At 42.6% G+C, this 60,948-nt stretch overlaps 2 protein-coding genes across 4 annotated transcripts; one reads left to right on the top strand and one right to left on the bottom strand.

Moving 5' to 3' along the window:
- Positions 1 to 1,923: 1,923 nt before the first annotated feature.
- TSHB (thyroid stimulating hormone subunit beta) lies at positions 1,924 to 14,961 on the top strand. Its single transcript, XM_082369825.1, has 2 exons — positions 1,924 to 6,232; positions 6,676 to 14,961. Exons 1-2 carry the CDS (start codon positions 6,071 to 6,073, stop codon positions 6,928 to 6,930), a joined length of 417 nt encoding a protein of 138 aa, XP_082225951.1. The 5' UTR covers positions 1,924 to 6,070; the 3' UTR covers positions 6,931 to 14,961.
- TSPAN2 (tetraspanin 2) lies at positions 14,645 to 57,592 on the bottom strand. 3 transcript variants are annotated; one of them, XM_082369708.1, is made up of 9 exons: positions 57,447 to 57,592; positions 41,966 to 42,068; positions 33,446 to 33,543; positions 31,816 to 31,890; positions 30,422 to 30,520; positions 29,125 to 29,196; positions 26,761 to 26,844; positions 18,150 to 18,236; positions 14,645 to 14,938 (listed from the first exon to the last, which is right to left on the bottom strand). In XM_082369708.1, exons 1-8 carry the CDS (start codon positions 57,513 to 57,515, stop codon positions 18,171 to 18,173), a joined length of 666 nt encoding a protein of 221 aa, XP_082225834.1. In that variant the 5' UTR covers positions 57,516 to 57,592; the 3' UTR covers positions 14,645 to 14,938; positions 18,150 to 18,170. The 3 variants fall into 3 exon arrangements, 2 of the variants coding, with proteins under 2 accessions (XP_082225834.1, XP_082225833.1); XR_014237997.1 differs by lacking the exon at positions 14,645 to 14,938 and adding an exon at positions 25,434 to 25,603 and having other exon boundaries at positions 18,161 to 18,236; XM_082369707.1 differs by lacking the exon at positions 14,645 to 14,938 and having other exon boundaries at positions 15,823 to 18,236.
- Between the last annotated feature and the right edge of the window lie 3,356 nt (positions 57,593 to 60,948).

The raw sequence follows: 60,948 nt of genomic DNA, 5'->3' as shown, positions 1-60,948 counted from the left end.
TGTCAATCCTCATCTCCCAGTTCATCCCACCCCCCCTTCCCCCTTGGTATCCATACGTTTGTTCTCTACATCTGTGTCTCTATTTCTGCTTTGCAAATAAGATCATCAATACCATTTTTTTAGATTCCACATATATGCATTAATATATGATATTTGTTTTTCTCTTTTTGGCTTATTTCACTCTGTATGACACTCTCTAGGTCTATCCATGTCTCTACAAATGACCCAGTTTTGTTCCTTTTTCTTGCTGAGTAATATTCCATTGTACATGTGTACCACATCTTCTTTATCCATTCCTCTGTTGATGGATATTTAGGTTGCTTCCATGTCCTGGCTATTGTAAATAGTGCTGCAATGAACATTGGGGTGCATGTGTCTTTCTGAATTATGGTTTTCTCTGGGCATATGCCCAGTAGTGAGATTGCTGGGTCATATGGTAGTTCTATTTTTAGTATTTTAAGGAACCTCCATACTGTTCTCCATAATGGTTGTATCAATTAACATTCCCACCAGCAGTGCAAGAGGGTTCCCTTTTCTCCACACCCTCTCCAGGATTTATTGTTTGTAGATTTTTTGATGATGGCAATAGTAAATATTTATACACCCAACATAGGAGCACCTCAATACATAAGGCAAATGCTAACAGCCATAAAAGGGGAAATGGACAGTAACACAGTAATAGTGGGAGACTTTAACACTCTACTTATACCAATGGATAGATCATCCAGACAGAAAATTAATAAGGAAACACAAGCCTTAAATGACACATTAGACCAGATAGACTTAATTGATATTTATAGGACATTCCATCTGAAAGCAGCAGAATGCATTTTCTTCTCAAGTGCACATGGAATGTTCTCCAGGATAGATCACATCTTGGGTCACAAATCAAGCCTCGGAAAATTTAAGAAAATTGAAATTGTATCAAGCATGTTTTCTGACCACAATGCTATGAGATTAAAAATCAATCAATCACAGGGAAAAAAACATAAAAAACACAAACACATGGGGGCTAAACAATATGCTACTAAATAACCAAGAGATCATTGAAGAAATCAAAGAAGAAATCAAAAAATACCTAGAAACAAAAGACAACAAAAACACAACAACCCAAAACCTATGGGATGCAGCAAAAGCAGTTCTTAAGAAACTGGTATTATCTTTAAATAGGTAAAGAAACTGAAGTAAAGAGAGCTCAAGCATGCTAAAGTCATATAACTAGTAAATGGCAGAGCCAGGATTTGCGCTCAATCATTTTGACATCTCAAAATATTTGGCCATTTACTTAAATGACTATTGTTTCCCACATGTAAATTTTACTTATTATTTTTTAAATCCAAAGAAAAAACAAATATTTTGAACTAATTTTGGGGAGGTTTTAATCAACAAGATGTATGCCAATTGTCCTGGATTACCATAAAGAAGTTACCTTTGCTGTATAGATGAGCAATAATTGTATATACCTCTAGATGAACATTTAGGTAAAATTTGGGGCACTCAAGCCCCCCAAAATTTTCATTCCCAAGACTTACTCAGATGATGTTTAAGGGTTTTTTGTTTTGAATTTGTTTTTTATCCTTCTGTGTTTTTCTCCTTTATTAATAAATATTAATAAAGGATATATTTACAAGGGTAATTTTATTTTGAAATAGGAGAAAAGGAAATTCATGCTGCAATAATGTCAGAGTTTCCAGAGGAAGATGTTGTGAAATTGTTTGTCTAAACACATTTTATTTGGGGTTCAGTATGAATTTTCAATAGATGGTTTTTAGATAAGGAAGCAGTAATTCAAACGTGATTATATAAACAAGAAGATCAGAGAGGAATTATCCTGAAGGGTATAAAATGAACCAAGAGCTTTTAGTCTGGGTCATTACAGCATCAGCTCCCCAATGCAAAGTAAGGTAGGTGTCTACACTGAGAAGGCATTGTGAAATGAAATGTTGTTATTCTAAATTATTTTCATTTTCATCATTTTAACATTTATTTAAAAATGGCAAATGCTGAGGGACAATTTGCTTTGCTAGGCTCTAGAAATTCTAGTTATTGCTCCAAAATTGTTCAGTGATAGGTGAAGATGAATGAACTACATATGTAAGGATAAGAAAATATTCTACTGACTTCAAAGAAAAGGAAAAATTGGTCAATTCCCTAATGAAGGCTGATTGATATTCATGGCCTTCCCTTACGATTTACATGTGATTTAAATGTTCTAATCAGTTAAATCATCTGTGTATTAAATCCTGTCAATTACTAATGGTTATCTTTGATGATAATGTACTTTTGAGAAAAGTTGGGAATAAATTCAGTTTTGGGTACCTGCAGAGGTAATTTACTCTTTATTGTTTTAGTTATAGCTAAACCCCCTTGGATAGTTTTCAAAGCACACACCTGACTTATAGTACATTTTGCTCTCTAGAAAAATATATTGCTTTAGTGAACTTCCTGGAGTTCACAGGGTGGGCAATTGATTCTTTTCATAGCACAGTAAGGGATTTGGGGAGAAAAGATTGGTGAAGGCAATTAGCAGAGAAGAGAGAAATGTGCTTAAGAATGAAGGTAGTGAGAAGAAAAAGATGAGAGAAAAGGCTGGGTAAGGGGCAAAGGACAGAGGATATCTTGGAATAAGTACAAATGTTGAAAGTGTAGACATAGTGGTCATGGCACTGAAAAGGGCATCTCTCATTATTTAGGGCCTAAAATCACACCTCTGTGTTTAGGTGCTCAATAAATCATTTATGAATGATTTTAAAAGAGGCAATTAAGTTGCAGAGGATGAGAATCCAGGTGACAATAAAGGAGAAACTGTGGCAGATCATCTAGGGAGGTATTAACTAACACTGATTTATATACTCAATATTATATAGTTACATAGTCTTCTGTAGCATTCCAAGTGCTTCACATGTATTATTTTATACTTATTATGATTTTAGGAAGGAGTATATGGAAAAATGAAGGTCAAATTTCTTAATTTCTCAGTTACACACAATTGCAATAAAATCTGAAAGCATAATTCTAGATCACTATCTCTTAGACCAGGGACCGGACACTAATTTATCACATAGGATCATAGTCTATTTGTGCTGAAAAGTCCTTCCTGATCATCTTGTGGTTCTAAGCCTTTTCTTTACAGCTGAAGAAATTGAGCCCCAGAAAGATTCTTTGGGTGAAGTTTTACTATTTGCAATAAAGGAGGAAGAATAATTCTTACTTTCTTTACTAAGTTATATAGCTACTGCTGCTGATGATTCAGCACTTTTAATTTTTCTTTTTGTTAATTTGGAGTTTTACATTTATAAGAGGAACTTCAGAACAATGTAAAGTGGCCATAATGAATATGACAACAATGGGTAAAAGTTCCAAAACTGTTTTTTATTCTACAGTTTTAAAAAGGATCAGGTGTACTTGTCTTTTTCTGTTTTGCAGATGGGGAAATTAGGCCCAGATAGATTCAATATTTTAGTCGATTTCTCATAGATCCATGGGAGATCTTGAAATAGAATTCTGTTCCTTAACTCCAGGACCAATATTCTCACCACTAGGTCAGCACATATCTATTTTATATAGATCATAGAGCTAAAAGTTAAAATATGTGAAGTTAATTATTTCCTAAGGCAAAAATTCAGTAGCTGGCTGGCTAGATGGGCAAGAACCATATGATCATGACAGGTGAATATTTTATATCATTTACTCAGTCAATTTTTTTTGATGTGGACAATTTTTAAAGTCTTTAGTGAATTTGTTACAATATTTCTTCTGTTTTATGTCTTCTGGCCGCAAGGCATGTGGGATATTAGCTCCCTGACCAGGGATCGAACCCGCACCCACTGCATTGGAAGGTGAAGTCTTAACCCCTGGACTACCAGGGAAGTCCCTCAGTCGATATTTTTAAGATCCTGCAGAGGATCCTCTAAGTCTGTGGCTCTAAAATAATGGAACCAGCTCTATACCACAGAGGGAGCTCACATTTGTGAAGCACTGAGAAAACCAGACTCCATGAGCAAGGAATTCTTATAACTTTGCTCCGTGATTGAAATACCAAAAAACCTCCAAGGAATGCTTAAATATGCAAATTTTATTTGAAAGTATTCACCAGAAAACACTTCTTAATGGGTTAGTTCACTTCCTTGTCTATATAGGAAAAAAAAAATCTTTGATTATTGTGGGTGTCAGTCATAATTTCAAGTCGTTCAGAGCACTTAAAACACTACCTACTTTTTGTTAACATTTGTTCTTATTTATCTTGAGTGACTATCTAGGAATAGAATTGCTGGGTCATCAGTTAAGTGTATGTTTAGTTTTATAAGAAACAATCAAACTGATTTTCAAAATATTTGTATGTACCATTTTACCATCCCACCAGCAACATGTGGAAGTTCTAGTTGCTCAAAATCATCACCAACATTTGGTGTTATCAGTTAAACAATATGTATTTTTATTATTAGTTTTCATAGTTATCTCCTTCACTAGACTGTCAGCCCTTGAGGTCAAAGACCATAGCTTATCCATTTTGTGTCTGTCAGTGCCTACTTTAAATGCTCAATAGATGTTTGTCTAATTTATCAGCAATTCTCATTCTCCAAATAGGAGACTGGTTGGAATGGCCACTAATCTCTGGAAGTTGACATTTAAAATAAATACCTGGTAGCTTGTTGAATGTGGTTTCATTTTTTTCTATGAGCTGATTAAAGACAAAAATTCTTGTTAACTGAGGCAGAGTCTATGAGATTTCAGTTAATGGAAGTTTCAGTGTATGTAGCTTAAAGATGCTCTTGGGATATAATTGATAGATCTGAGAAAAAAATTGAGAAAAATCTTGATACATTTTTCATGATTGAATAACAACATTTAATGAATTATAATTTATTTAATAGAATAATAAAACAAGTTTGTGTTCAAAGGTAATACTACTCCATTAAGATATGTATTTTCTTTTCTGACAATGATACTTGAGAAGGAAAAAAATCCAAATATGCCTAGCTAACTGTACAATCTTTGAAGTGATCAACTTACATCCAAAAGTCTGAAACTTGATTACCCTCTCTCAGTAGCAAAACTTAAATAATTATAAGTCATAACATTATCCAACTCATTACAAAGTCCAGTTGATAGTGAACACATTCTTCATCAGACAGGCTCTATAGAGATACGTGTTCTGCCTGAGGCACAGTGGATCCTCTGTTGTCTTCCGTGTACCCAAAACTTATTTTACTTTCCTGGCTAACTTACAGTGGACCTGTCATCCTTGATTGTATTATTCTCATTGTGTCAATCTGTATTTTTTGCCTCCACAATCTTTTTAAGATAATGAGTTCCATACAACTTCTGAGTAAAATAATTTTATTTTTCCAACTCTAATTCTTTCAACCTTAAAGGATATCCTAAGGGTTGAGAAGAAGGGTTTTTAGATTTCTGGGTTAGCCCCTTAACACCAGTGGTAGTTTTAGTTGACCTTTAGCCTTGTCTTTCTTGACAGGCATTGGGTAGAATCATATGCAAGACTGTTTGCATTGAGCTGGTACTGAAGTTTGATTATGCACTTCCTTGATTTCTTTGCCTTTTCTTATTATGACCAGTTTGTTGGCCTTTTAAGCTATTGAACCAAAGTTTTTAGAAAAGCACATTTCTGGGAAAGCCCTTACTGAAGCCTGTTAACTCACTTCTTATAATGATAAAGGCAGGTATTTTGATTGTTTCCATTGAATGAATTATTTTGTACTTAGTTGACATATGTGTCCCTGCCACTTTTCTGTTATAGTGTTTCAGGCTTGCCATTTCACTGCCCAGTGGAGCTAAGTGGCACTTGCAAGCAGGACTTTCACTATGTGAGCTCTGTCACTATGGGGTATGTGGATCATAGCCACATCTAAGTGTATAAAGAAAGGTTACTGAGAGTATTAACTATGTAAAAACACCTAATATAGGGCCCAGGACATAGTAGGCATTCAATAAATATATATATTTATACACACACACACATACACACACATTATAGCTCTTTCTGAATGTCCCTTCTGAATGTCCTAAAGGATACATGTAATAGATTCTTTAATTTTATCTTTGATTTAGCATGACTGCTATCTTCCTGATGTCCATGCTTTTTGGCCTTGCATGTGGGCAAGCAATGGCTTTTTGTATTCCAACTGAGTATATGATGCATGTCGAAAGGAAAGAGTGTGCTTACTGCCTAACCATCAACACCACCATCTGTGCTGGATATTGTATGACACGGGTATGTAGTTCATTTCACTTCTTTTAGCTGAAAATTAGATAAACCTAGACTCAGTCCTATTCTATCCAGAGAGAAAATGAGATAAAACACAACCTCATTTCCAAAATCTGATGGTTATTGGCTCTGTAGAGGTAGAGTACACAGGTTACAGTATCTACTCAGCAGAGTGGATACAGATAATTTTATAACAGTTTTACTTCCAAAATCTATTTAAAACTTATCTTGTTCTCATGATATAAGGTAAAAGAGGGGGTGCCACTTTTGTCTCTATGGGATTTAGTGTGGATATGTTGAGTTAGTACCAGGGAATGGAACTAAGGAATCCTCCTCCAGTCCTGATTGTGACAAAGGAATATAAGTGAATTGATTTGTATCTGTTTCCATTATCTATATATTTTCTAAAGTCCTATCACAGTATGCTCCTTTTTTAATTCTTTCCTCAGGACTTCAATGGCAAGCTGTTTCTTCCCAAATATGCTCTGTCCCAGGATGTTTGTACATATAGAGACTTCATGTACAAGACTGTAGAAATACCAGGATGCCCACGCCATGTTACTCCTTATTTCTCCTACCCTGTAGCTATAAGCTGTAAGTGTGGCAAGTGTAATACTGACTATAGTGATTGTATACATGAGGCCATCAAAACAAACTACTGTACCAAACCTCAGAAGTCCTATGTGGTGGGATTTTCTATCTAACTTCAATTGCGATGTAATTTGCAATTTGGTTAAATGTGTTTACCTGGAATAAAACTAATAAAATATCGATATATTTCACAACACCATGTGTACATTTGAGTATTATTTCATCCATACTCATACCCGTTTATGCATTAGCGAGCTTAAGGGCTTTAGAAGAAAAAGTGAGTGAAAGAGAATTTCCAGCTCATATGAAGGATGGTTTCCACATGAAAGGGCAGAGTGCAGGTAAAATGGAGAACAGGAACCTGAAATACTAATGAAAGACAGCCTTAATCAGGCTCTCTTAACAGAGGGCCACGAGGTTTGTCTTGACATAGAAAATGAATATGGGAAAGCTACAGAGTAATGTGATCAGCGGCTGAAGGAACATATGGCGTCAGCGTACTGGAGACACCTACTTCCAAAGGCTGAAACGGGGCTGGAGTAGAGAAGGAGAGTAAGGAATATATGAAATCTGCAATATACTACTTTATCCTGTCATTCAAATACACAAGATAAAACTTCACTAAAACTCAGTAAACAGTATATTTTAATCTATTTAATTTAATTACTCTGGTGGGCCTACTGACTTATGAAAGTTATACTCCAAAAGCCTAGAAAAGAGGCCACGATCATTTTACATGTAGAAGTCTAAATCCTTTGTAGTCTTTAAGGTAATTTGAGACACTTTCCAGCAACTTACCCTGTTTTGGCTTTCGATGTCATGAAAAACTAGTATGATTATGAAAGATTTTAGGAATAGTGGTAGAGTGCTAAGGGATCTAACAGAGAGGAATCATCCTAAATTCTAACCTAAACCTTCAATAGTTAAACACTGTTTTCCAGTAAATGTGCTTAGTGAGTGGTTTATTTTTCTCTTCCTTCCTTAGGTACTCTTTCATGAGAGTTTGGTTTCAATAGCTGTGTGAAGTGAGACAGACCTAGTGCCCTGCAGACTTGACCTCAAAAAAGATGACTTATCCTATATTTTCCCATTTCTCTCCATCCAAATTGCTGCCATTGGGTAAACATCAATTGTCAGCAGGGCCGGTTGTCTTTGTTATATCCTAGTCATTGGTTGCATTCATCTGGGCACATGTTGTAAATGCCTGCAGAGTGACAGTGTCCGGGGGGGATGCTAAGGTGGTGTAGATGGATTAGTACCAAACCCGTGTTCTGTCAATGGGGACAGAATAGTTGTACATTTATATACAAAGTCATGAATCCACATTATTCTTACCTTAATATCTGAAGTCAATGTTATCATGATCTCCAAATATTAATCTGGGGTTTTGGGTTCTCATATCACTTGACAACATGGACACTTAAATCTGTAGGATTAAAACATTCCCTCTGAAAACTGTATATCAAATATAGATTTTTGATTAATGAGTAAAAAGTCTAATGTTCAAACCTAACTGGCACTAATCACATATGACTTTCACAGAATCTGAAAAATGTTTTCCAAGGACTTGAGCTGTGGAAAGGCTATGGGGTTCAGTGAGGCCCCTTATAAACAGTCCAGCTCAGAAGACATTCATTAAATGGGCTTCCTCAACCTTCAGGGAGGAGGCTAGGCCTGGACATGGGTGTGGTGGCCTGTACCACCATGGAGCCCTAGAATGGGTGCATTAGAGACAACTTGTTTCCTTCCACTGAAGGCAGTCCATTTGGATTAGATGCATATGTAAATTATATTAAACTACTTTTGAAAATGGAGTTGTCCAAGGCAAAGAAGCCTTAGAAAGGAGCTTAGGAATTGGCATGACCAAAAATTTACCTCAACTGGATCCAGAAACTTGGGTATATGGAAATGCTATTTTGGAATGTATTAGTATTCTTTGGGTTTAGAAGTGGGAGAATGAATAGAGAACTTAGAGATGGGGAAGTGAAGAATTATTGCTTGTGTGAGAAGAGAAAGATGGAAATTTTGGAACATCTTCTGAACTGGTCTTTAATTCAACCTGAAGTTTAATAAGTCAGTTTTGGGCAGAGGAAGTTTGAGATTCAGTTCTTTAAAAAGAGTCCCTCTTGTTTCTCATTTAACTTTGAAATATAAAGAGTTCTTTCATAACTAAGTGGATTTGGGATTGGTGCAGCAGCAATCTCTGCTTTTCTAATGGCCAAACTCTTTAGAAGTAAGTGAATGTACCAAGATGATATATTGGCAGGGAACTGTGTGATGCTTCCTGATAATAGGAACTTCAAGTAATAAAAGTTCTCTTTTAAAGGGAATGTACCTCAACATAATAAAGGCCATATATGCAAGCCCACAGCTAACATCATACCGATGAAAACTTTTTCTCTAAGAAGAGGAACAATACAAGAATATTCACTCTTACCAATATATTGGAAGTCTTAGCCAGAGAAAGTAGGCAAGAAAAAGATAAAAGACATCCAAATTGGAAATGAAAATGTAAAATGGTCATTACTGCATGATATTGTATATAGAAAACCCTAAAGACTCCATCAAAAAACTGTGAGAACTAATAAATGAATTTAGTAAAATTGCAGGATACAAAATCATGTACAGAAATTGGTTGCATTTATATATACTAGTAATAAACTAACAGAAACATTAACAAAACTGTCCTATTTACAGTTACATCAAAAATAAATAGGAGGTAAAAGACCTGTACACTGAAAACTATAAGACACTAATGAAAGAACATGAAGAAGACACAAATAAGTGGGAAGATAGTCTGTGCTCATGGATTGGAAGAATTAATATTGTTCAAATAAATGTCCATACTACCCAAAGTGATCTACAGATTCAATGCAATCTTTATCAAAATTCCAATGCCATGTTTTACAGAACTAGAACAAACAATTCTAAAATTTGTACAGAACCACAAAAGACCTCAAATAGCCAAAGCAATCCTGAGAAAGAAGAACAAAGCTGGAGCATCATCTGTCCTGATTTCAAACTATATTACAAAGCTATAGTAATCAAAACAGTATGGTATTGGCATTAAAAAAAGACACTAAATCAATTGAACAGAATAGAGAGCTCAGAATAAAACCATGTATATATGGTCAATTAATATACAACAAAAGAGCCAAGACTATACAATGGGGAAAGGACAGCCTCTTCAATAAATGGTGTTGAGAAAACTGGACGTCTACATGCAAAAGAATGAAACTGGACTACTTTCTCACACCATATACAAAAATCAACTCAAAATAGATTAAAGACTTAAACGTAAGACCTGAAACCATAAGACTCCTAGAAGAAAATGTAGGCAGTATGCTCTTTGACATTGGTATTAGCAATAATTTTTTTTGATCTGTTTCCTCAGACAATGGAAACAAAAGCAAAAATAAATAAACTACATCAAACTAAAAAGCTTCTGCACAGCAAAGGAAACTATCAACAAAATAAAAAGGCAACCTACTAAATGGGAGAAGGTATTTGCCAACAATATATCCCATAAGGGGTTAATATCCCAAATATACAAAGATTCATGTAACTCGACATTGAAAAAAACAGAAAAATGAACAGCTTGATTTGGAAAATGGGCAGAGGACCTGAATAGACATTTTTTCCAAAGAATACATGCAGACAGCCAACAGGTACATGAAAAGATGTACAATATCACTAATCTTCAGGGAAATGCAAATAAAAACCACAATGAGATACCATCTCACACCTGTTAGAATAGCTATTGTCAAAAAGACAACAAATAACAAGGAGAAAAAGGAACGCTTGTACACTGTTGGTGGGGTTATAAACTCGTGGAGCCATTATGGAAAACTGTATGGAGTTTCCTTTAAAAAAAATGGAAAATAGAGCTACCATATGATCCAGCAATTCCACATCTGGATATTTATCTGAAGAAAATGAAAATATTAACTGGAAAAGATACATGCACCCCTACGTTCATTGCAGCACTATTTACAATAGCCAAGATTTGGAAACAACCTAGGCGTCCATTGATAGACGAATGGTTAATGATGTGGTAGATATACATAATGGACTACTGCTCAGCAGACAAAAAGGAAATCTTGCCATTTTCGGCAACATGGATGGACCCCGAGTGTATTATAAGTGAAAAAGTCAGATGGAGAAAGACTGCCAATCACTGCCATTTGATTTCACTTATATGTGGGGAAAAAAACCCCAAAAAAGCCCATAGAAAAAGATAACAGGTAGGTGGTTGCCAGAGGTGGAGGGTGGGGAGGTAGGTGAAATGGATGAAGGGGGTCAAAAGGAAAAAACTTCCAGTTATAAAATAAATAAGTCATGGGGAGGTACAGCATGGCGACTGTAGTTAATAATACTGTGTTGCATATTTGAAAGTTGCTAAGAGAGTAAATCTTGAAAGTTCTCATCAGAAGAAAAAATTCTGTAACTATGTGAGATGACAGATGTTACCTGGACTTATTGTGGTGATTATTTTGAAATATTTACAAATATTGAATCATTATTTTGTACACCTGAAAGTAATATAATGTATGTCAATTATACCTCAATTTTTAAAAGGTTGTTTTTTTATATAAGAAATTACCTCTCCCCCCTTTATTGAGCAGCAAGTCTGAGTTTAAGTGCCATAAAAATTCTTATATCATGGTATCTTCCACTCTAGTTCTAATGTTCTGTGTTGGGTTCTTCCTTACCCTCTCATTTCTTTTAGCCGATTCTTACTTATCTTTTAACACAACTCTGTCTCACTTTCCCTACTTCTATTACCCTCCTTTCACCTACCATTTTTGCCTGGCTAACATCCATGTCCCTTCCTTTGGTAGCTGCACCTTGATTTTCCTTTGGGGGCTCTCCCCCCACCCTTTTCCAAGTCAAATGGTTTGAGTGGAGCTGATGGAGGTAGGCATGCTACTTAAGCTCAACCAAGCCTGACTGATTAAGGGGGGGACATATGACCTAATCTCTTCCAGTAGGAGTCAGTCTCAGGGCTTTAACTGTAACTGTTGGACAAAGAGGAGTGCTTGGCCTGTTGGGGTTTCTAAGCTGCTAGAATGTGAACCTAGAGCCACTGCTAGCCATCTTTGGCATCTCCTAGAAACAGCCAGCCTGAGAATAAAGCCAACCCAGAGAAGAACAAGAGAGTGAGGAAAGGGAGACCTTCTGATATCAGTAGGTCTAATGTGAAGCCAGCTTCAACCCTTAAAGAAATCATAACTTTCCTGTTCTGCTTAAGCTAGAGTTGGGTTTCTGACACTTTTTCAACTGAAAATTACTGATTGCTTCAGCATCTTTTCCACTAGTTTCAAAAGATGCTCCTCATCCCATCCTCCATTTCCTCCAGGACCTTGCTGTTTCCTCTTCTATCTTCTCTTGCTTCCTCTTTATGGACTCCTTTGCTTCAGTATAAAGCATCCTTGAATGGCTTCTCATCCAAAAAAAAAAGAAAAAAAAAAAGCAAAAGCAAAAACAAGCAAACAGCTCTCTCTCGACCCTGTGCAACCTTATATTTATTTACCTCTCTCTCCTTGAATTCTTATTCCAGGTTCTTTGTGAAATAGCCCTGTCTTTGTTTGGGCTGCTATAGCAAAATACCACAGATTGGGTAGCTTATAAATGACAAAAATCTATTTCTCACAGCTCTTCCAGCTGGGAAGTTCAAGGTCATGGTGCCAGCATGGTCATGTTCTGGTGAGAGCTCTTCCTGCTTCATAGCTGGCTCCTTCTTACTGTGTCCTCACTTGGTGGAAGGGGCAAGGGATCTCTGTAGGGTTTCTTTTTATTAGAACACTAATCCCATTCATGAGGGCTCCACCCTCATGACCTAGGCACTTCTCAAAGACCCCACCTCCTAATACTATCACAATGGGCATTAGGATTTCAACATATGAATTTTAGGGAGAAACAATCAGACCAGAGCAAGAACCTTACACTAAATATTTACTTCCTCACTTCTCATTCTCTTCTTAACCCATTACAATTTGACTTCCACTCCTATCTTCCCTTGAAACTGTTTTCAGTAAGGTCAACAAAGACTTGTTAATAGTCCAACATTCAGGACAATTTTTAGTCCTGATCTTCCCTGACCTTTCTGCTTCCCTAGAGGGCCCAGTGGAGGTCACATATCTGGAGTCTCAATGTAATACAACCATGGCATTTATAACCAGTCCTAATGAGGCTGAAGTCAACATTTTCTCCTGTCATGGCTTTATACCCCTTTTCTCTAAGATGACTCAAAATCTATGCTGTGGTGTTTAGCAGGCAACAGTAATATAGTTCTGGACTATACTTCCTTCTGGGAATGTAATTTTGCTTGGTGCTGTAGGGGTGAAGGTTATAAACTTTGTGAAGGAAGGGCTAGTGTTGTGATAATCTTATGTGTCCTGTTGACCTTGTGGACACTTAAATGTAGAGCATACGAGAAACTTCAATTTGTATTCATTCGACCTTGGTTGTCCTAAGGAATTACACTCATTGCATTAAAAGACAGTTTAGATGGCAGCTATTGAAGGAATGCAGGTAGCTAAGAGACACTCCAGTCTGAGATTAAGAAATGCATGGGGAGTAAAGAATTGTTTGGGGCTTTTATCTTACTAGAGTAGGAGATTATAATTTTTTAAACTTTATCACTGAAATCTTAAATATGAGAGGTGGCTCATATTGTTCAAATCTGGGCATTACTACTTTTATGTTGCAGATTCCTCAACTACAGTTCTAGTCTAGACTTCTTTCCTGAGCTTCAGAGTCATATATCCAGTGCCTGTTTATATATCCTCTTGGATGTCCTGTAGTCATCTCCAACTTGCATCATCACTACAATCTGCTTTTCCTCCTGTACACCACTATCTTCCAGCTGCCAAGAAACCTAGGCATGACTCTAGGTTCCTCTTTCCCTCAATTTCTCTTGCATCTGTCTACTACTTCTTGGTAGAATTTGCAGTTCATTAGTTAGAAATCCTCATGACTCTGGCCTTTGCCCTCCAATCATTGTTTATACTAAAGCTGAGTAATCTTTAAAAGGCTGAAATTTGATTTTGTAAAAATTAATTTGATTAAAATCAATTAATCAAATTAATTTGATTTTGTTTAAAAATTTCCCAAGGACCTCTGTACAAAACCTAAGATTCCTTAGCACAGTTTAACAGGGCCCTTTATCAACTCAGTTCTTGACCTTCCCTCTTTGAATGTTTCCATGCTTTCTCTGTTTCAGGGCCTTCTTCATACTGTTCCTCAGTAATCCCCTTTTCTTTTCTACCTCTATTACTTTTTACTTGACTCATTTGTATGGGTTCTTCAGGACTCAGTGTGGTGACCTCAAAATTCAGGAAACCTTTTTCCTCTGACCATCCTTCCCAAGGTTGAATGGATCCACTCTGGGTTAATGATTATCATAGCACTTACCTCATGGTAATTATACTTGCCTTTTTTCCACTCTAACCTCCTTGAGGACAGAGACTTGTCTTGTTCATCTTAGCATATCAGCATTCTTATAAAGAGTTTTTTCAAGTGTACAAAATAGTAGTTCCAAAACAAAGTAAGAAAACAATTCTAATATTAGAATGGGTTGCATCTTACAAGGCAGAGCAGGCCCAGAGAATTACAAGGCAGAGTAGGCCCAGAGAAAAATATAGGAACTGTAGCTATGGCTCTTGATATATAGTCTTTAAATTAAAATAGAATTGGGAAATATATAAAAAACTATTCATTAATTCAGCAAATGAATGTGTTCAAATAGGTATTTGGTATCATGCAAGAGTATCTTTAGTTATACACAATTACACATGTTTGATTTATAATTAACAAAAACTCATAAACATAATAATTGTAACAATAGGTAATATTCATTAGTGTCAGGCATGCTAGGCACTTTGTTGGTTATTTCTTTTAATTTAATTTAAATTTCTTCTATTTAATATAAGTAAAACCATCATAAATTATACAGGACAAAAACAAAAACAACACCAAAGTTTTGGAAGTGTTTCTGGCATATTAGCTAAAAACTTTGTGAAATCAGCATAGATTTTGCTTTGCAACATTCAGGACATATTACTTCTATTCTTCATGTATTCCATGTCCGCAGGAGATAGCCATCTGAATAGTGGATTCCTGAAATGTATTTAGTGGTTGTTGCTAAAATGAGAAAACCAACAAAATGATTAATAACAACATTTTGCATTGTAGTCTTTTTACCTTTCAAAAGACACCTACATACAGTACCTCACAAGTACATTTTATAGAAAAAAAAAAATTCTTGTTGAAAGAAAATAGAAACCATTTGTCTGTCTTAAAATATACCTTAACACAAATTTGATGTTGATGAGCCCAAACTAAGATGATGTAGTTAAATGACTAGATTCAAGGGTTCACTAGTGCTCCCTCCTAGGGGTGGGGAAAATGGGGCTGCTGAAATCAAGGGGCTGGTGGTTACATGGGAGTGGTGAACCGGGAAAGCTGGGGTGCACCTCCTGAATACTCAAGGGCTGCCCTTGGGGCCATGGAAACCACATTTTACCCATGACACGGAGGGGGTCTCTTCCTTTTAATCTCTGATAAACTTACTTCAGAAGGGAAAATATGCTATCTCCTTCACTGCCATCTTTCCAGGAGCCTCATTCTCACCACGCCAAACCTACTGGCACTGCTCACAGGGGAAAGGAGAGCACCTGTCATTGATGACTGCACGGGCGGTTACACTGGCCTCTGTATCAGTGTGTAATTTTACAGGTTGTACTATGGATGACAAAGGAGCTACTCTGGGGAGAAGAGGTGTAATTCAGGTGAAACAATATCAATTGAAATATAACTATATGCGATAACTTTGTTAGAGTGTTGTTTTTAAGCCCAGCTGCTATTAGTAACACTATAGAAAGGTTACTACTCTTTCCTTTTTTCACCATATTATTTGGGTTGATTGATAGTTAGGCATTTAGATAAGTTGAATGAGTGTGTATAAAGATATAACAGGATTTTAAGATAAATCAAACAAGAAATTCTGGTACATAGAAAATTTAATTTGAAATAAGTTAAAATATTTCATCAAGAAGTTTTAATTCTGTGCCTTGGCACCATACATTTAAGAAAATCTTTGGGCCTGATCTCAAATTAGGTCAGGTAAACAGATATAACCAAAACTTTATACGTGTGTGTATATATATGTACACATATATGTATACATGTATGTGTGTGTATATACATATATACACACACATACACGTATACATATGTTCAAGTTATATATGTATATATATTCAAGAGATATATATTCAAGATGCATATGTAGATTCAAGATATATATGTATATAATTCTACCCTCACTCAGAGATGAAATTCTCTAATTTTACTCATGGCACATATTTTAGAAAAATTACTCCCAAAAGTCACACTTTAATCACATATGGAACAAATCTCTACTCTTCCACTTTTAGCTAGACTTCTTTAAGGTTAATTCAGATATAGAATGAAACTCACTTTTGTTGAATCCCAGAAGATTCTGAGCTGGAAGAAACCTAAGTATGCCCTTAAGCCTGTTTCCTGTCTTCAGGCAGACAGGTGAAATAAGCCACCAAGAGAGATGGTGGCTTTTTGTTCTTTACTTAAAAAGCTCTACTTCTCAACTACCAGGGTAGAAACATCTATTTCATGAAGTGAGTTTCTTAAAATAATCTTTCTGTTAGCTACAGACACAGCAAAGTAGCCATGCACAATTAAATTTTTGGCTTGCTTCCAGTCTGACTTTTTTCCTAGAAATCTTCCTCCACAGTTAGTAGCAGTAGCAAGTATGGCAGGAGAAATGTGGTTCCCTGTAGGAGTGAGATTATTTCAAATGGTTACGTGTTCTCAGCAAAATGTTTTGTAAAACTTTCTTGGAGTGCACACTCTCCTTTAGTGCAGACCCAAAGATTTGTGTTCTCACATGAGTACAAACTTACTTGGGGGTTTCCAAAAGTCCCCCATACTTTCATTTTTGTGTGGCCTTTTAAAATGTAATTTGAAAAAATCCATGATTTACTAAATGTACCAAGTTGCTATTTAAAAATGGACGTATATGTCAATTTAGATTGTAAATTTGGGGTTACAATGAAGCATCAAGACCATAAAGAACACAAACATTTTATTTTTATAGGAGACCTGCACAGAAGGAACATATTTCTGTTGTGTGTGTATTTTTGTTTCCTTAGCTTGTCTCTGTTGTGTGCACAAAACTAGGAGAGGATGTTTTTCTTTATTTTGGTTTGGCTAAGGATGCTCATGATATAGTATATTTTAAGTGGCAAAAACTGTAGTTCTTAATCTATAAAGAAGAATTCTCTAGGTGAATAAATAAGAAAAATACCAAAAAATTAGGAAAATATGTAAACTCAAGTTATGAGGTATTTCAAAGATACAGTGCCACTAAAAATTCTCTTTCCCACAATTTGCAACTGCCAGATCTCTTGCTTTAGTCTTTCTATGCTTACATCTGAAGAAACACAGAAAAGTTGGAGATAATAGCCCTTTTGTGTATGTGGGGGTTACAGTAGTTCAGAGAAGAGTCAGAAAAGGAAAGTCATAAAGCAATATTTAAATGTCTTTATATAAGAACAAAAATATTTCCTTAAAAAGTTATTAAAAGATTTTCTTTCTAGTCCTAAAAACACTCAGTTTTATAGGGCATGTGATTGTCTGTGTGACACCTCTTTCCAGAGCAAGGTTTTTTTTTGTTTTGTTTTGTTTTTTAAATACTAGGAAAGTATGACTTAGTCAAATTAGATTTTCCAAGCTATATTTAGTTTTACAGATGTGTTTAGTCCTAAATTCTGGGGAGAGTATGTATATAAAAAAAATCCCAGGAAACCCTTACACCTAACCCAAACACAGTTACTTTTAACACTGCACCATGATCTCTCAATTCCTGTAGCTTATTGCTTCCATAAACTAGAAATCCCTGAATTCTCTGTATCTAACTTCCTATGGCTAGAGTCTGAGAAACTGACCCACTATCATATTTTTTTCCTAAATAACCAAGTTTTTAAAGTTTATCAAAGCTCTTTGATCTTTTTCTGAGAGTTAAATATGTGTTTCTCTCACATAACAAGAATCAGGAATTCCCAGCAAACAGATTTCATTATGCATATACCAGAAACATGCAGATCACACATGAATATGCTTCAGTCAGCATACATAGGCATTCACTCAAGGGGTAAACCAGTAATGAGCCAAACATACATACATGTGCAAATGTACAATTAACAGCAAATTATTTTAGATCCTAATGTCCTTTGAATATTAAAAATGAGCCAGGAGACAGCTCCTGTGACATTTGTATGCTCTAGATTACAATTTTCATGTAGAAGTAGCTTCATATGACATCTCGTGAATTTCGTATCGCACAGCAAAGGACCATGCTGAATATCATGCCAAAGATCTGAAATAGAAGGAACCACTTGTTAATGACTTTCAAATGATGAAAATTGATTTAAAAAAAAGGCCAGCAAACTGCTTGCATGTTTAACTCATGTTAACAAATAATTATAACCAATAATTACTGAATATAAGTGGCACTTTCATATGTGCTATTTAATTATGGCTACTGGTTAAAGACCTCTGTTAACTGCTTAAAATACATTCCTATTTTATTATTGTTAAAAAATAGCAAGACTCTGCTTTAAGAAAAGGGCTCTATTTCTAGCTTATAGGGCAGTTTTTAATAATTATAAAAGACTCATACACTACTGGTTTTAGAATTTTATATTTCAGGTTAATCCCAGATCTAATTTATATATATATGTTTTTGAAATTTTGAATTTTATTTTATTTATTTTTTTATACAGCACATTCTTATTAGTCATCCATTTTATACACATCAGTGTATACATATCAATCCCAATCTCCCAATTCATCACACCACCACCCCCATCCCCCCACCACTTTCCCCCCTTGGTGGGCATACATTTGTTCTCTACATCTGTGTCTCAATTTCTTCCCTGCAAACTGGTTCATCTGTACCATTTTTCTAGGTTCCACATATATGCGTTAGTATACGGTATTTGTTTTTCTCTTTCTGACTTACTTCACTCTGTATGACAGTCTCTAGATCTATCCATGTCTCTACAAATGACCCAATTTCATTCCGTTTTATGGTTGAGTAATATTCTATTGTATATATGTACCACATCTTCTTTATCCATTCGTCTGTCGATGGGCATTTAGGTTGCTTCCATGACCTGGCTATTGTAAATAGTGCTGCAATGAACATTGGGGTGCACATGTCTTTTTGAATTATGGTTTTCTCTGGGTATATGCCCAGTAGTGGGATCACTGGGTCATATGCTAATTCTTTTTTTAGTTTTTTAAGGAACCTCCATACTGTTCTCCATAGTGGCTGTATCAATTTACATTCCCACCAACAGTGCAAGAGGGTTCCCTTTTCTCCACACCCTCTCCAGCATTTGTTGTTTGTAGATTTTCTGATGATGCCCATTCTAACTGGTGTGAGGTGATACCTCATTGTAGTTCTGATTTGCATTTCTCAAATAATTAGTGATGTTGAGTAGCTTTTCATGTGCTTCTTGGCCATCTGTATGTCTTCTTTGGAGAAATGTCTATTTAGGTCTTCTGCCCATTTTTGGATTGGGTTGTGTGTTTTTTCAATATTGAGCTGCATGAGCTGTTTATATATTTTGGAGATTAATCCTTTGTCCATTGATTCGTTTGCAAATATTTTCTCCCATTCTGAGGGTTGTCTTTTCATCTTGTTTGTAGTTTCCTTTGCTGTGCAAAAGCTTTGAAGTTTCATTAAGTCCAATTTGTTTTTGTTTTTATTTCCATTACTCTAAGAGGTGGATCAAAAAAGATCTTGCTGTGATTTATGTCAGAGTGTTCTTCCTATGTTGTCCTCTAAGAGTTTGATAGTGTCCGGTCTTACATTTAGGTCTCTAATCCATTTTGAGTTTATTTTTGTGTATGGTGTTAGGGAGTGTTCTAATTTCATTGTTTTACATGTAGCTGTCCAGTTTTCCCAGCACCACCTATTGAAGAGACTGTCTTTTCTCCATTGTATATCCTTGCCTCCTTTGTCATAGATTACTTGACCATAGGTGCGTGGGTTTATCTCTGGGCTTTCTATCCTGTTCCACGGATCTCTGTTTCTGTTTTTGTGCCAGTACCATATTGTCTTGATTACTGTAGCTTTGTAGTATAGTCTGAAGTCAGGGAGTCTGATTCCTCCAGCTCCGTTTTTTTTCCCTCAAGACTGCTTTGGCTATTCAGGGTCTTTTGTTTATCCATACAAATTTTAAGAGTTTTTGTTCTAGTTCTGTAAAAAAATGCTATTGGTAATTTGATAGGGTTTGAATTGAATCTGTAGATTGCTTTGGGTAGTATAGTCATTTTCACAATGTTGATTCTTCCAATCAAAGAACATGCTATATCTCTCCATCTGTTGGTATCATCTTTAATTTCGTTCAACAGTGTCTTATAGTTTTCTGCATACAGGTCTTTTGTCTCCCTAGGTAGGTTTATTCCTAGGTATTTTATTCTTTTTGTTGCAATGGTAAATGGCAGTGTTTCCTTAATTTCTTTCTGATTTTTCATCATTAGTGTATAGGAATGCAAGAGATTTCTGTGCATTAATTTTGTATCCTGTAACTTTACCAAATTCATTGATTAGCTCTAGTAATTTTCAAGATTCTCTGTGTATAGTATCGTGTCATCTGCAAATAGTGACAGTTTTACTTCTTCTTTTTCAATTTGAATTCCTTTTATTTCTTTTTCTTCTCTGATTGCCATGGCTAGGACTTCCAAAACTATGTTGAATAATAGTGGTGAGAGTGGACATCCTTGTCTTGTTCCTGATCTTAGAGGAAATGCTTTCAGGTTTTAACCATTGAGAATGATGTTTGCTATAGGTTTGTCGTATATGACCTTTATTATGTTGAGGTAGGTCCTTCTATGCCCACTTTCTGGAGAGTTTTTATCATAAATGGGTGTTGAATTTTGTCAAAAGCTTTTTCTGCATCTATTGAGATGATCATATGGTTTTTATTCTTCAATTTGTTAATATGGTGTTTCACATTGATTCATTTGCGTATATTGAAGAATCCTTGCATCCCTGGGATAAATCCCACTTGATCATGGTGTATGACCCTTCTAATGTGTTGTTGGATTCTGATTGCTAGTATTTTGTTGAGGATTTTTGCATCTATATTCATCAGTGATATGGGTCTGGAATTTTCTTTTTTTTTAGTATCTTTGTCTGGTTTTGGTATCAAGGTGATGGTGGCCTCACAGAATGAGTTTGGGAGTGTTCCTTCCTCTGCAATTTTTTGGAAGAATTTGAGAAGCGTGGGTGTTAGCTCTTCTCGAAATATTTGATAGAATTCACCTGTGAAGCCATCTTGTCCTGGACTTTTGTTTGTTGGAAGATTTTTAATCACAGTTTCAATTTCATTACTTGTGATTGGTCTGTTCATATTTTCTATTTCTTTCTGGTTCAGTCTTGGAAGGTTATACCTTTCTAAGAATTTGTCCATTTCTTCCAGGTTGTCCATTTTATTGGCATAGAGTTGCTTGTAGTAGTCTCTTAGGATGCTTTGTATTTCTGCGGTGTCTGTTGTAACTTCTCCTTTTTCATTTCTAATTTTATTGATTTGAGCCTCTCCCTCTTTTTCTTGATGAGTCTGGCTAATGGTTTATCAATTTTGTTTATCTTCTCAAAGAACCAGCTTTTAGTTGTATTGATCTTTGCTATTTTTTTCTTCATTTCTTTTTCATTTATTTCTGATCTTATCTTTATGATTTCTTTCCTTCTACTAACTTTGGGTTTTGTTTGTTCTTCTTTCTCTAGTTTCTTTAGGTGTAAGGTTAGATTGCTTATTTGAGATTTTTCTTGTGTCTTGAGGTAGGCTTGTATTGCTATAAACTTCCCTCTTAGAACTGCTTTTGCTGCATCCCATAGGTTTTGGATGGTCGTGTTTTCCTTGTCATTTGTCTCTAGGTAGTTTTTGATTTCCTCTTTGATTTCTTCAGTCATCTCTTGGTTATTTAGTAACGTATTGTTTAGCCTCCATGTGTTTGTGTTTTTTATATTTTTTCCCCTGTAATTGATTTCTAATCTCATAGCGTTGTGGTCAGAAAATATGCTTGATATGATTTCAGTTTTCTTAAATTCACCAAGGCTTGATTTGTGACCCAAGATGTGATCAAACCTGGAGAATGTTCCATGTGCACTTGAGAAGAAAGTGTAATCTGCTGTTTTTGGATGGAATGTCCTATAAATATCAATTAAATCTATCTGGTCTATTGTGTCATTTAAAGCTTCTGTTTCCTTATTAATTTTCTGTCTGGATGATCTGTCCATTGGTGTAAGTGAGGTGTTAAAGCCCCCCACTATTATCGTGTTACTGTTGATTTCCTCCTTTATAGCTGTCAGCCGTTGCCTTATGTATTGAGGTGCTCCTATGTTGGGTGCATATATATTTATAATTGCTATATCTTCTTCTCAGATTGATCCCTTGATCATTATGTAGTGTCCTTCCTTGTCTCTTGTAACATTCTTTATTTTAAAGTCTATTTTATCTGATATGAGTATTGCTACTCCAGCGTTCTTTTGGTTTCCATTTGCATGGAATATCTTTTTCCATGCCCTCACTTTCAGTCTGTATGTATCCCTAGGTCTGAAGTGGGTCTCTTGTAGACAGCATATATATGGGTCTTGTTTTTGTATCCATTCAGCAAGCCTGTGTCTTTTGGTTGGAGCATTTAATCCATTCACGTTTAAGGTAATTATCGATATGTATGTTCCTATTACCATTTTCTTAATTGTTATGGGTTTGTTTTTGTAGGTTCTTTTCTTCTCTTGTGTTTCCCCCTTAGAGAAGTTCCTTTAGCATTTGTTGTAGAGGTGGTTTGGTGCTGCTGAATTCTCTTAGCTTTTGCTTGTGTGTAAAGCTTTTGATTTCTCCGTCGAATCTGAATGAGATCCTTGCCAGGTAGAGTAATCTTGGTTGTAGGTTCTTCCTCTTCATTACTTTAAATATGTCATGCCACTCTCTTCTGGCTTGTACAGTTTCTGCTAGAAAATCAGCTGTTAACCTTATGGGAGTTCTCTTGTATGTTGTCATTTTTCCCTTGTTGCTTTCAATAATATTTCTTTGTCTTTAATTTTTGTCAATTTGATTACTATGTGTCCTGGCATGTTTCTCCTTGGGTTTATCCTGTATGGGACTCTCTGCACTTCCTGGACTTGGGTGGCTATTTCCTTTCCCATGTTAGGGAAGTTTTTGACTATAATCTCTTCAAATATTTTCTTGGGTCCTTTCTCTCTCTCTCCTCCTCCTGGGACCCCTATAATGCAAATGTTGTTGCATTTAATGTTGTCCCAGAGGTCTCTTAGGCTGTCTTCATTTCTTTTCATTCTTTTTTCTTTATTCTGTTCTGCAGCAGTGAATTCCACCATTCCGTCTTCCAGGTCACTTATCCGTTCTTCTGCCTCAGTTATTCTGCTATTGATTCCTTCAAGTGTAGTTTTCATTTCAGTTATTGTATTGTTCATCTCTGTTTGTTCTTTAATCCTTCTAGGTGTTTGTTCTTTAATTCTTCTAGGTCTTTGTTAAACGTTTCTTGCATCTTCTTGATCTTTGCCTCCATTCTGTTTCTGAGGTCCTGGATCCTCTTCACTATCATTATTCTGAATTCTTTTTCTGGAAGGTTGCCTATCTCCACTTCATTTAGTTGTTTTTCTGGGGTTTTATCTTGTTTCTTCATCTGGTACGTAGCCCTCTGCCTTTTCATCTTGTGTATCTTTCTGTGAATGTGGTTTTTGTTCCACAGGCTGCAGGATTGTAGTTCTTCTTGCTTCTGCTGTCTGCCCTCTGGTGGATGAGGCTATCTAAGAGGCTTGTGCAAGTTTCCTGATGGGACGAACTGGTGGTAGGTAGAGCTTGGTTTTGCTCTGGTGGGCAGAGCTCAGTTAAACTTTAATCTGCTTGTCTGCTGATGGGTGGGGCTGGGTTCCCTCCCTGTTGGTTGTTTGGCCTGAGGCGACCCAATACTGGAGCCTACCCGGCTCTTTGATGGGGCTAATGGCGGACTCTGGGAGGGCTCATGCCAAGGAGTACTTCCCAGAACTTCTGCTGCCAGTGTCCTTGTCCTCACAGTGAGCCACAGCCACCCCCTGCCTCTGCAGGAGACCCTCCAACACTAGCAGGTAGGTCTGGTTCAGTCTCCTATGGGGTCATTGCTCCTTCCCCTGGGTCCTGATGTGCACACTACTTTGTGTGTGCCCTCCAAGAGTGGAGTCTCTGTTTCCCCCAGTCCTGTCAAAGTCCTGCAATCAAATCCCACTAGGCTTCAAAGTCTGATTCTCTAGGAATTCCTTCTCCAGTTGCCGGACCCCCAGGTTGGGAAGCCTGACATGGGGCTCAGAACCTTCACTCCAGTGGGTGGAATTCTGTGGTATAAATGTTCTCCAGTCTGTGAGTCACCCACCCAGCAGTTATGGGATTTGATTTTATTGTGATTGCGCCCCTCCTACCATGTCATTGTGGCTTCTCCTTTGTCCTCGGATGTGGGGTATCTTTTTTGGTGAGTTCCAGTGTCTTCCTGTTGATGATTGTTCAGCAGTTAGTTGTGATTCCAGTGCTCTTGCAAGAGGGAGTGAGTGCACATCCTTCTACTCCACCATCTTGAACCAATCTCTCTCATTTATATGTTTATTTTGGAAAATGTGTTTGTAACCACTTGTTTAAATACACTTGTGGTCTATATAGTTTTCTATTGCCGGCAAAGCTGTGAATTTTTGCAACAGTGACCACATATTAAAACGTGGAGCATCTCTTCATTCTCAGTTCATTTTTAAGTGTACATTATGCTTTAATATTTAACTCAATAGTTTTACCAAAGCATAAATTGAGGTGTTTGTACTATGGTATTACTGACATTTTCTACCACTTGGATGCTTCTTTGAAAAGCCAAATATTTAGCAAAATTAATAGCTACTTAAATGGTTTGACTAGAAGGATGGCAAAACTCCTTCTTGTCCTCAATCGCTTCCCCTATTAATTTTGCAGAGCCTATGATATGCTATCAGTAGGTGCGTTGTTCATAGACTACTATAATGTTTGTTCAAAGAAATCAGTACCATAACTCTCTGATTCTCTACTCAATCCCATCCTACATTAGACTAGGATCTGTAGATGCTGAATTTAAAAAGGCATGTGTTATCAGTTATTGGAAGGGAAGGGGCAGACTTAAGGGAATAGCTGGGATCATGGCTCCAAGCTTTTGGCTGACAGAACTCAGTACCAGTGTGTGGCAGGGGAGACACCTAATGGACATTTTGTTAGCTGATTACATTGTGAAACTCTTACCTTATGAAGAAAAGAATTAAAGAAGGAACTCTGGGGGTTTCTTATGAGTCAAGATGGCCAACACAGGGCCTTCCCCTTTTCCGTGGTTGTAAGGTTGGATGCAACCCCTGCTTAGACCTCTTTGTACCTAAAGGGATCCCCTCAGAAAGAAACTTTTTCAGTCTCATCCTGCCACTGTCATGAGTCAGGGGTGACCACTTCTAGAATGTTCATTCCTTGAGATTGTAGAATTGTTGGGAGGGTCTATTTGATACCTCTGTTAATGCAGAATATTTTCAAATCTTCTGCCTCAGAATTGTCCTTGGGAAGCCGCAGACTGGCCATCAGGCTAGCCCCAGGGCGGGTGGGGAGGCCCTGAGAGAAGCCCCTGGATTGGGAGGTCCTCAGCATAGTATTTTCACCCACTGCCCCAGTCCTCTGTGCTCTAAATACAGAAAGGAGGGAAGATGATTGTGTGTCCCCTGAGAACTGCCAATTCATTGATTTCCTTACAATTCCATTGCCCCTGCCTCAGCTTAGGCCATGAATTAATCTACCTAGGAGGGCTAGAGGGTAAGTACTATCTTAGCATTAGCTATTATCACTCAGCCCCTGGACAATGGGAATCACCTCTTTATGGGCTTACCTGACTCCAATCTTACTTCCCTCCAACGTTATCTCCACACTGCACTACAGGTCCTTCCAAACCTGGGTGGCTCCCCTCTACCTTAAGGATAAAGCCCAACCTATCAAAAAGGCACACAAAGAACTCAATTATGTGGACCCTCATAACCCTCTCCAGTGTCATCTCTTGCTACACTTACCATAGCCTTCTGCCCCTATGAACTCTTGCACACTCTTCTTTTGTACTTTAGAAGTACTGAGCTACCTACAGGTGCAAGGATGCACTATGCTTCATACTTCCATATATGGTTTGCCTGGGTTCTGGGTTTGGGAACACTCAGATTCTATGTAGAGCTAGCATTTATTGAGTGCTATGTTCCAGACCCTTTATATGAATTAATTCCTAATAATACTTTATATGTATTATCCCACTTAATTGTCACAACAATTTTCTGAGGTTGGTATATTAAAATCCCCATTTTGCAGATGAGGGAATTGAGACATAGAGAAATTAAGAAACTTTCTAGTGACCCCAGGGCTTGTAAGTAGTGGAGCTAGCAGCTGAATCCAGACAGTGTGATGCCAGAGTTTGCACTGTTAATCACTACACTGTGCTACCTCTGTAAATCATAGGTGAGAGAGTTTAATCTATGTTATCTTAAATATCTAACAAAGGAAGAGACCCAGAATTAAAAATCACTCATCTAGTTTAAGCTTGGTGGCCTTAAAATGGGAAGTTACTGCAATGATAAACTCAAAGTCATAATTAGCTTAAAACTGAAATTTGTATCATATTTGAGAAAACTATGTATTGATGTATTTAATTAGCTTTGTTCTTAGATATTCTGTCAAAAACATCTTTGTCTTTTATGAAAAATCTCTCCTAAGATACTGCCATATCACACTTGAAGAGAAATAAGATACAAAGGTTCAAGGCTTCTTAGGGGTCAAAGAAGGTATGTTCTGGAACTTTCTCACCGTGAGACCTGCGATTCCAATACCGACAATTCCGATGAGGTGGAGCTTAACACTGATTATGCTCTCAATTTCATCAATGCAATTCTGTTTTGGAAAAGAAAAAGTCAGGAGTAACAACTGATGGTATGTGTGAATCATCACCCTGATTCAATCCTTTCCCTCTCTACAGAGCATCCTGTGAGAGTTAACCCATGTCAGCTTCTGTTCATATTTAAACCATTCCTCCCAGATATCACTTTGCTAACTTTAAAGCAAAAATGTTGTTGGGGGAAAAATGATAATACTCTCCTTTTGGTGGAATTTTCCTATTTAGGCCAATGGCTGCTTCAAAGCCCTGAAACCTGGCTGGATGAAGCTATTCTGGGATCTGAGGCATTAAAAATTGGGGGCCTCTTCTTACTTTCAGCAAATAAAAAAAAAGTAAAATATCCCCAAAATAATAGCCCCTTGCTTTTGGATTGTTATTTATAGTTTAAAAGACTTTCTACATACTTGGTCCAATTTACTATGCAAGGTAGGCATCACCTAGTAAGAAGCTATAAAGTCTGTATAGGTTCAAATTTAACAAAGGAAAGCCAAGTGTTGGGGGCTGGAGGACTGTTCTCTTCTATGGCGGCTGTGCTGGGTGGCCCTATTCTTTCATCTGTGTCCCATAGAGACCTGTGCAGTGTAGGTCCAAAGAACCTTCATGGATGGAGGAATATTGGACAGGGGGCAGAACAGATCACTTGTAATTGCAATTAGTTTCTCCAACTTCTATTTGGTTCTCTTAAATACAGAGGTATTCTCTCAACCCAATTTTGTCCTTAGGCTGCCCAGGTCCTTTTACTTGTCAATGGTCAGCTCTCTCTGATACCCACCTAAGCAGTATGAAACTCTTACTGCTATCCTCACATCTCCTGTCATACTTCATTCATTCATCATTCATTCATTCAACAAACATTTCTTGAGCATCTGCCTTGCATTAGTCACCAGAATGGCATGGTGGATATGGAGAAAATAAGACATGGTTACTTTTGCCCTCAGGGAGCTCATAGTTTAGAGAAGGACACAGACTCACAAAAATAATTACAATACATTCTGGTAAAAGTTGAGAACCACTGCTCTAGATAGTGGCTCCCTTACTTATTGGAGTCAAGCCGTAGAAATTCTTCCAACCTTCCTCACCTGTACCTATAAACTTACACACTCCATTCATCCGGTGCCAGGTACTGCTGTAGGCAGCGAGCATGCAGATGAGAAAGGCACACTGCTTCTTACTTCCCTCTCTCTCATTACAGCCAAAGAAGTGCCCTTCTCTGTTGAAAGTCAACCCCTTTACTGGCTCTGGATCTTATTCTCTCATCTCCTCAGGAAGGCTGTGCTGTCACTTATCTCCTTTCCTTCCTACACACTCAGCCTCTCCTTCTCTGTAGCCAAGCAGGCATCTGAAGTCTTAGCTTCCTCCCTTTCACTCCCCACTCACACCCAGTCAGTCACCTGTGCCTGTTGATTCTACCCCTGGACGTCTCTGAATCTGTCGCTTCCTCTCCCTCCCCACGGTATGTGACTTGCTCTAGCTCCTCATCCTCTCTTACCAGGAAAAACATAAGTGCCACCTAAGCGGCCTCCCTCCATTGGCCTCCAGCCTTCTGTTCTACCAGTCACACCCAGCAGCCTGAGTGCTCTTTCTACAATGCAAAACGGATTATGTTAATCCTCTGCTAAGTGCAACGGCTTCTCTAAACGTCCAGGTATAAAACCATGCCATTGCCTGCCTTTTCAAAAATGTCCCTCACCATTCCCTCTGGACTCCCTATTCTCCTTCAGTCCTGGAATTTCATGCTTCTCTTCTTGCTGCTTTCTGGGCCTGGAATGACCTTCCTTTGTCAAAACTCGGCTCAAGGATCCATCCTCTGCAAGCTTTCCTGACTCCACTGTGTTCTGTACAGATACTGTGCTCTGCCGAGCATCAGCTCCCTTGACTAGTCTGTGAGGCCACTGAAGCAGGGACCATGTGTTTTTCACCTTAGAGTTTCCAGAACCTGGCATACTGCCTGCCATGCAGCACTTAATAAAGGAAGCATTTATCAGTGTGATGACACCCATGGAAGGGTACGGGGCAACATCCTTAGGGTGCACACTTCTGGCCCTGGTGAACTTAATTAATGCCACTGCATTTGCATCATTACTGGCAAGTCAGCACACCATTATTCCCCAGGGTACCAGGAGACTGGGACTCATCATTGCTTCACTTATTCTACATAGAATAAAGCTGAGGCTAGAAGCCACTGGCAGAGGGCCTCCCAGAATCACCCCTCCACCCCGAGGGCAAGAACCATCTTAACACCACAGGCAGGACAGGAACCTGGTAGAGAAGATTACCTTGTGTCCTAGGAGCTCCTTTGGGCAGGTGGGTTGGACCTGTTCAGAGCTTTCTTTTCCACAGCACTGAAACTAGAGAGTCAGAAAAGAGATTTTAGGACAAGGAGGGAGAAGCTGCAGCTACAAGTCTGGGTATCACTGCTAAGGACTGGGTGTGCTGAGGCCGCAAAACAGCTCTGAGGTCTGACACTACAACCCAGTGGCCATTCTGGAGACGGTATGAAGAGTCACATAGTCATGCTAGCAAAGCAAGAAACGACTTCACCAAATCTGTCCAAGTTTTATGACAGTATGTGACTGAAGGCAATCCAAACAAGGCAAGAAGCTAGCTGACAGTGTCTGTGTAAACTGCTGTTTTTTTAGACAGGAGTTGGGTCTTTAGACTCTTTCTCTCAGCCTTGCTGAGTAGCTAAAGTTTTATGAGCTTCAGGAAAGGCTCATTAACTGAGGAGAGCCTGGGACGGACAGGAGAAGTGGCCACAGTAAACCCCAGGGGCTAAAAGACTGGGGCTTGAATACTGGCCAGCCAACAGGTGTCCTGCCTTAGGGCTACCCTTCAAAGACAAAGGAACCTGTGTGCTGTCTGATGTCCCTGGGGCAGCTGAAGCTGAACAGGATAAATGGTTGGCACCTTCCAGGACAGACCTGTGACAGACAAGAACTGGGCTACCTGAAAACACCTGGCCAGGAGTTCATAGCTACTTCTCCATATCACAGTGGTTGAGAAATCAGGACGACACTGGCCTGGCCCATCTCCCCCGGGGAGCCTTCCTTGATTAACTGCCTGTAGCTGAGAACACTGCACTGACAGCACGTTCTCACAGGATGTCCCGGGAGAAAAGGTGCGTGCCCGTCTCATATGCCCCTTCATTTTACAACTGAGGGGGCTGAGTGAGGATCAGGAAGGCAAGGAACTTGCTCCAGGTCACCAAGCTGTTCCATGGCACAGCTGCAGCTAGAGATAAGCTTTTCTGACTTGAAGGTCACAGTTGTTTCTGTTACACCACAAGGCCACTCTTGAGAGAACCTGATATTTACTTGGGCGGCTTTCTCGATGTTCTTGTTTGTGTGTGCTCTTTTGTCTCTTTGGGTGCGTGTCCTGACTTCCTCCTGTCGACTCTTTCTCTTCTAGGTTCTACACATAATGCAAACCATGGCTCCTACGAAGGCAGACATATAGTGCTGTTGCCTGGCTTCACTCAATTTATTTTTATTTTTAAATAGGTGATTACAGAGAACCTGGCTCATGTATAATCTTTAGAAGATTCAATTTTAAGGAAGAAGTAAAGTCACTTACTGTTGAGTGGAAGGTGATGAGAGTCCCATTTCCCTTTTCCCTGTCTCTAAGGTAATCGTTATAAGCTTCTTCATACATGGTCTGAACATGTCGTATAGCCTGAGAAAAATACCAGGAAAACAAGAGGACATGAGTGAGAAGTTTCAAACGTTCTCCTTTCATCAAGAAAAAGTCCCTCTTCCCTACCCTTCAAAAATATGGCCTTTCCATATGTTTATCTGGATTTAAGGGTAATTCTGCCTATATGGAACAGATTATAGATTCTGGAGTTTCTAAGATGCTTCTGAAGATGGAAGGATAGATTAACCAAGAATAATTTTCATAGACTAGAAAGATTTCTTAGAGTGGAGGTTCTCAGCCTTGAATGGACATCAGCAACAGCTGAACCCCAGATTCCTGGGTCCCAGCCAGGTGATTCTGGTGCACAGCCAGGGTAGAAACCTATGCATTCTTGGGACTCTATTGGTTACAAGTACTCAAGTCTTTTCATGACATGGTTTAAAAGGTGTTCACGACCAAGGAAAACTGTTTCAGCATTCAAATATGATAGAAAACGTAGAGAACGCTTTTCCTAGTATAATTGCACGTGATCCCCAAATCCATAGGCTCTCAAGAAGTCATAGGATCCAATTCCTCTAACCTACAAATATAACCAGCTACTTTAGAAAAATTCCAGAGGAGGTGACATTTACTTATTCTACATGTTTACCGTTTTTAAAATCTAAAATAAGTTCATAAGCATAATATTGATGGCACATGAATTTATGTAAAATACAGTAAACTTAAGATTCCATTCTTCCTCCTTTTCCATTTCGCTCCTCTCTTCCCCACTGCATGTTTACACCTAAAAAGGCCCCTTCCTCTGTGGATTCTCCTGATAACCTATTCTGCTCACCTATTGTTTGAGCAAAAATCTTAACAAACTGGCTTCACTGGCACCCAGGAGGCTGGCTATAGCCTTTGAGGATGACCTGGCCTCTGCCCAGGCCAAACCCTAAGGACAAAGGACAGGCTAACAAGGGATGAGAATGCGTGTTCGTCCCCATCCTTCTTTCTCATATCTGCAGTCTAACTCCTCCCACATTCCAAACGGGATCATCTTAAATCAGAGAGATCCTTTTGTTACAAAAAAACATCGGCCCCTCTATATATCTAATGAAAGCTATGAACTATCTCCCCAGAAATATGTGTGCACCTATATGCACGCACACACATACACACATATGCTAAAGTCCACACCACACTCCTAGGTTAAAAAGTTCTGCATAAATGATTATTGTGGGGGTTATTTGGCTTTGGAATATCACTGTGGGTACCAATATTCTCATGTCCTTTGCCATAAAGAGAGCACTTTAACCATCGTTAAAAAACAATTATAAGTAATATTTACTTACTACATCCTTGCCTATAAAAGCAAATACTCCAGTGGTTATTTCAGCAGCAAATATCACCAATAGGCAGGTAAAAAACTGTAGAGGAGAGAAAATACTAACTTCATTAATTCAGCACCTTTTCAGTTTACTTAACCTCTTTGACTCTAGTTCCTTTTGAAAAACACTAGGCAAGGTTATTAGTTTGAACAGATCTAGCAGGAAGCATTTGGCCCCTTAGTTCATTTGTAGTTTGTTCATACATTCATTCACTCATTAATTCATTCAGCAATTGTTTATTGAGCATTTGCTCTGTGCCAGGTACTGTCCTTGGTGCTGGGTATACAGTGGTGAATAAGATAAGATCTCAGTGCCTCTGCTCTCAGGGACCTTATAGTAGAGAGAGGAGGACATGATAAATGAGTAAGCAATAAAAGAGTTAGAGAGAGGAGGACATGATAAATGAGTAAGCAATAAAAGAGTAAGTTAATTTCAGAGAGTGATGTAGAAACCCCACAACCTAGAACGGTGCCCGGCACCCGTATGTTCAGTGACTACTTGATGAACAAGAGATTCTATAAAGACATAAAATAAGACCAGAAGATAGAGGGTGGCTGGTGGGGCTGGGTGTGGGGAGGGGGTGACCTGAGACTGCGTGGTCTGGATGGCTTCCCTGAGGAGGTGGAAGTGGAGGTGAAGGGTGTCCTTTTGGACAGATTTCTGTTCCAATCTCGGGGTCTGCTCTGATTAAACTAAGTTCAGTGATAAACAAGACCTGAGATGCTCAGCAACAGGGGAAAGAGAAAGAATAGAGAACTGAGGGAATGAGTTAGAAACCTCACACGGCAAGAGATCAGGAGAAGGGCTTCCCTGGTGGCGCGGTGGTTGAGAATCTGTCTGCCAATGCAGGGGACGCGGGTTCGAGCCCTGGTCTGGGAAGATCCCACATGCCGCGGAGCAACTGGGCCCATGAGCCACAATTACTGAGCCTGTGCGTCTGGAGCCTGTGCTCCGCAACAAGAGAGGCCGCGACAGTGAGAGGCCCGCGCACCGCGATGAAGAGTGGCCCCCGCTCGACGCAACTAGAGAAAGCCCTCGCACAGAAACGAAGACCCAACATACCCAAAAATCAATCAATCAATAAATAAGTTTATTAAAAAAAAAGAGAGAGAGATCAGGAGAAGCAGCCACAGTTCAAACACCAAAGGTTGCAATGAGTAAGGAGAGGCTGCCTAATAAAACTGCCATTCCTCCTCATGCAGAAACGCAACAACTTTCTTCCTGCTCCTCTTCTTTCTCAGGTCACACCGGCACTGGATGTAGAGCAGTTAACGGAAATTATTTCATTTTTTTTTTTTTAAAACCAGAGGCTGCTAAACTACACAGGCTTAAAATAAACCACAAGAGATATGTTTGTTTAAATTGCTGATCTCAAACAGCAGTACTTTTCTTATAGATAACGGTACTTCCCTGACTCTGGGAATCTTGAAGCTGCCTCACTCACTGTGAAATATTATTAGGCACTTTTTCTCCCAGAACATCTTCACACTAATGACCTATTTTTTTTATTTTTTCACATTTCCCACAGAGGTAGGGACAAAGAGCACGTCCAGCTCCCTTCAGGCCAAGCCCCTCCCCACCTCGCCCCACTTACAGATCCGAGAACGCACTGCGACTCCCGCGTGGCTCCACAGCACCCGAAGAAGCCCACGGCCATCATCAAGGCCCCCGCTCCAACCAGCACGTACAGCCCTGGGGGGAAGAGGCCAGAGAAGATGCTGACTACTCGGGATCGGCCCTCTCCCCCGCACCAGTGCTGCCAGCCCAGCCTCTGCCGCCACTGCCCCAGGCGTCCGGCCCGGCAGGGCCTTCAGTTGTTAATACGATAAAGGTAACCCCTTGTGGAACGCTTCTGGCTGAGAGCTTCATACCCCTGACTTCATACATCCTGCACAAGGATCCTGAGAGGTGGGGGGGGGGGGGGGGGGGCCGCTGTAATCCCCAGGGAACAAAGAAAGCCCATGCGTACAGAGGTGAAGGAAGCCGCTCAGGCTCATGCAACCAGCGAGGATCGGAAATCGCCTCTGTCCCCCAGCTTACGCTCTTGGTCATCTGCAAGTGCCTCCTACGTGCCAGGCACTTCACCTGCCAGATCTCGGCCACCCCTGTAAAGTGGGCGTTAATACCATTCACAGAGATTGATGACAGTGGGTCCAGGGGCGGTGAGGAGCCAGTGCCAGAGCTGGGACGTGAACCCCTACCGTCCTAGGAGCCCGTGGCCCTCGTGGCACTCTGGAATTAGTGGCTGTCCCCATCTCATGAGAGGCCCTGAGGACAAAGGGTCTGGGAGGGGAGGGGGGCCGTTGATCTGCCCAGGCTCAGATGGAGAAGCAGGGAGGGGGTGGAATGGAAGAGGGGAGCTTTTAGTCAAGGAGAGGGGCGGAGGACACAGCGATAAGACAATAAGGTTTTGTGTGAATGATAAACTTTAGAGGGCAGTACCATATATACTGGATGCACGCAAGGTGGTAAGTGTTACAAGAAAATAGCCAGTGAGGGGAGGTGATAAGGTAATATGCACCAAGTAATATTCTTATTAATATAATATTAGCTACATTTATTTTAAGGGCTTATTTTCTCCAGGCACTGTTCTAAGCACCTAGCACAGATTTATTAATTTAATCTTCATGAAGCAGGTACTATTATTATCTCCATTTTTTTAGACAGAGAAACTGGGCCCCCAAAGGTTAAGTGACTTGCCCAAGGTCACAGAGCTGGGATAAAAATACCCGTCTGCCTCTAAAGCCAGCTTATCACCACTATCCCATCCTGCCTCTCCAACAATAATGGCGGCCTTAATTCGGGTGGTCGTTTCACTTAGTTCTGAAGTCAAGCCACAGGAACAGCTGTTCCACAGAGAAGGAAAAGGGCAGAGATGCCTTGTTCTGAGAGAAATAAAGGCAAGCCAGTTTCTTACTTCCTTTTCTGATCCTGAGATAAGTTAGAACACAATATGGGGCCTGGCACTCGACTTGCTTAGAATAATGCCAATCACCTCAACTTTATTTTCTGCATTTTATTCACATGAGTCACCTGGGAACCACTCCCATTCATGAGAGGGTGGGGAGCTGGCGTCCCACCTCTGTGGGGCAACCCTGAGGCTGGCCTGCACGGCGCCTCCGGGGGCCCCTCTCGCTGCTGACAGGGGTTTGTGGGCAGACCTCTCTGTTCCCTGACAGACAGGCTGGGCTGTTCTGCTCCCTGCACCAGCCAGGCTGCTCTCAGGGCCCTTTTCAGGGTCCGGGAAGCCCTGCTCTTCCGAGGTCCTGAGATGGGTATTTATTTATTTCCCGATAGGCAGGCTCAGCCACTTCCTCCCTTTTCCTTTTCTCTAAAAAAATAATTTCATGGGGAATGGAGGTGGTAATGAGAGAAATGATACCATATTAAAAATAATACTATTGTTGGTCCCACTGTCGAAATACCTTATTGTTTTAACATTTTTCTTTACTTTTCAAAGCTCTTTTATTTCCATCATCTCTTTGGCTCCTCAAAACAGCGCCACTAAGTAAGGCAAGTATTATACGCATTTCTATTTTACTAATGGGGCTCAGAGCGGCAAGAGGGCTCCAGGCTGGACACACAGGCCTCGAGCCCCGATTCCCACCCACTGGAGCAGTTCCCTCACAGAATGTCTCCTGGGTGGGCCACCTTACTGTATTGATTTCCTACTTACAAGGTTCATTGCCTCTTCACTGCTACACGATACAGTTTACAGATTCTGCTTGGAGTCACTAGAGACGGACCCACTGGGACCCTTATCCATCCTACACTCCAGCCACATAGGAATTCACTATGATGTGACCCAGCCTACTCTTTTCCACTTTGTACCTCTGTGGGGTCTCATCTATGTCTCTCTCCATAGATGTTAGGTCCTTAAACAAACCTTATTCACCCTACCTAGAATATGCTAGGAACAAGACAGAATTCTCAGTTAGTGTTTGTTGGATAAGAGGATAAAGAGAGAGCAAACTAAATCTGAAGTTCTGGACTGGCTGTCTACTGTTGCCCATCTTTGCTTAGGGATACATGCTGGGGATACATCCCAACAAGCATCCGAGAAGCCACCAGAGGGCTGGGCTCTCCCAAGTCAGGTAGATGAGGGCATGGCTGCACACCGCGGGGAAAGCCTCCTGAGAGTGTGGAGTCTAGGAGAGGGGGCTGCTTCTGAGGAGGCTGGGGTACGGTGACAGAGGCACCGGGGTCTGAGGAGGACAGACCTGCTCCCCACATGAACAAGCTAACTCAGCCCCTTGCCCTTCTGAAATAAGAGCTCCCCAAGAAAATTCACTTATTGGTACAATATTCCATTCTTAGGCTATCAGAATTCCGGAGCTCACAGCAAACACCCAGAAAACTGCCCCAGGGGCTCCGATTCCTGAGGCCTCTCCCCAGCAGATCTCCATGTGCACGTGTGGCCACAGGACTCAGTTCAATACAAGATGAACACTGCTGGTTGGAGCTGATGGGAAAATCAGAAGAAATTCTACACACGGCAAATTTCTTGGGCCTGCTGATTTCAGTTCCAAATCTGGTTGTAATACTCTGCACACCACAAGGCCACTTGTAGCTTCCAAGCATACCTTATCCTTTTTTTTTTTTGATCTGGCCCTCAAAACATAGTTGTTGAATGAATACATTTAATTGGCAGTCACATTTTAATTCCAAGATGGTTTCTGTAGAGCCCTCTCGCTCCCGAGGCAGCTTTGTGACAAGTGTATGACCTATTTCCCAATCCCATGTGCTTTTTGAGTCCTATTTCCCTTGATTTGAAAAAGAGAAAACACTTTGATATTGCATTTTTAGCATTAGTAGCTGGGCCTTGCAATGCCAGTGATCTCCAGGTGACATGCTACCACCAATATCCTGACGATTCCATCACTTGTCTCTGGTTTCCGATCCTTCTTTTGAAGCTAGAATTATCATTTCAGTTAACACAGAAAGGAGACAGTGACATCCTAAAAGCCTTGTCTGCATCAACTCATTTTTAAATGGCTCCCCTTTTAAGGACTGGATAGTGACACGTTCATCAATTTCAGTGGCTTTTTGGCTGCAGATGATTTTACATACCCGCCTAATGACCGTTTTTCATCTGAAAATATTTTACTCTGCCTCTGTGCAACTTCCCCTCCCTCCCTGCTTGCCCTGGACGCACATAATAATATATGTATTTAGAATATTGGATGGGACTTAGTTTAGGGGGAAGGTAAGGACTAGGGTCCTCGCTAAATAACAGCAGCTGTTAGTTATTGAGTGCTGTTCTAGGAGCTTAACATACATCAGTCATGGAATCATTCAACAGTGAGTAACCACCACCATTCCCAGTGCCTCAGCTGCTCTGTGCAGCATCTGTCCTTTGCCCTAGACAGGCATTATCTCAGGAACCTGCCACCTGGAAGCCTCAGTGCTACCAGTTGGTGTCTCACCCTAACTACATGGCATCTAAACCACTCTTTTATCTTCCCCTCTCTTACTCTCCCACATCATTGTGCCTCCCACAGGCTGACTCCTTCCTCAGCCTGCCCTCACTGCTATAATAGCAGCTGACATTTATTGAGGGCTTGCAACACAGCAGGTACTGCACTCAAGCACGTTCATAGGTTAAATCATCTCACACATCAACCCTATGAGGTATGTAGAAGTGGTATTCATATTTCACAGATTAGGAATCTGAGACATGGAGAAGTAATTTACTAAAGATTGCACAGCTAGTGAGGGGGGAAACTGGAACTGAACCCGGGGTTCTATTCCAAAGTGCACACCCTCACTCCTATGCTGCACTTTCAGTAGGAGCTCAGAAGAAATGTGATTTTCTTAGCTAGAAATCTGTGAATTTTGCAATTTACAAATGGCAGGAGGGTTCTTTTCCTTCTTCCTTCAGAAAAGTGCCCGAGGGATCTATCATTGATGATTTCTGGGGTTTCCCTTCAAACCACATTGGTGGGAGCTAGAAATCCAGGCCTGTCAACTGCGCCTTTAGGTAAGTCCTCTTATTCCTCAGTTTTGTTATGTGCAATATGGCAATAATTATCTCTTAAGTTCTTGTAAAAATGCTTTGGAGAAATTGTCTCAACAATGTAAGCTATGGCACGTGTCTGTTCTGCAACTACTATGAATCTCAGGTACAACTAAAAATTGAGAAGTAAAAAAAATATCACCAGAGTGAGTCAGAGTTTTTAAAAAGTCAAGCCAGCCCCTCAGCACTCAGCACTGGAATGCTTTCCTCACACATAACGTCCAGCCACCATCAAAGCCGGGCTCTGCGGCTGTGGATTCACAGGGAGGGACAGCCACAGGCAGCCTGCGATCCCGGAGAGTGAGTGGCCGCAGTCTGTGTGGGCACCCCTTCTCCATCGTGGAGAAGCCTGATGACGTCCTCTGTCCCCTGCTCACAGACATGACTTCACGTGCTCCAGCTTTCTGAGGGCCGAGGGGATCGCGCCTCTCTCTGCCTCCTGGAAAGAAGACCCCTGTGCTGCCTGTACCCCTAAGGGGCAGCCCCAGAGACAAGTTGTAACAGGAAAGCAGAGGGGCACATTGGTGGAACCTGGAAGACACTGGGGCCTTCTCCCAAGAGTTCACTGAAGGAGACTAATGTGGAAAGGGTCTGGGAAACACCAAGTCACCCAGCCTTTCTTGCTGCCAGCTCCACCCTTGCCAGGCTCTCCTTTCTCCACGATAGCAGCCAGTGGACACAACAGCCTGGCTCAGCCTCCAGGTCTCGACCTGAACTCAGAGGTCCTTGAGAAGAGGCGGCAGGCGCAGTCGGTCTGACTACTCTGGCTCCCTGGCCTCATTTCCAGCTCCCCTCACAGCTGGATCCTCTCCACGCTGGCCCCTGGCTGTGAAGTCACCTCCAGATCTTTATTATAAGAAGGGACTTTCTCTCCATCACCAAGGAGAAAGACCCAAGGGTCCCAGAGAGGAAAGCATCCCCCTAGAGGCGGCAGTCATCTGCCCAGAAGCAGGGAGCTAGACCACGTGCCTTCCTGAGGTCCCTCTCAGGGAGAGGTGGTATTTCTTTAAGAGTGCTTCAACGGGCCAAGTCTATTCTCCAGGGCTCTTTAACAATGGGGTGATAAGAGTTTAATGGGCTGATTGCTCTGGAACCTATTCTGAAAAGGAAAACACACAGATCAGTGCACAGTACCCTGTGACATGAAGTGAGATTTTCCAAAAACTGGGCCTGCTTCTTCTTTAAAGTCCTGTTACCTCACGCTGTTGGCTATGCAAGTCCATAAAATGGCATCCTGGTGTACTTTTCTTCTCGTTTTATTGCTAGAGAACTGGTGTCTTTCCTATTTGGAAAATTACTTATTGAGGAAAGAAACATCAATTTCTGTAAACATGTATATTGCTCTTTCTATTTATATTATAAGAAATATTTAAAGTGGAGAAAATGTTCCTGACTTCACAAGGACTTTTTCTTGTTGGCACTCTCCAGAGAGACAGCACAGGGAAACAAACAGAACAAGCACAGGCCTGGGGGTTGGCAGACCTGGGGTGCAGGCTGAGCCCCACCCTGAAGGGCTGGAAAACCACGGCTGGCTGTCAGCACCCCTCCTCCTCTGCTTCAACCCCTGGTCCTCAGTTTCCTTATTCTGTCTAGTGCTAAGACTCTATGATTATCCACTTCTCTGGACTTCAAGCACTGACCGTGAGCATTCTCACCACCAGCCACCCCAGGGTGACTCAGAGAGGGGAGGAAGAAGAGCCAAGGGTGGGCAGACCCACGCCCACGGCCCCAGGCCGCCAAGAACAAGCGGGAAGGTTTCAGGCCCTGCTGTGAGGGCTGTTGTTTTCCCCCGCCCAGAGTTCACTTCCTTTTCTTTTCTATTAGACAAAGAACCCCCTCCACTCTCAGTCCATGTGGTCTGAGAGGGCTGACTCGCCTCAGCTCCAAGGCAGGTGTGAAGCCCGGGCTTCAGCCAACAAGCCCGTCCCAAGCAGCTGGCCATGATGACTGGTGTGGGAACGGCCACTGGACCCAAGATTGCCGGTGACAGTGAGACCCAGGACTTTGGCTGGATCAGTTGGAATGAAAGAAGAGTGTACTGTTGCTGAGGTTACCCGGGAGATGGCGCCTGGAGCTGTGGGTGGACGTTTTATCTCATCTAGGGGGAACCTGCCCCAAACTGGAGCCACAGGAAAGCGGAGCTAAGAGGTGGCTACAGACTGGATTCCAATCACATCACTTGTGTCCCTGAGATGAGAACTAATCCTGACTTTTCAGTTATGTGAGTTGAGAAAGTTCTGTTTTGCTCAAGACAGTTTGAGTCAAGTTTCTGTGATTTGCAATTAAAAGAGTCCTGACCCATATGTCCATAAATATATGACATTTCTTGCATCTTGGGCTGTTCATATTGCTTTAGTTTAGATTAGGAAATAGGATCAGGAATGTTTGTACAGACCTAGTTCACTCTCCTATTCAATGTAGGAATCTCCTGTACTGATAAATGCTCCATTCTGATTTTTGGTTAAATAGCAAGGTATCAGAGGGATCACTTTCATCTGTAGAAGTCTGCTCAGCTTCTTTGATTTACCAAGTCATTAGAAAGCTTTTCTTATGTTGGACCCAAATCTACACCTGTGAAATTGCTATCAGTGCTTTGTTTCTGGAGCAACACAGACAGAGGCTGCCCCCCAGACTGGCTTCCATCTTTCCTTCCACATACCCGCCCCTCTCTCTAACCGAGCAGGGTCCCTTACCTCCATAACTCAGGTTTCCATCTGAAAACCATGAGTTGTGACTTCTAGGCTTGACTCTGTCTATCATTGATATCTTTTTTGTTTTGATTCCTTCTGTCCCTGAGTTCAACGATGTTTAATAATAATATTTAATAATGCTTAATAAAGTTTCTTGTCTTTCTGTCCTTTTCTTTACAATTCCTACTGCAACCACCATGGGTTATGCCCTTATTTCTTCAGGCCTGACTATATCAATAATCTAGCATGGTCTTTTTCTGTCCTCCCCTCTCATTCCAGAATAATCTCTTTAAAATGCAGTGTAGGTCGTACCCTCCCCCAAACCCTAAATTATCCTTCTATTGTTTATTAAACTAACTAGCCCTGACATTCAAGGCCCTCTATACTTGTCCTCCGTCCCTCCCCAACTTTTCTAATCTTAATTCCTACCATGCCCACATCCTTTACATTCTTGTAAGAGTCCTCTGCCCAGCCTAGGCTTGCTAATCACTATCCTATAGACACACCTTGTGCCCCAAACCTCTGCAGTCCCTATTCTTCCTTTTCTCTCTTGATTATGGTTGGTCTTTCAAACCTAACTCAAATCCTTCTTGCCTCACCAGTTTAGAATGACCCCTGATGCACCAACTGCAAATACCACTAAGTCAGCACTTGGTTACACACGAGTTTCTCATCCCCTACTTAGCACATGGCCTCAGAATTGGAGGCTACGTCAGCCTCCCACCCCTCACCCCTTTCCCACAGTTGGAGGGAGACGGCTATTACTCCTCCCACACTGAGGCCTCTCTCCATGGCAGCCCTCCCTCCGCCCCTCCCTCCTCTCCCCACCCCCCTCCTCTCCCCCTTCTCTCTCCCCTCTGCAGTCCCTAGTCATGGAGGGACTGAGACTGACCCCTCCACATCTTGAGATGTCTCTCTTCATTTTGAATTATGTGTCTCTCCTAGACAATTTAAAATACAAGATCACAAATACACAAAACCAGACCCTGACTGGGCAGGGGTCCCCTGTCACCCCAGATGGATGAGTGAATAACTGACTTTGTGGTGTACCCACTTCACTCAGGGGGGCAAAGGGGCTTTTCCAATTCTTTGGAAATGGATTGTGGTTACATGCTGGGCTTCTTTTCTGGAAGTGGCTGAAAGAAGCACAACAGTTCAGTGCCACCTGGTCTTCCTTGGTTTTAGAAGCAGAGGGATGAACCATGTGTGGGGTGGGCAGGGTAGGGGTGGTAGGGCCCTCTCCTCTCCGCTTGGACCACACATCCCTACCCCAGGGCCAGGTGGGCATCTGGGGCTCACGTTTGCCTCCTTTCTCTCCCTCCATCCCCTGTCCCAGAAGTCCAGGTGCAGGTTCCACTCGAAGCCGGGGCAGCCCCAGCTAAGGCGGAGGAGAGCTGAAGTCACTCACCCATGTAGAAGTACTCTGGGGAACTGTCCTCCGATGAGAAATCCTTCATGGTGCCTCCAAACCGAAACCACAGTCCAAAAGCAATGACAGCCGACCCTGCCAGCTGAAAGGTAAACAGCCTGCATTTACAAGGGAGGGGAAAGTGTGTGCAGGACCTGGGAGGCCTGAGGCCACAGAATCTGAGGGTTGGAGGGGGGGCCCCTAAGAAACCAGCCCGTCTCCTCTTCACGCTTCTTATAATAGGAGTGGAATGATGTGCTCAAAGCCCCCAGCCCACCCCAGGTCCCTGATGTGATATTAAAACTGGGGTTTCCTGACTGCAAGCCCAGAGTTTCTCCCATTCTGTCAGGCTGCCCCGCGGTTATGGGGCATACACAGCACAGCCCAGGAGGCGTCTCAAAAAGGGTATTCTCACAACAGCCCTCCGGGAAGGTATCTGGTTCCTGCCCTATTGTCCCCTGCTGGGCACTTGGGATTTCCTCACCAACACCACAGTGAGAGGTCACCAAGAGCAAGATGAACTCCAAGACCGGGGGAAACCCACTGCTTTAAATGGGAAGAAAACACGCCAACCTCAGAACCCGCCCACACCTCCTGAGTGCGCAGTGCCCAGTTAGAAAGCCGTTTTAGAGGCGTCTAGAAGCCGTCCTAACCCCCAGGCTGCCACTGTCACTGCGCCGCACTGCCTGGGGATGGTTTTGCAGGCAGTGAGGGAAACTGGCCGGGGTTGTTTTGTTTCTTTTTTTCTTTTTTTTTTTTTGGTTGCTATTTTGGGTTTCCATGGAAAGCAAGAAAGGAAAAAGTAATTTTCTGAAAAAGCCTGGTCTGCGTGCTGTGTGGCTCAGGGAGAGGCTGAGTGGCCGGCGCAGGCAGCGGTTGGGCAGGCTGGAGGCTGGTAGACTCATTGCCCTCTTCTTCCCCACCACTCTGAGGGCTTCTCTGCGGCTCCGCACCTGAGCTGGAAGCCTTTCCTTCGCAGGACTGTCACAAAGGCCCGCCAGCAGGCTCCAGCCACGGTCTCCTCTCTCTCCACAAACACCCATCTCGAATTTCATTGTATCAATCAACAGATGTTCACTGGCACCTTCTGGACTCAAGGCACCACAAGTGAGCAGAGATGTAAAAAGAGCCTCCTGGTTCTGCGAACCCACCCAGTTAGTGTTGGGCTCCCCTAACCCATCCCCAGACCGACAGTTTAGAGGCTGCCCCTGCCCCAGCAGGGAAGAGCAGACACAGATGCTGGCAAAAGGGAGACAAGCACACAAGTCAGAGAAGTAGAGGTTTAATAAGGAAAAATGATGTCAAAGTCGGGGTCAGACCAGAGGCCTGTTTATACAAGATCCTTCTGTCTGTGGGCTATTTGTAAAGGGCCGGGGCTATCTGTCTGAATATATATGAGGACTTTGTCTTTCTTCACCCTGCATCTCCCCAAGGCCCATTCCCTCCGTGGCCGGCTTCTTCAGAAGAGCGGCATGACTGCTACGGGAGGAATTGGAGGGGCAGAGTTCTACCAGCTGGACTCTCTAAGGTGGAACAACTAAAAGTTTCCAGGACATAGAGGAAAGCACTAATTAGATAATGTGAGGAACAGCTAAAGGAACTGGGTTCAACCAGCTTTAAAAGATTTTTGCATTTTTTAAAAGGGTAGCAAGGCATGGAAAAATATTCAAAGAAGTCATGTTAAAACATTAACGATACTTTTCTTTGAAAGGTAAAATTACAGGTGACTTTTCTCTTTTCACTATACTTTCTAAGTTTTGTGCGTGAAGCAGGTATTACTCTTGTAAGTTTAAAAGTGTGATATGGTAGTTTAACTGATCAGTCCAGAAAAAAAATGGGGAGAGTTTTCTTGGGCTGTGCCTTAGTTTGAGAGGAAATCAGCTTTGAGGTCATTGCTGTTTCTGGTGCAGGGAAGAGGTCATTGTGAGGTCATTGCCGTTTTCTGATGCCCTTGGGAAAGCCCCATCCTCGGAGCGCTAGGGGCTGCCTGGGACAGATGTGCCCAGCAAAGCCTCACAGGCAGCCCTGCTACCCCGCCTCTGCAGCAACTCGGTGGAAAGAGTTTCCAAGTACAAAGCAAAAATCTGTTGACGGAGGCGTCAGGCCAAGGCCTGTAACCACCGAGCAGACTGTGGAGGAGGTGACTGGTCCCAGGGACACCCTATCACGAGGCCACATTTTTGGCATCTCTGTACACAAGCTCTAATTTATAGCTGTCTGGGATCATCCTCCCAGACGGAATACATGTGTCCATTTCTGGCACAGATGTGTTTGATGCATAATGGAAAATTAGAAGAGAGGTTGCCTTTTAAAGCCAAGGGGCAATGAGGAAAAATCTGCGCCTGCTTATCCACACCCCCCAGCCCAAACCCAGGCTTTCCTCCCGGGTCAAGGAAACCGTGGCGTAGCTGAATGTCGTCACTGCGGAGGGAATCCTCCCAGCGTGCCGCCGGATCAGGAATACTGTGGGCGCGGGCCGGGTCAAGCCCGAGACTGCGCCCAATGACAGCCAACACCGATTTGGAAAGTGGCATCAACAGAGACAATGAAGTCCTTTGGTCCTTTTTAACTCACTGTTCTTTCAAGATTCTTGAAATACTCTGTGTTCGCTGGACTTGGGTTGCTCTATCACACACCTGAAACTGCTTGAAAAAAATTCACACCAAGTCCAGTCCAGTCAGGGGCAAAGAGAGCAAGTCTGGTGTCAGTAAGGCCCATTGCTCTGTGCGTCCCATACCCGGGAAGAGAAGTCTCACTGAGTAGCCTCCAGTGCTAAATTTTAACCCTACTAGACCAACCCCCCAACCCCACCCCATGCCCCCATTCTCAGCCCCTCCTTTGCGTTCAGATACAACACTGTACCTCTGGTTGCACCTCAGCACTGCAGCCAACATGAGAACAAATAAGGATGGAGAGGCCGCCCCTTCATGTTGCTTTCCTTCTCGTGCCCCTGCCCGTCCTCATCTGCTTTCCTTCCTCCCTTTCACGGAGGAGGTAACTATGGTCCTGACTGGGTACTGCGTTAAGCATTAGGGAAGCAACGATGAAAAAGACATGAAAAGTCTGACATGGAAGATAATCCCGTAAACTAATAAATGCCACAGGACGCAGGAAGTGTGCTCCGCGGAACTGCTTCACTGCCCAGGGATTAGAGCAAAGCGTGATGACCAGTGTGCAGCAGAAGATGTTCCATTTTGACTTACAGCTTGAAGAATGAGTTAGAAGTGTCGGAGCAGCGAGGGACTGGAGGGAGGAGTGAACGCCAGGCAGAGGGAACAGTGTGGGTAAGGGCTGCGCTTCCTTTCGTGGAACACTGTGCCGGGGAGAGAGAGGAATCTGGGGAAGGTCAGAGTCTGGGGCTTGAAACAGGAGTTAGGGCACATGGCTCACAGCTTGTACTAAGCTTGCTACCATTGTGGAAAGTCCATGGCAGGGCCTTGAGGAGAGGGGAGGTGGGAGCCCTCATTCTGATGGGGACGAGTGCTGCCTGATGCCAGACACGATGAGAAGCCAAAGGTAATGACCTGAGTGGTTGAAGGCCAGAGGGGGTATGTTAGGGGCTGGACACGGTGATCGGCGAGGACCATGATGGATCCACTCTACCAACCAAAGAACTTTGCTGAGGGCTACTCTGCATTCGCGACTAGTACCAATCCCCATGCCTTTGGAACAATTACCATTAGAAATACTGTTTTTCCAGGGATGGACTTTTTCATACAACAGCATGAGTAAGGCTTTGATATTAATCATTTAATAAACATTTGTTGAGCATCTGTCGTGAGCCAGGAGGCAAGGATTCATAGATAAGGAAGATCCAGTTCCTTCTCCAAAGGATCTCAGGGGCTAGTGGAGAAACTGATCCCACCTCTGTGGCCCAAGAGGGACTCTAACAATGCAGGTCAGAGAAGCAGCCCCTGAGAAGACTCCAGATGTCATCATTCTTTGCGTCACCATTTCTCTCCTGCGCACCAATTGTGCATTAAGCACTCAGAGAATGTGATGCAACAGGATTTTGAGGGCAAAAGTGTGTACACTATTTATAAAGAAGAGAGAAGTAAAATAGAAAAAGAAGATAGAAGTGAAAGGAACAGACAATGACATTAGATCGGGGATTACCCGGTACAATTACATTATGCATTTTCATGGACAAGTCATTTCAGCAGGTAACCATATTCCAGAGAGTCTGCAGGACAAAGCTGCAAACTGTAAGCATACGTCCATGGAGAAGACTGTGTGTGTTCTAAAACTAAAGCAGCAGAAAAGGGGACTACAGACCCAACTGGAAAACTTTTAAAGCAAAGTGGATGAACAAAAAGTTTCCTTTAAGTAATGCCTATCTGCCAGAAACAAGTCATTTAACATGAAGCAAAGCTTGTTATTGGATTTCAATTTTATTGTGCTGAATTTATTTCTACTTTCCTGGGACTGCTGATGAAATGTTCTATCTTGAGGACATATTCTTTTACTTAAAAAAATTTTTTTTTCATGAATCACAAACGTGGTTCTTAGGAAGGCACCAAATTGGAGGGAGGTGAGTGCTGAGATACAAAAATGCGAAGATCACTCCCCAGGCCTGGGTCCTCAGCTCCCCCCACCCCAACCCTTGCCTCCAGCAGAAGGTAGCCCACCCTGATCACAAAGAGCAAATACGTGCTACTCTGCTATCTGATGACTAAACCCACCAGAAAGCTCCCTTTCTGGGTAAAAAGCATCACTTAGGGATGTTCTCAGGCAGCTCATGTGCTTTTCCCTAGATAGGAGACCCAGTTAGTTATCCTCAGAGGCTCTAGCCGCACAGTTTCAGTTCCTTCTCCCACTTGGGGACCCTGCTCTTGCTATTTCCTTAGCTTACAAAGTTCTCCTCTGCTCCCCCTCCACCTGGCTCACACCCACTCACAGCTGTCAGCTCTCATGTCACTTCCTCTGCGAAGCCTACCCTAGCCTAGGTATGTATCTTCCTCCATGTCTCATATAACCACTCCTGTTTAAATATTTCTGTAATTAAAAAAGAAAAATTAAGTCCTGAGCTATGTGAGGGCAGGGACAGGGTCTATACTGCTGTGTCCCAAGCACCTACCCCTCTGCCTTGCACAGCCAGCTCCCAACAGACATCTGTTAAATGAATGAATGGAGGGCCTTCACAAAGGTACAATTTAGGCTGTGCTGTTGACTGAATTGTGTCCCCTGCCACAATTCATGCGTTGAAGCCCTAACCCTCAATGTGATGGCATTTCAAGGTGGGGCCTTTGGGCGGTGATTAGGATTAGATGCGGTCATGAGGGTGGGGTTCCCATGATGGGATTCCCTCATAAGAGACACCAGAGAGTGCTTTCTGCCATGTAGGACACGGGGAGAAGGCAGCTGTCTGCAAGCCAGGAAGAAAGCTTTCACCAGGAACTGAATTAGTTGATACCTTGATCTCCAGGCTCCAGAACTGTGAGAAATAAATTCCTGTTGTTTAAGCCACCCAATCTATAGTATTTTTTTTTTTTATGGCGACTTGACCTAAGACAGGCTGATAGAAGCAATTGTGAACAAACTCCTTCACAGCCCTCCAAGGGAATACTTCCCAAAGTACTGATTTCAAATTCATCTGCACCTGGGAAACACTGTGCAGACACCTCAGATGGCACTGTGTGAATACACTGTTGAATATACTCAGCAAAACACTTTCCCACAGAAAAACAAAACAAAACTAGATGGAATCATGTAATGAACACTCACAATTCTTGATCTGATCGCAAATCACATTATGATACCATAAGGGTAATGGGAGTTTCATCCTTTTAGCAGGCAAAAGTCGGAAGCACATTTGCTCTAGAAGATGATACTAATTTTCTCAAAGAGGTAAGCCAGCTCCCAAGATTTTCATCCGATTATGCAGCGAAAGCGAGGCAAGGATTGAGATGGCACTTTCTCAAAATCAAGGATTTTGTCAGAAGAAATACGAGAGCCAAATGCCATATGACATCCAGGTGAAACCACCTCTGAGGAAGCTCGCTGTCCTTGCCTCAACATCAGGACCAGGTGAGGTGGAATTGGGAGGCAGGACTATGGCAGCACATGATGAGATGGCTGCTAGGTTGGAAATGCATGGCTGTCAGTCTGGAAACGCACTGGTTAGATGCCAGTGTTTCTGATTTCCCCTATTATTTTCCTCACAACAATTTCATAAGAACAAGCTCATGCTAAGAAATTCCTGAAAGACTTCCTTCAGGTAAGGATATATTTTAAAAATCAATGCTTAATTCTCTGCACTAATGGACAGGTTCTGCAATTCAAACCACAATAGAGCAGGAGTGTTCTATGCATCTCCAGAAAGATAATCGGGCTACATATTTGTCCTAACTATACCTTCTGCTGTTTGTTTAGGTTGTTATAGTTAACTTGTGTGGATCAATTGACATTGCTGGGGGGTGGGGGGGGATAGTACAAAAGTGCTGGGGGGATACTAAGCTCAAGGGAAGGAAACTGAGCCAGGATGAAAGGCTTGCTCTGAATGATAAAGCAGATAAATATAGATATGGAAAGTGTATGTATTTATTCAGTGGTTGTACACAATGCCTTTTTCTAAAGGAATACAGGGAAAAGGAGAGGAGAGATCAGTAAGAATTAGGAGAAAGATGATGGCTGTATAGTTTTCTTCATACAGTAAAACAAATGCCACAGACTACTGGCTAATGATTCCAGTGAGCAGACAGCTTTATCAAATGAAGATCAAATACAACTAAAGTAAAATCCAATCCACCAAGTTATCAAAGTGATTTAAAGCCAGTGTCTGTCTCACCTGACCTGGGGGATGAGCTCCAGGAGGACAATAATGGTCTTTTCTATGATCTCTGAACCGCCTCCTTGCAGCATCCAGCTGGCTCTTCTCCCAGGCTTGCCCTCTGAGTAAACACTCCTTTGAGGGCTACCCTGACTTCTATGACATCTCAGCTATATTGAGCTTTTACATAAGCAAAGATGGAATATTAAACAATATTTATTTTACAGCCTAATATTTTTCAAGGTAGTTTGAGAGAACTACTCTTGAGCAGATAAACAGGATTTTTGAATATCAATCAATAATAATGATCTTCACCCAGTTTTAGTTGTTACAGACAGACAATGGGAGAAAAAAATGTTTCAGGTAAAACTCAGGATAGATTGGAACAAGCCACAACACTTTGTTTATTAAAAAGTTAGCTTGAATGGAATCCTGAAAGTCTTGTATTCTAGAGAGAATTTTTCTTACCAGCAATTTGACCAGAAATCATTTGGGGTCAGGGAGGCAGGCAGCACTGGGCCACTTACAGGGGACTAGACAGGTACAGGGAGACCACGTGGGCTTCCTGGATGAGTGGCAGCAGCTTCCAGGCCCCGACCCTGCCCCACTGGGGGGCTCTGTTGTCCCTGCCCAATTAATTCCCTTGCCCTAGTTTATAAGCTGACTCTTTCCCAGTCACCATTACAATGGGGAGGGCAGGGCTTGGCACACACTTTGGAACATTCCCCAACTGCTCTTGTAGAAAATTTTACCTCTTCTGAGTACTCAGACTGAATAATGATGCTCTTGGACAGGACAGTAACAAAAACAATCCAGGTGTATACGCTGCATTGTTGAGGAGTTGTAGCAGATAAAAACGGGGGTTCTAGGCATCCCAGGTTTGAATCAGGCTCTGCCACTTACTAGTCCTGTGATCTCGGGCAAGTCCCTTAACCTCACTAACCTTCAGCTTCCTCAGCTGCAACGTGGGGGTAATAATGGTGCCTCCCTAAGAGATTAAATGAGTTCACCTTACACACTTAGAACCACTCAGAACTGTGATTGCCCAGCACTTATTGTTATTATGGTGGTAGACTCACTAATGTTATATTCAAACTGAAAACTTAATCCTACTCAAGATAGGAAACACCATGGCCATGATTCTAATGACTTAGTCCTCTGCTGCCTTCCTCTACTGATTTTTATTTTAGCACTACACTTTTGCCATGACAGCTGGGATTCCCTTGAGTTTCTAAACCTCTATACTAGGTATGTCGGTTCCGCTTTCCAGAAACTATGTTCCCCCTCTCTCTTTAATTAATTAATTAATTAATTTATTTTTGGCTGTGTTGGGTCTTCGTTTCTGTGCTAGGGCTTTCTCTAGTTGCGGCGAGCGGGGGCCACTCTTCATCGCGGTGCGCGGGCCTCTCACTATCGCGGCCTCTCTTGTTGCGGAGCACGGGCTCCAGACGCGCAGGCTCAGTAGTTGTGGCTCACGGGCCTAGTTGCTCCGCGGCATGTGGGATCTTCCCAGACCAGGGCTCGAACCCGTGTCCCCTGCATTGGCAGGCAGATTCTCAACCACTGCGCCACCAGGGAAGCACCCCCCCCTTTAGTTTTAGTTTTTATAAGACCCAATAAGAGAAAAACAGGAAAAGATGACTTATGAGAGAAAGAATAACTATATTTAGGCTAGAGCTATCCAAAAGGACTTTCTCCAGTGATGTAAATATAAATGTTCTCTGTCTGTGCTGTCTAATACTGCAGCCACTAGCCACCCATGGTCACTGAGCACTTGAGATGTGGCTGGTGCAACTTAGAAGCGGAATATTAAATGCCTTTTAATATAGATTAATTTAAATGTGAAAAGCCACATGTGGGTAGTAACACAGCCGCCATATTGGAGAGTGCAGGTCTGGAATTCACATGCTTATCACAGCTTCAATCTTCTCTTCTTGTCAGTCTGTAGACTTGGAGTGGTTAAGAGGACAGTTTCTGGGGCCACGCACAGAAACCCAGCTCTGCCACTGGCCAGCTCTGAGGCCTCGGAAAAGGCTCTTAAACTCTCTGCACCTCTGTTTCCTTATATATAAACTAGGGGTGACAATAGCTGCTATTTCAGAAGGTCATTGTGAGGATTAAGGAAGTTAATATACAAAATGTGCATGGGAAAGCAGCCAGCACGTATCTTCCATTTATATAATGCTTAATATTCTTCTTCAAGTTTTTGCTACTGAAATTAATTTTAAATACTGTCTCTTGATACATACCCTTTCTCAATTCCCATCTTGCTTTTCCTCTGCCTTAAACTGATCAGGGGTGTTCACAGCCTTTCTCTTCTTTCTCCCACATGCCAGAGCGTTATGCACCTCTTTGCACCTGCATTTCTGGAATGCATCAAGACAATCCAACACTGGATATAATCTCCCCGGCCATAAACTTCACGTTTTCTAAGCCAGTAGCATTTATTATACCTTCTATTCCATGTGCCCTCATAAATGTGTACAATGAAAAGAACACAGGGTTTAAAATCAGAAGACCAGGGTGTGAATCTTGGCTTTGCTCCTCCCTAACTCTTTGATCCCAGACATACTGTGCCTGCCTTTCGGCTTTCACATCTGTAAAACGGGGATTACATTATTTCATGGGATTGTTGTGATTCATGATCAAATGGGATAATGTATGTAAGAGCATTTTTAAACCAAAGCATCATATGAATGTTATTTTTGTCCCTAATTAAATCCAAAGAGGATGAAAAAAGCAAGCCAAGGTAACCCCTATTTGTCTGTATCATGTGCTCTCAGCCCATCTGGTCGTCCCATCTTATAGGTCTCTTTCTCAATTCCTTCTCCTTAATTCCTTTGCAAGCATGACATGATGGTTAGTATAGTGTCACTTGCTTTAGGAGAACAGCCCTGTTGTGATATTAACTATCAGTGTTAAGGTGGGGGATGGAAGTTATGTTCTCTTTTGTCACACATGATTGGAGACCCAAAGATACTACATATTCTGGAATAACACGGTGAAGCATAATGGGCAATGGACAGGTGGCCTCCTGGTGATTGTAGAAACCAACAAGTCTCAATGTAAAAGAAAAGTCTTAGAAGAATAACGGTAAAGCGGTAAATGGAATTAAGAGAACTGACACAAGGAAGCCAGGTGAGCAGGCCAAAAGGAAGGGCACTCCCTGCCCCATTCAGAAATGAGAGCCACCAGTGGATCTTTGACCCCTTAAGGCCATGTCTAAACCGGTGCTTCTCAAAGTGTGTTCCCTGGACCAGCAGGGCTTCTTAGAAATGCAGACCTACCAAATCAGAATATATATTGGAACAAGATTCCCAGGTGATTTGTATTCACATTAAAGTTTGAGAGGCACTGATCACCAAAGGTTTTCCTATTTCTACCCACTGGCCTCCTCTCGGCAGCACAGAAGCAGGGCGGGGAACAAACAAACAGCTCCAGCGCTAGGTTCTGTTAGCCAGAGCTGTGCCAGTGACCGCTGAAGCTATTCTAGGTGCTGAGAGATGGAAGAAGGAGGATACCAGCACAGCACACTCCCTGCCCCGAGGAGCAAAGACATTAGAGAGACAGTAAACTATACTCAAAGGCACAAAGGAGCACCAAACAAAGGTCTTTTGAGTGCCTCAAGATCAAGGACTGTGTCTTAACCATTTCTGAATGCCCAGCATTTGGTAGGGTGCTGGGCACATAGTTGGTGGTAAGCACATATTTGCTGAGTGACTAATTGCAGAGGAAAGAACCTCTCCTTTTGACTTCAGGCCTTTGATAAGCTACAAGACTCTTGCCACTTTGCTTGGTTGGTTGGACTTAGGACACCTGTTTCCTACTTCTCCTTACCTTTATTAATCTCTTGGATTCTAGATTCCACTTGTTTTCTAGTGTTTAAATATGACTACCAGTAATATTTATGTTACTGAATATTTACTATCTCATGTACCATACTTAATACTTTACACATATTTACTCTTTTATCTGCACCAAGGTCATACATTGATGTTGGTACTTGATTATGTCCATTATATAGATGAGAAAATGGAGGCTCAAAGAGGTTAAACAGCTTACTAACCAAGCACCCCTGGTCAGTAAATACTATGGCCAGGAATAAACCCGGGAAGTGAGATGCCAGTATCCACCTTCCAGGCTTTGAATTCGTGGATATGAATTGCCACGCTGCCTAGACCTGGCCGAGGTCTACCAGTCTCCTGGAACCATAGCTCTGGCTTCTGCAGGCTGGCTCCTATCATAGAGTCCTTGCCCCTCCCAGCACCACTGGGCCCCTCTTGTCCAAAATAGGGGAGGCTGCCGCTCTCTCCCCACCTTGACAGAAATCAGAAATGGAGACTATCCAATGACAGGGCCAAGGAAATTCCTATCTGCCTTCTGGGGTGGTCTAGCTTTTGGGTGGACCCCATAGAATACTTTCTTCAGGTATTTTTTTAAACCAGTCTTTCTGACAGGTGGTAGCTCTGAAGCTACTGTTTGAAATGAATTTGGGAAAGAGGAGTAGACAAGTCAGACATCTCGTAAGCCCACGAGACACGGTCTTTCCTAAAAGCACCTGTTAGGCATCACCAAGTGAAACTCCAGAGCTGCATTCGTAACAGTGAGAAGGAAAGGAGAGCAACTTCAAACAAGCCATATATGGCATCTGACTTTCAACAATGAACGGTCCTGCTTCCTGTTGGTCGGCAACCCTGAGCAGCTCACACAGCACAATGATAGGAAAACGCTGAGTACACAACAACAAACCAAGGAATAAACAGACCCCAGGTTTTTTTTTTTTTTCTTTAAACCAACATATGTGGCTTGGTAGATTGTGGTGTTTTATTTATATTACTATGCAACAGAGGGGAAAAAAAAAAGGTGATCGCAGTGAAAGGCATGGGACCATGCCATGCTATCTGACTGTAATGTCCGAATTTAGACATGACAGATACTGGGAGGGGTTTCATGTTAGACATCAGCCACGATAACAGAAATTAATTTAGTGGGGCTTGGGGCCAGGCTTTACTTTTGTTTTGTTGAAATTCAATGGTGAGCACAGTCAGCAGCTCTGGGCCGGGGAGAGCTCTGCTGGCTCTGACAGGCTCTAGCTGAATGTTTATAAAACCAGGAGCACAGCCTAGGGAAACTTCACCCAGCTGCCAGAAGGAGGTCGCAAATCGATTTGCAGATCACAAAACATACCCCACCCCGCCTCTGCGGCTGCCTTCTGGTGAGTTCCTGACAGGAAAGGAAGTGCTGTCACCCAGGGGGACCTCAGACCTCAGAAGGGCAGGCACACAGGCATCTAAGAGTGTGTAAATAGAACGCTTGAAGTCATGGCGAACGCCTGTCCTTCCAGGAAAACTGTCCCCTGCCCTCTCCCCCTTCCCCAAACTTCCCACAAACCCTCTAACCAGGAAAAAAACAACTTCAAAAACTAGGGTGGGGCTTTTCTGGAATCAGGTTCCCTCAGTTACAATGAAGGTACATATCTAGACAATTTATCCCAAACAACTGCTTTCCTCTAAATCATTAGGAGCCCGTTTCAGGTCGCCCCTTTCCCTTTGGTTGTACAGTTATAGACATGGGAGAGCTGTCTGTGGCTGTTGCTGGTCCCTGGTCCCCATTCCCCGTGGAACTGAGAGTGAGGAAGGCCCCATATTCTCTTCCTGGGCCCAATCTGTACAAAGAACAAATCGACAGGGAATGAGCAGGAAGAGACCTGCTCAGTCCTCCAGATAAAGTTGACAGTTGATTACCTTTGCAAATCGGGAAGGCCATTTGTATCAAGTTCTCTAACCTGCAGATTCATCAATTCTTTCTACAGTTATTTATTCAATGCCTTCTATGAGCTGGGTACTATTAGGCGCTAGAGATATATCGATGAACAAGACAGAAAAAGATTCCTGCTCTCAGAGTATTCTAAGTTCTAGTGGGGAAAATCCACAAGTACAAACTGAGAAGCCAGTGTGTAGTTATCCTAAAACAACGACAAGCTGCAAGTTACTTGGCAAATATATACACTATTCCCCGATATTAAGGGACTCTGGGGAAAGAGCGCTAACTTTTATTAAATGCTTTCTATGTGCCAGGCACTTAATAATAAAAATAATAATTAAAAAAATTTGAGCACTTACTGCATACTGGGCTCACAGGAAGGTGAAGTCAGATACTTTACATATTTCCTTTGAATCCTCTCAACAACTCTTTTACCTCAATTGTTCAGCTGAGAAAACAGGGCTAGAAGTAAAAATAACTTGCTCAAGCACACTCCGCTTGCGATCTCTGCACTTGAGCCTGATCAGATGGTGGTCACACTCACCCTTGCTCTGTTCCTCTGCTGGTGGGTGGCATGTCACCCCCTCACCCTTGTCCACCTCCATCCTACCAGTCCTTTGAGCTTCAGCTTAAACATCCCCTTCTTCAGGAGAACTGTCCCAACTCCTCACTATTGCTGTGAACTCCTTAATTAGATCGGATATATAAAAGGTCCTGCTTAACTCCAGTGGCTAATACATGATAGGCACTCTAACATTGCTTTGTTCCTACTTCCCTTCCTTCCTGTGTTTAGAGTCAGAGGTGTGAAATTTGTCACTTGATTATATGCTGTCGTTTTTGTTTGTTGTTGTTCTATATTCATTGGTCATTTCCTCAACCAGATTAGCAGCTTAGGGAATAGTATTTTTAATTTATAAATTATATATATATATACTTTTGTCAATATAAATTATATATATTTATTTATATTTACATATATAAGTTATTTTTACAATTCTTGTGCATTGATTCTTTAACAGAGTGGTTCTCAAACCTGAGCATGCATAAGCATTTCCTGGACTCGTTTAAATAGATTGCTGGGTCCCTCCTCCAGAATTTCTGATTCAGCAGGCCTGTGATGGGGCTCAGAATGTGCATCTCTGACAGGTTCCCAGGAGGTGCTGATGCTACCAGCCCAGGACTCACACTTTGAGAACCACTGGTTAACTACCTGTACCACTGTGCTTAGGAGCATGAAGGCTGAGTTTGAGTCCCACCTCTGCCACTCATTAGCTGTGTGACCTTGGGCAAGTGGACCTATTGGAGCCTCTGTTTTTCCTTATTTGTAAGAATGGGGATAATAATAGTATGCACATCAGGATTGTTGTGAGGATTAAGTTAATAATGAATGCAATGTGCATAGCACTGTCCCTGACACATTGAAAATGCTCAATAAATGTTGCCTGTTATCTCTGGAAAGGCTGGCACAACATCAGGCACTAAATAAGCACTGTACCCAGCCTAAGAATTCCTTCTCAGTCTTAGATAAAACCTCTTTTGAATTTGTAAGCAGTGAGAGTGAAGAGTGTCACTAAAGCATGACATTTATAATTAACAGCTTTTGAAATTAAGCCAGACTATTAAAAAGCACAACATAAAGGGCCTTTAGAAATGCCCTTCCCGATAGTATGCTGGATGTAAATGTCCAAGTGTACAAAAGCCATGTGTATTTTTAAAATTCAGGGCTGTCTATGGGGTACCTCCTTCACACCTTCCCCTGCTGCAGGATGCTGAGGATGGCAGCCTGACCTCTGAGAGCTTGGAATTGCTGGAGTCACCCAGGCATCTGGGCTAATGGGTTGGCAGACACAAGCAGAGACCATCCTTCAATAATTAATTAGTTGGAGTCACGGGAAAACAAACTCCCCAGAGCAGATAAGACAAACAGCACCCTCCTCTATCCTAGTTATTTTAAAGCACCCAGCCCCCTGCTGCTCCCTCCCAGCTCTAAGAACTTCCTCACCCAAAGCAAGATCTGTATTTTCCTTCAGGGTCTGTCTGAGCAGTTATAGTGACTGACATTCCCTTGAGGAAGCCCAAGAGGGAATGCGCAGACAAGACAATTTCCAGACCTGTCTCCCAGTCCTTCAGGGCCTGAGACAGAATATCCAGGGATCTAGGGATGGTCTAGCCCTAATCTTGTCCCAGTAATACAGGAGACAAGGGCCATGGCCCTATCAGCCAGTGAACCACTAATCCTGGGAATGTTGTTCATTCAATGCAAAGTTGAATGAGATCATCTCTGGGAGCAGTAGGATTTAGCAAAGGCTTGGAGCTGGGGGTTGTGGGGAGGTGCTGCTGCCCCTTGGAAGCCCCTCCCTTCCGCCCATTCCCTCACAGAAGAGCACCACCGCCTCCTTCCATCCAGCGGTACCCTCCCCTAATGCCCAGAAAAAGGCTGAGCCCCGCAATACCACTTCCACCGCTACCCCCAATTTCCTACACAAGCCCGCCACAGCCAGGTGATGTCTCTGCACACGCCGGATGGGGCACCACCTCTGGCAGTCCCGGCGCCCTGGCGGGCCCCTGCTCCAGCGGAAAGACAGAGCGAGAAGGGGGTGTGTGCGCGGAGAAACTGGTGGCCCCGCACCTGGTGTTACCAGGCTCCAGATGAAAACCGAGGCAGAGAGGTTCCTCAAAGGGAAGAACAGCACGGGTCTCCCCCCTTTTCACCATTTCTCATTGCTCAATCTCTCTCTCTGTCGGTTCTCTCCCCCTCCATCTTTCCCTCCCTCCCCCCCCTCCCCACCCCGCCCGCTTTGTCTGCCTTTTTCTTATCTCCGTCTTTTTGAACACCCTGCCTTCAGGAGCCCGGCTGGGACGCCGCAGCGGTCAGCTCCCCGGGGACCCCTGCCCTGCGCCCCCGCCCGGCCCCCTCCCCTGCCCGGCCCTCTCCGCTCCGGGTCTCACCCAGAAGAGCAGGTTGAAGCCGAGCAGCAGGTACTTGATGCACCGCAGGCCCCCGCCGAAGCGCCCCATGCTGCGGCCCCGGCGGCGGGATCCCGAGTACCCAGGCCCGGGCTCGGAGCTCCGGGAGCGCCGGGAGCCGGCGGGGAGGGGGCGGAGCGCGAGGGGCCTTGGGCGGGGCCTGCGGGGGGCGGGGGGGCGGGGCTGGAGCCGGCACAGGGTGAGAGAGGGCCGGGGAGGACCCCGAGCCAAGAGGCTGGCGATGGGTGGGAGCGCCGCTGGGTGGGGGTCGAGCGGCCAGAAGGAGCAGGTATCCCGCTCACCCCCGGAACGAGAGGCCGCCTCCTTCCCTCCCCAGGCCGGGCGACGCGCCCCGCAGGCACCCCGCTCGCGGTGGTTATCGGAGCATCTGCGAGGAAGGAGCGTCCACTGGGGACCCGAGACCCATTTAATCAGCGCTCTGTGCAGAGACTCATTTGAGGCCTGCGGTGATGGTTGAGAATAAGGACACGGCCCTGGTGGCTATGGAAACTAGGAAGATGGCCTCGGGTAGAAGAGATAAGTAGGACCCAAGGCCGCCCAGGAGCTGGCAGTACCCGTCGCGGGACACCCGGCCCGGGGCACCGGGTCCCAGGTTGTGACTCCCCAGCGCCTTGCGAGCGCACAGGCCGCGGAAGCAGCTTCTAGGGGACCCTCCCTCGGCCCCTTCCGCGCGACGCCAACTCTTACCTTAATAGGCAAGAACTGGGAGAAGAAGGCGTGGGATGCGGCTTCCCTGCGCCCAGAAGGCTGCGACCCATCCTGCTCGGCCTGGCCAGAGGAGGGGAGTCAGACACCCCGGGTCCTGCTGTATTCGACTGATGGGAGAGCTAGGAAAGGAATCGAAATCCTCGGGGATTGTTGTGATGTGGAAATGGGAGAAAAGGGGGGAAGGTTTTGTTTCGCTTTGTTTTATTAAGTTAGGGGTCTGGTGGGGAAACCAGGCTCCCACTCCCATTGACTAAGTGTCTGCAACACGTGGTGCCGGGCAGTACGGGGCGACAAGAAAGTGTAAAATCCAGGGAGCCTATGCATTAATTCAGTGAAACTTTAAGTGCCCGTTATAGGCCAGGAATAGTAGCAAGCCCCAGGGACTCACAATGAGGAGACTGCCAGGCCTGTTGCCTTGGGTCTGGTGGTAGAGACAGATCTATGAGCAAATTATAGCACGGTGAGGAGGTGGGGCAAGGTTCCAGTAAGCACCGACTGCCCTCTTGGCACTGGGCAGGGAAGGCTTTGCTGAGGAAAGTGGGCCTGAGCGAGTCCTGAATGAGTCTGAGCAGAGGGGAAAAGCAGACGGGGCTGCACGTGCCAGAGCACGGGGCTGGAGAAGCCAGGGCCTCCTGGGGGGCCTGTGAGAAGCGGAGCAGCCCAAGTGGAGCAGAGGGAGGTGAGGGGGATGGTGCTAGGGCACAGCTTTCAGTCAGCTCACAAAAGTGCAAAACTGTCCTGGGGCCTCAGTTTCCTCATCTGCAACATGGAGACACTAGTACATACGTCGTGGAGTTGTGAAGGTTAATGAGTTAATATTTGTAAAGTACCTAGAACAGTGTCTGGCACAGAGTAAGTAAGTACGATATAAGGATTAGCTGTCACCGTGTTGTACTCTACCAGTCAGTTGCTACCATGTTGCCGTCTTTGCCATCTGTGTCTTTGGACATTTGTTTGAATATCTCATAAATTTTACTTATGAAAATGAAGAGAAGACAGAAAAATGAAGGTGTGGATTCTGGTAATAAGCATAAGCCCCAAATAGTGAATTAGAGGCAGAGATGGAAGTCATTAGGAATGCAGAAAGAGGCACATCTTTAGTTTCAGTCAAACACTTATTGTCCTCTCTGATCTATCAAAAAAGAAAAGAACTAAACTAAAGAAGAGTGTCTAGTACATGGTGAGCATTCAGTAAATCTCTGAACTAAATGAACAACAATGACATGATACTTTAAATATATTGTTGAATTTTATGTCTCTAAGACAAAATACATTTAGAGACTATATATTCTCGACCCTCTGGGAACAGAACCCCTATTATAAATCTATTATTCTTTCACACTACAATTTTAGCACACATGCACTAGAGACAGAGGGCTGCCTGCCTAACATAACAGATATAGATTTTGAGGGTAGACTTCCCCAGCCACCCACCCTCCAACAAAGCTGTGTCTTAGGGGAGCTGACCCTTGACAGGACTAGGGTATCCTAACTGATAACACATGTTCAAGAGTACATCATTATATGAAAGTAGGAGACTACATTAAATGAAATAAGGAAGTTAGCCTTTAAACTAGACGTTGTGCAAAGCCAGAGACAGGAGCTAAAGCAGGGCGTAAGATGGTTAGATTTCTATTTTTAGTCAAATTGGGGCTGCATGGAGGATGCTTTGAAGTTAAGGCTTGAGACTGATTAAGAGACTAGTATTGCAGTTCAGGTAAGAAAGGAGAACCTGAACTGAGACAGTGGCAATGGGTATAGGAAGGAGGCTCAGATCTGAGAGGTATGCAAAAACTTGATGGAAGATCAAGACAGATTGGAATATAGGGATAGGAGGGGAAAGAGAGGAGAGGATGACTCCTGGGTTTCTTACTTGGGTGAGTAACTAGGCAGATCATGGAACCATTAACAGAGATAGAGCTTATAGAAGATGGAGCAGGTTTTGGGGAGAATGTTACAGATACTGTAGGTGGGTTCACCTGTCACCCAATCCTATGTCCAATTTAGAGGATAGGAAGGTTAAGTACTTGCTTCCTGGTATCCTTTGCAGGTAGGGGTGGTAGTTGGACACAGTTCTGATTAATGGGATTTATGTGGAAGTCTGTTGGGAGGTTTTTTGGAAAACCCGAAATTGTCTTGGTAAATGGTTCAGTTGTGGGACTTCCCTGGTGGTGCAGTGGTTAAGAATCCACCTGCCAATGCAGGGGACACAGGTTTGAGCCCTGGTCCAGGAAGATCCCACATGCCGCAGAGCAACTAAGCCCTTGTGCCACAACTACTGAGCCTGTGCTCTAGAACCCGCGAGCCACAACTACTGAGCCCATGTGCCACAACCACTAAAGTCTGTGCACCTAGAGCCCGTGCTGCACAACAAGAGAAGCCACTGCAATGAGAAGCCCGTGCACTGCAACGAAGGGTGGCCCCTGCTTGCCGCAACTAGAGAAAGCCCGCGCGCAGCAACGAAGACCCAACGCAGCCAAAAATAATAAATAAATAAATAAATAAATTTATTTAAAAAAAAAAAATGTTCAATTGTCACTGGCTTTGCTTCCTTCCCTTTTTTCCTGTCTTGAACTCAGGCATGATGCCTAGAGCTGTAGAACATTTTGTGACTATGAGGAAAGGCCAAGAGAATTGCAGACCTGCCAGCCAGGATATCATTGAACTGCTGAACCAACACCAGCAGGCACCTATCTCCAGGTTTCTTGTTATGTAGGAAAAATAACCCTCATTTTGTTTGACACTTATATTCTGT

Source organism: Balaenoptera borealis (genome assembly GCF_965194805.1).
Source record: "Balaenoptera borealis genome assembly, chromosome: 1".
NCBI lineage: Eukaryota > Metazoa > Chordata > Mammalia > Artiodactyla > Balaenopteridae > Balaenoptera > Balaenoptera borealis.
Note: the sequence above shows the minus strand (reverse complement) of the source record. Positions and strands in the feature narration are given on the sequence as shown.

Bases quoted from the DNA above. Each gene is read 5' to 3' on its own strand.
- TSPAN2 (XM_082369708.1), bottom strand. From the start codon at position 57,515: ATGGGGCGCTTCGGCGGGGGCCTGCGGTGCATCAAGTACCTGCTGCTC. The intron at 42,069-57,446 runs GTGAGACCCGGA...TTTACCTTTCAG, and splicing joins GCTTCAACCTGCTCTTCTGG to CTGGCAGGGTCGGCTGTCAT. The intron at 26,845-29,124 runs GTAATCTTCTCT...TTTCCAAAACAG, and splicing joins AGGAGCTCCTAGGACACAAG to AATTGCATTGATGAAATTGA.
- TSHB (XM_082369825.1), top strand. From the start codon at position 6,071: ATGACTGCTATCTTCCTGATGTCCATGCTTTTTGGCCTTGCATGTGGG. The intron at 6,233-6,675 runs GTATGTAGTTCA...TTCTTTCCTCAG, and splicing joins CTGGATATTGTATGACACGG to GACTTCAATGGCAAGCTGTT.